General features: G+C 36.7%; 1 protein-coding gene across 5 annotated transcripts; it reads left to right on the forward strand.

Annotated features, from left to right (window-relative positions):
- The first annotated feature begins 29,105 nt into the window (after positions 1-29,105).
- LOC131062629 (uncharacterized) lies at positions 29,106-44,797 on the forward strand. Of its 5 annotated transcripts, none has more exons than XR_009110917.2 (4): positions 29,106-29,365; positions 40,877-40,947; positions 44,309-44,391; positions 44,624-44,797. XR_009110917.2 is itself a non-coding variant. In XM_057996338.2 (4 exons), exons 1-4 carry the CDS (start codon positions 29,201-29,203, stop codon positions 44,706-44,708), a joined length of 381 nt encoding a protein of 126 aa, XP_057852321.1. In that variant the 5' UTR covers positions 29,106-29,200; the 3' UTR covers positions 44,709-44,797. The 5 variants fall into 5 exon arrangements, 1 of the variants encoding a protein (XP_057852321.1); XR_009110916.2 differs by having other exon boundaries at positions 44,327-44,391; XM_057996338.2 differs by having other exon boundaries at positions 44,332-44,391.
- Positions 44,798-60,948: the final 16,151 nt, after the last annotated feature.

Below are 60,948 nucleotides of genomic sequence, written 5' to 3' on the forward strand. Positions count from 1 at the left end.
ACTGACAAATTGGTTTAAGTTATGGACCGACATGCATTATCTATTCTAGATCAGCACGACACATTATGGAGATGATTTAATCAATTGGACATTGTTTTAATTACATTGAGCCAACATGATGCATCGCATCTTGACTTACTTGTAAATTATTTAATTGCAATATTCTTAGTGAGCCGACCTACACATTTGGTCTTAGGTTTTGGTATATATGTAAGATCTCAATTATGAGATGTATGAGTATGGTATGTAAAGTTATGGTATTGTAACATGGTATGTGCAAATATTGAAGATCATATGAGAAGAACATAGAGAAGGTTCAAGGAAGGTTTGAAGGAGATTATCAGAGCTTAGCCAGTACTAAATCTAGCATTGAAGATGCTACTTTGATCAGTACATTATCATTGGATTTAATCATCCAATTGTAGTTAGTGTGACTCCTATTTTGTGATTAGCAGTGAGCTCTACGTGGTTGGCCTTTCTGCATGTGCAGACTCCATTTGTATACACATACTATCTATAGTAGTATCATCTGATTGTGGGTAAGGTTTCCCACCATGGGTTTTCCCCTTATAGGGTTTCCACGTACAAATCTATGTGTTATGTGTTGTGGATATTGTTTCTCTTTCTGTTTCATGCATTAAGTTTCATCGATATTAATATTAATTGTTAATTTGTTAACCGACATTAAGTTTGGCTTACCGGTATTATGTATCAAGTTTGCTTAAGTTATATTTGGGTTGAAATAAATAGACAATTGATTCACCCCCCCTCTCAGTTGCCTTCGGGTCCTAACAGTAATGTGTAGAGTACATGCTAGCATGATACCGGTCCAGAACTTAGATAGGTACCAGACCTATTATGGGTCACCACGCCAAAGCAATGTCTTCAAGCAATTGAAGCATGATCAATGAACATCTTCAGCATCCTGAAATCCTTGAAGAAGCTGCACCAACATCAATTGTGCATCCTGTCATGATTCCTTAATGAAAGCTCTACTGGTAAAGCCTAAGACCAGTGCTGGTAAGGGTTTACCAGAGTGTATGATAACATCCAATTACCAAGCCAATACCAACTGACCAAAACATGCTCATGGAGCATATAACTCATGAAATCCAATATACTTCACTGAACCAAACATGTCGGAAGTGTCCAACAGATAATCTCTTATGTCGGTAACACTAGATCTTCTACCGATAACCAAAACTTGTCTCCTGATAACCATCCATATCATCTAGTGTTGACATCAATGATAAAACATCAATGCAACACATAATCAATTCATCCATAATGCCAACACTAGTAAGCCTTTTGGTCACTGGTAAGGGTTCTATCGGAAGAGATTTGTTGAAGATCTTTTGATGGACGTGATAAGTGGTGTTGGCATGACTTCTAGATGGCTTTTTGGATGTTGTTGGTTATCTTGTTCGTGTTCCTATTAATCGGTGGTGTTGGATTTGGGTTCGGACCTAATGCTATCTTATTCAGCTAGGTTATGGACTGGTTTATGTAATGTGTTGATGGATGATCCCGATGCATTACCGACTGGGTTTAGTGACTGAATTATGTTGTTTTGGTCTCAGGCCGACTTGGTTGATCATTAGATTTCAGGTTTATGTGATGAGTTTATTGTATTATCTTTTAGGTAGCCGACCTAATTGTTTAGGTCCCGGGTTGGTATAAATGTGATGTAAGATCTCTTTGTAGATCATGGGATTACTGCATGTGAATTGGTCGATCATAGGTGATCGAATTGGGTTGGTGAAAGAGGTTTAAGGCCTCTGGTACTGAGCTTAACCGAAACTATACTCAGGCATAAGAGATGCTATTCGTGTAGTTCATTCTTCTTTTGAATTGTAGTCTGGATTAATTTTGTAGTCAATGAGGCTCCTTTTGTGATGAGCAGTGCACTCTAGGCTATTGGCCTTCCTACAGGTGTAGGCCCCTCTTATTGTAACCACATACTTACTAAAAAAGTATTTTCTGACTGTGGGTAGGCTTCCCACCATGGTTTTTCCCTTTACCAGGTTTTCCACATACAAATCTTGGTGTTATCTTTTGTGGATGGTTGGTAAATGTTCTATGGTTTATATTTGTGCTTAACTATTATATTTGTTATTTCGATATTTGGTTTATGTATTATGGTAATAAGATTTTAATGCTTAAAGTTCTATAATCTATTGACAACTAATTCACACCCCCCCCCCCTCCTCTCAGTTGTCCTTTGGTTATCTAAGTTGTCTAATGTTTATTAATTGATTGAAAATAAAAAAATATGTTGTATTGTGATTATTAATATATGGCATGTTAGGGAGGCATGGGTACTCTCCTTCCTTATAGATGATGTGTGTATACAATTTATCTACCATTCAAATACAAGGTTGAATATTTATTCCATGACTTGTATTACATGTAATATTTCCGCTAACAATAATAAAAACAAATTGCCAATGTTCTTGACATGATTCCTTAATACAGTGCATTCTTTAATAAAATGTGTTGTTCCAAAAGAATTAGTGGTAACACCTCATTTTATCTTGAATATCAGTTGCATGCTCTTCCCTAGGGAGTCACATACCTGTAATAAATCATTTAATTAAGTTTTTTAATTACATATGCATTCCATTATTATGTGGCATGCCTAATAAGAATGTTAAATGTTTAAGAAACTCGTAAGAAATGCAATGCAACACTATTCACAATGGCACATAATAGAGCAACTAGTAAATCAAAAACATAAAACTAATCAATGCAATCATATCATATTGTGCTCCTTAAAGGGGTCCTGAATACAATAGGTCATGTAAAATATCTCAAAAGAATTACCCTCTCAAACATATAGTATTTATCTCATTCATATAATGCTACTTTTAGATAAGATACAATTATTAAATAAATAATTGACTATGTAGAATTCATTTCACGAGAGGCGAGACTTCTAGTTAGCACCTAAAACACACAACTCTTAATCAATACTAAGTGACAAATTATCATGTTATAAATGTGCATTGCATGATATCTCTCTCTCTCTCTCTCTCTCTCTCTCTCTCTCTCTCTCTCTCACACACACACACACACACACACACACAAATCCAAGATCAATCATGTTGGTTCTCAAATCAACAATTCATTACAACACTATTTGATAACTCTTCTAGATTATATGATGATATTTAAGCATATAAAACCTCACACAGTTTTCAAAGGTTTATTTGAACACAACTTCAATTCAATTATCCCTTTATTATTTATTTTACACAGACATGACATGAAAATAGAAAAATAGAAATAAATTAAACATTACCAATGTAATTCAAACTAAAGATTGTTTCTATTTTTATCTGTTTTGGATCTTAAATTGAATGGTTCCTTCTCGACAGAGAAACAAAGTCTAACTGTAGAATCAACACATGTTCCTTCAATTATGGGGATTCTAGTTATTTGGCATTGAATTGTGTTAATGCATGACATAAACATACAAGAATCTCTATCATAACCCTTCTTCTTGATCCAAATTGAATTCCTCTAACCACTACAATCTATTCAATATAACTTAACCCCTTCTCAAGGAAACCCATTAAATAAATCACACAGAAAATGTAAAATTGCTTCGACAAATCAAATATTAATGTTTAGATTTGTGAGAGAAAGAGAAACACAAATTCGAGATGGCCAAATGATGTCTTTTCATTGAATTCATGAAATATGTGAAACCAAATCAAAAACACAATTTCACAACAAGTTCTCCATTTATGTATTAATGTCTTTTACAATATAAACCCTTTGCCCCGAAACAAAATTTTGAACTTCTCTATATGGTCTTGGACTCCTTATATAGACAAAGGAATAAAAACAAGCTATATATCATTTACAAATTTGTTACTAGTTAAAAAAATTTCCAACTTCCCAAAAAGACAAAAACCCCAAATACAATACCATATAAAGTGACGCCAACTTGTTTTGTCAAAGTTGATAATAAATGACCATTGCAAATTTCAAAAGAGCACTAAAGACAAAGTGGATAATGACAAATTTGAAAAACATAAGAGGAAGTGGTAAACACATGTATACACACTCACTATCTTCCATCTGTAGGTAGATGCTCGTGACTACATGAGCTTGGCAAGGCACTACAATTTGTGGTGTGTCACCTTATACAACTTTCACCATCACATTGATCGAGAAATGAATAAGTTAACATGGGAAATATGATCAATGTATCTCTGACTTGCATATGTGTCCATAGTGGCAATAATATCAGTGTTTGCAAATTCAAGGGCAAACATTCCTTCGAGCTAGAAATGAGTATTATCAACCACCATATGTGCATTGTTAATAAGATCTATAGCTTGAGGCAACAATTGAGCTAAATCATTTCTACATGTGTCATGTTTCTTCAAATCACCATTTTCATCAAATTAAGGAGGAAAAGGAATATACAACGGTTGATCGAATTAACTAATTTCTCCAGTAAGCATTGCATGATCTCTATTGTGCTTATCAATCCACTCATCGAGAGCCTTTAACATCACATCATCAACATCACCTTTTGATATAAATTCCTCCCTCTTTGATACCAACCTAAGTTGCAACCTATTATGCTCTTTAAGTTAATTGTAAGTCCTAGCATGGACAACCCAAAATCTATCAACTCATGAAATTACATTTTCAAATCTCTTCTTTATCAAATCTGAAACAACACTAAACTTGTCAATCTTCAATTCTGCATTGAGTTGTTCTTGTTTCCATTGGAATTTGTTTGCTCTATCTTTCCAATAGGTTCTCTCAATCATCATTTTAAGCAACCTATTATCATAATCTAACCCTTCCTGGAATGAACTTGTGGGATATTGCAATTGATCTATCAAACTTGCAACCTCTTGTTTTAATTGAGCATTTTTTAGCTACATACTAACACTAGTAGAAATATGGCCAATAAATGACTAGGTGACTAAAACTTTTAGTCACGATAAGTAAAAACGACCAGATTTTAGTCATTTTTTGCAACACAACTATAAATGACTAAATAAATGACTAATTTGGTCAGTGGGTAAGAAAATACAATTGTAAATGACTAATTTGGTCATCAGGTAAGAAAACACAACTATAAATGACTAATTTGGTCATTAGGTAAGAAACACGACTAAATGATTAGTCACGTAAATAAAAATAACTAAATAAATGATTACTACTCCTCTATACTATTAGTCATGAGGTATCCCTCGTTTGATAACACGTTTACTGGGAAACAAGGTGAAACTACTAAGATAACATTTGTTACAAGTCTAGAGGATCGTATTACTGGTCTCGAGGAAGGGTATAACAAGATCCAGGACACCCTCAAAACTTTAATGGATGTAGACACATAAAAATTTCCATTAATTTGTCCTCGTTTAATTTCAAATTTCTCCGAACATTGGGCGAGTCTTTATTATTACACCATTATTTCTCCATAATTTACTATTCATAATTTCCATCTTTCATTATGCTATTATTAATATATCATCATTTATCTATTAAATTTATTAAATAAAACATTATATCATATTCATGTGTACGCCTTCATGCATTTAATATCCCCTCCTACCAATTACCATTTCCCATTTACCACTCATCTTCCCTATACCACTCATCTTACATTATCCCATATTCATCCCACAACATGAACTCGCCCGGAGAAAATCTATTTAAACAAGCCCCCCTCTCTTATTTGGGTATCTCATCTTTATGTGTTGAACTTATGTCAGTTTGCATTCTTCATTATCTTTGCATTTCATTTTCTTTATCTTATTTTGCATTAATTATCTTGAATCTCCAAAAACCATAGCTTCTTGTGTGTGCTTCTGAGAGCAATATTATCTACATAAGATCTTGGTTTAACGAGTGCAATGGAGTGAATTTTTGTTGCATGCATGTGTGTTTTAGATTAGATATTTGCATTTGCATGTGTGTGTTTTGCAGGTACTTCATTGTTGGATGTTGGAAGATTAAATCTTGTATTCAGTCTATTTCCTCCATCTACATCTGGCACACCCGGTGGGACCACCCTTGTTATGGTCTTTTTGTTGATTTTGTTTCCGTTTGGCAAAGAGTAGTTTTCTTTAAAGTTGCAGGAAAAATAGTTTACATCTAAGGCATTATGTTAAACAAACTATTATGGTATTTGTAGGGACTCGTTCATTATGTTTGTGTGAAAGTTCCTTTCATTTCATTCTTGGGGATGACCTATCTTTGACATGTTCTTTGAACAATTCAGGTTCTTTGTTTGTGATTCCATAGATTGCATGCATATCTGCTGAAGCATTTATAAGGGCATCTATCTTTTCACATGTGTCAAAGACCATAATCTTGAAACTACTGATGTCATTTTGATGCAAGACGCATGTTGAAGAAATGGTGATTTGAAACTGATTGTCTAAATTTTAGATTAGATCACACTTAAATTGGTGCTTTAAAATTGAACTAGTGTCTTTCGTGTTTTGAGCATTAGGCTCTTTTGTGTTTATCTTTAGAGGGCCTGCCTCCCCCGTGGTCACTGGGACCATTAGTGAGGATGGAATAACCCAAGCATTCCAACTCACTATAATAAATAGTCCCCTTGAGATGAAAATTTCAGAGGTTGGAGCTATCTGAGATTTATCTCATATCAAGAACTTTGTAGGGCCCTTGAGGTCTAAATCATGCTTGCGAAGTGTTTGGTACTTTGTTGGGCTATAGGCCTCAATCGTTCTTGTGCTACTTCAAAGGATAGTATCCTAACAGAAACCCTTACTAACACCTTTTTGTTTTAGAAGGACCGCAAACCTTCTAGTTGTTGATGCAGGAGGTCGGACCTTTGAAGTGGCTCACATTCTTACGGTTCTTAGTAGAGATACAAATTTTTCCGTGGGGAGTTTTTGTGGGGACTGGTGCTTGGTTGCCTCAGAGAAGTGAGTGTTGAGGGTGGAGCTAGTGGGGTCAAGCACCTAAGTATCCGATCCGAATTGCATAGCTCGGGGTAACCCTCCAAGTGAGATTAAACAAGTATTGTCTTGGCCAACCTTTGGATTGTTCTTGAATATGTTTTTATTGCAAAATCAAGCAAACATTCTATCTATTGTGTTTTCTGAGTGTGTGCACAAACAAACAAACAAACAAGAACATTTCACAATCAACACCACACTTGAAATTGAAACACTTTACAAAAACTTTGGTCTAAACTTTCAAGTATCCATCCACATTGTAAAACAAAAACATTGCAAAACAACATTGTCCTTGAAATATTGAACCTGTGTTCTCAAAACAATCATTTCAAATCATTTTTTGAGTTCTGATCTTTTAGGTCCTCGCATAGTCACATCATTCTAGCTTCCCATACCTTTTAGGTCCTTGCATAGTCTTCACCTAGTTGCACCTTTCTTCCTTGCATACTTCATTTAATTATACCTAGTCCTTGCATACCACCCTTAGATCAAACCTTTGCATAAAACCCCTAGATCAAACCTTTGCATACCACCATTAGGTTATGCCCTACATAATTCCCTTAGATCATGCCCATAATCTTTGTATAGCCTTCTATCATTCCTTTAGGACATAACCTTAAACCTTGCATAAGTGCCTTAGGTCATTTCATCATTGGTCCTAGCATTTCATTAGTACTTGCATACCAAAATCCAAAAAAAATCCAAAAAAACCAAAAACATTGCTTGCACTTAGGATTTCTCGTCTTAGGTCTGATGTCAACTTTTGATCATCAATTACCCTTACCACTTGAGGTGCATCTTCCTTGAGTTAGGGAGCCTATCAATGTCTTTGAGTTGGTATTCCGCTTGGAGTTCATCATCTCCTATCATAGCATGCTCTCTCTTTGATCATTTATCCTTGTGTATATCCATCATAGCACAATTCAAACCTCAAATTGCAAATATTTTTTAGACTTAGAGTATCCTTAGTCCTTACATCAAACATCATTCATCCTCATATCCCATTTAGGGTTTAACTGCACCACTTTCCTATCATATAAATTGCATTTTGCATCAACAATTTAGCACATTCCCATCTCAATCATGTCACATAGATTGCTTTTTTGTATTGATCCTTATCACATCCTAATCTCACTCATATCATATAGTTCCCCCTTTTCACTTTAGTGTTTGCATCATACCTAGAGTCTCATACATTGTCCTAGGTCAAAGATCGAAACTATCATAAATCTTCATGGCTACCTTGGCCTAACAAATTCAAGATCTCGAGAGAGAAATATATGAAATTCAAGCCCATCAAAAAGATTCAATGACCCCTCTTGAGATAAAATTTCACGATATCGAGAATAAAAAACTTCAAGTAATGCTCAATCGACTATATAAGGTGGAACAACAAGTGATTGGAAATCAAAAGCCAAATCTCGGACAAGATCACATGAATTATTCACCAAGATAACAAGAAATTTCTTTAAAATATCCCTCAAATAGACAATTTACACCTTTGGGATTGTTGGTTCCCAAAACCACAGATTGGAAAACCAAAAGACTTGCCAAATCCTCAAGTAGTCCAATCAACCTTGGCTAACGAACAGGGACAGTCAAGGACTAGATCCCTCTGCACTTCAGGCTCCATTGAACCTAGGTGGGCGTGCCTCTTCCTCTCAAGCATAGAAGAGGTTATTTATAGTGGATTTAAACCTTTTAGCAAGTTTACACAACTGACAAATTATTGTTTTGCAACTACGCTTTATTATGTGCTTTAACTGGATGCTTTGAAAAGAAATGATTGTGAATGTATATTGAAAATGAGATTGCTTTCAGGACTTAAAAATGAAATCTGCATAGATTAGTTCATATAGTATTTGGGAAGAACATTTCTCTATCAAGGACCTTGAATGCATACAGATCAAAACCTTAAAAGATCAATAAAAGACTAGTGCCTCTATCCAGGAATATATATGACACTTTGTGGACAAAATATCTTATCAACTCAAGAGACAATTTCTCATCAACTATGAAGGTTTAGTATGCATTACACAAACAATAAGAACTCAATCTTTCACTTAATGCAACGACATGTGATTCACATCATAGCAACTCTATAAATAGATTATCAAGAGGACAAAGATAATCATCAACACAAAAGGGTACACAATATTTGGAAAGAGAAACATTGAACCTTGTATATTAATCTTCAAGAAATAATTGCATACATAAGTTACACTTTTAGATACTCCATTACAGATTGCTTGCACAAAATGATACTTCTTCTTCATATAGACTTCCCTAATACAAAATGAGATTAAGTCCTTACAGCAATATGTTGTTCATATGACCCTTCCCTTACATACAAAAATGACTCCCTCTAAGTATCTAAATCAAAAGGCATATATGAAAGGACACACCCTTTCATACACAGAAGGGAGTTACAGACAATTTCCCTCCAAAGGACACACCCTTTGGTTTAATAAATAATTACAAATGAGAACCTTAAAAATACTAAATGATGCTTTAATAATGTGTCTTCTATTCTCCGTCTCGATAAAATTCCTCAGCAAATATTCACCATCTTCTCATTATCTCCTGCACACAAGATAAGCCAATCAAATTCCTTGATTTGAAAATTAAACATATTTCACCATAGCTTTTAGTTTGGAAGTCAATAATCTTTATATAAGTACTTGTTTAAAATAATTCAATAAAACCAAAGTATTTTCTTTCTTTTAAGAAAATAATGTGCAAATATAACATCCCTTGACATAAGTTAGAAGTTTACCCTAAAAAGATTTTTATATCAAATAAAATAAAAGAAAATACTTCCCTTTATAATGATATCTGTGAATCAGTATTATTCTTTTGACCAAAATTCCTCCCTCGGCGAGCTGTTCTCATGTCTTATTGATGCAGAGGATCTTGGAAAACCAATCACAACTCTAGGATCATACTAATCCATCTATATTTTTACCATTATAAAAATTCATTAGAGGCATATTCCATCATACTTCAACAATCAATCAATCAAGAAAACACAAACTTGATCCAGGTATCAAATTTGCCAACTTGTTGTCCCTTTGGATAGACCTGTACACAGAGGTATATAAATATCTAACCAGATATAAAAAACTCAATCCCTTCAGTCAAAACCTAAATATCTTTCTTGCAAACAACATATCCCAAATCTAGCCAAATCCAACGGTTATAATAAAAGTTATTGTCTTTTCACTGAGACCCATTTCTGTTGTCCCCAAGTAAGACATGTGCATGCCCAGTTCGTCTAGGGCATCAAATATCTTTCACAAAATAAAACCAAATGATTCAAAACTAATAGAACATGAAATATTTATGGATCTAGTTTCATAATATGTAAGCCATTAAATTTTCAAATGGTTAAATCATTAGATAATCACAAACCCTTGTCTGCAACTCCATTGAAGATAGTTTAAAAATAGTTTTCACCAAAATCTTCATAACTTACACAAATGTGCATAAAAATGACTCAGACCAAAATGAAATGAAAGGTGATTCATATATCTTTCCAATGAATCTATTTTGAGGTCATAATTCTTCCCAATGAGTCTGTACCAAATGCTGCAACATGACTGTTCTCAGGAACATGACTGTTCTCAGGAAATCTCAAATCTGCAAACAATCACTTTCACCAAAACTTTCATAACTTATTCATTTATTCATTAAACTGCACCAAAACAAAAGAATGAGAAAGATGATTCATTCCACTATCTAACCATTATAAATATACATGGTTTCCAGGCCATACATTGTCGTACAAGGCCTGGAAATAACAACTTAACACAAAAACACCAATCAAAATGCAAGTTTTAAACACACCAATTCGTTCCAAAACTTTATCCTCCTTCTCTATTCTTCCAATCATGATTTGGTTCGACCAATACAACATATTTATAGACTCTTTGGTAGTTATAAACCATCCAACTACTTTTATGACCCTTCATCTTCCCTTTTACAACTTTATGCACAATTTTTGCACTTTTACACTTTTGCAAATGTTGCACTTTTGCAATTTTCTTGCAACTTTGAAACTTTTTCCTAATGACTCCCCAAATTGTAAAAACTCTTATAGACTATTTGAGATATTTACATTGATTTTACCCTTCCATGGGTTATTTCAACAATCTTGACCTTATAGACCAAACTGGGACCTAAAGAACAACTTTTAACAACTTTATGCAAATAATTACAATAATTGATCTTGTCTTTACAAATGGATTCATCATGAATCAATACATCATAAAAATGATCAAAATGACTTAAAACATCACTTTTCTCCTGGTGACCTCATGTTCTTGGGTGCTCCTACACCCCTTATGGATTCTATAGTTTCATTGATACCTTTTATTTTCAATGGGACGACTTCTAATTTCTTCGATGAACTTCATGTTGATGAAATTGCTGCTTTCAGTGAGTCCTTTTAGAGATCCATCGCAGCCTAGGTTTGTTCGATAAGTCATTTTTTATGACATGCCACCTGACTGCCACTTCAGTTGCTAACTCATTTTGACCGAACCCACTGTTTCACTTTGGTTCCTCTTTGTTGTTGATCCGCGATAGATATTGGTCATGCAACTTTCTATATCGAAATAGCGACAGTCGTTGGATCTCTTTCAACTTGCACAATTGTTATCACATCTGGGCCGCTCACCTCATATGTCAGGCCCACCACATGTCACCTCTGGTTGGCTCTGGGGTCTCTGTCCTGCCACCTTAGCACAACCTCACTAACTATCGGAATGAAGCTCTCCCTTGTCGCCTAGCCATGATGGATATTCATCTTGTATCTCTGCATAGCGGATCAGCGACAGACGTTAGATCTTTTCCAACCTGCTCGCATGTTATCTCCTCTGAACTACTTCCTTAGTGGGCCCCACTACTTAGTCGCCATGTCGCGGTGAATAAACATCGCACATCTTTCGATCACGGTATAGTAACCACCGTCGGATCAACTCAGTCGACTGCCCGATCTTCCTTATTTGCTTGGCTTTTAACCTTGCCTAAGCGACTCTCTCTTCTCTTTATCCATCTGTGTCGCATGTCACTCTTTGGTTCACCCGCGGATCCACCTACCCACCACTTGGACCTGGGTTCTTCTTTTGTGCTCTACCACATGGCACATCTTGATTCGCTTGCATATCCACCGGGACAACACCTCATCTGCCACCTTGGCAGTCGCTATGTCGCGGGGGATATAGTTTGTGCAACTTCCTATCACGGTATAGCAAGCACTGTTGGATCAATCTAGAACTTGCATACTCATTAACCTCCCCTTTTCTGCACGTTCTTAGTCGCCAAGTCATGAAGATTAACCGATGAGTTGTTTCTCATTGCAGTATATCGACCACCATTGGATCTTTTCGCCCAATCGTCAGATCTACCTGACTTGCTCGATCTTTAGCCTCCATCCTCACTAGTTTGTTGTAAAACTTTGGATGCCTTGAGATATGCATGCACACATGGTCCATTGGGTTCAACCTTCTTCATGCCAAAAGCCTTTTGTCTTTCGATAGTTATCATACGAGCCGCTTTGGATTTAAACATTAAAAGAGCCTATCCCACAAACAATGTGGGATAAAGGCTTTCCCTCTTCTGATGCAACTCCATGTTCTTCAGTTATGCCCTTGCAAAATGATTTGCTAACATTTGACTGAAAAGCTCTGAATTTAGATTTGCCTTTAGAAAACATATCAAATAATCTCATATGAATCCAAAATTCGAAACGTAAGTCTTGAGATATACATGAAATACAAAGGAATAGTTAATTTGACCTGAAGTGTTTAGATGAAAAAGAATTATGGTTCGAAAAGGTATACCTAGTTTGATTCCAGAATTTGTGAAACATATACATACCTCGAGCTGACCTCTTGATGGATGCATCAGACCTGGTCTCTACAAGTTAGAATTGAACGAAATTACTTGATTATAGGTGTTACACATGATTGAGCATAGAAATCTCCTTTTTGGCATAAATTTGGAACTCTAAAATTTGAAAATTTTAGGGTTCCAACAATGGCTCTTTCTGGGGATGTATGCTCCATGTGAGCATAGCGAGATCTCAGTTATCTATAGAAAAGAAGACCATTAGATAGCACCCCTTCTGTAGGTTCATCTTTGAATAAAATTGGGTGGCCTGAGGCCCCCCAAAAAATGACAATATTCCCTTTCCTCTGTCAAATACCTGATTTTGCTCTTGTAATAACATGCACCTCCTAAAGATGTCATTACTCTTACTTGCCTTACTATCTGTACATTTTATTGTATCCATTTTATCATAGTATTTCTCACATAAATATCCCAGAAATATCACTTGGTTTGAATATAAATGATTACATTCATATCCGTTTTCTTTATGATTTTTAATCATGTACTTATACTGCCTTTTAACTTTACATTCCTTTGGAAACCTTAATATTTTATCACATGTACCTCCTCTTTTGAAAAAGTCAAATCACTATTATTATATGTAATCTTTACCTGAGTGTGATCATAATTTTGAATACCCCTGTCACCTTATAACTCATTTTCAAACTGCATAATATTCCTTGGGTGAAAAATAGTTGATAAATATTTATCATAACCTTTTGAAATATTTATCTCTCGGATCATAATATACAAATTGAGCTCCCCCATATTTTCATAATTACCTTTTGTGCCACATTGTATTTTTTCAGTTATCATTACATCCCCATGTTCCCTATACATTTTATTTTCTCTTTATATCAACTTTGGGCATATATCATTTTTAGGAATACTTTGTAGGAGTACCTTATCCTCTTTAATCATATTACCACATATTATTTTTTTAGCTCCCATAATTTTATTACATAGTGGTCCTGAAATTTTTTTATCATCTTTGGAAATACTTTTTTCTTTCTTTTTAGATAAGGTTTCCAAACATATATCACTTTCATAAAAGTCATGTAAAAATATTTCATTCTTTTCTCTGTATGTAACATCCTTTCCCAATGTTGTGTTATATGATTTTTTTGAAAAACTATTCAGGGTATATTTTCCTTATATCCTTCAAATAATGGGCTTGAAAACATATAATATGTATGCATATTTTTTTGCAAACCCTCTTTTGGTTCATTACACAAAAGATTATCATACTGCATACCTTTATTGAAAGTATTCTCCTGATAATTGCTATCTGTCTTATTGATAGGGACAATATCTTTATAATTGCTATTTGCTCAAATTTCTTCATGTCTGTATACTGAATGTAAATCCATTTTGCCTTCACTTCCTAGATAGTCAATAATATCACAGGAGGGACTAAAAAATGATTCACAAAAAATCATTTCCTCACATTCATGTGGAGTTTTATGATACTGAGGATTTTAAAAAAATTCAAAAGGATTTTCAAGGACACATTTCCTATTACACTCCTCATTGTGTATGTATTCCCCTGATATATTATTTTCCTGAGAGTCATCATTTTCTTCATCAAAGAGATCCTGAATGTGCCCTAATCCATTAGTTTGTTTATTCTAAAAAAAAATTGGATCATTCTTCTGAACATATCTTTCATATTTTTTATCTAACAAATATGAAATTTCTTCTGGACCGAGGAATGTTTCCTCTTTATTATTTATGTCTGTACCTACACATATGGATTCTTCCCTACTTACATCCATAATTTCTTCTTTATCATCAGATTCTTCCTCTAACATGTTTTCATATAAAATCTCAAGTAGAAGCCTTACCTGAGGATCATGATAAATCCCCAACTCATGCATTTTTCTTGAAAATGGGGGCTTGATGTTTGAAGGTTTTTTTGTGTATTTATTGAACATCCTCATAAATAATTGTGTTGTAGATTCATCTTCCTGTTTTTCTATGTCAAGAAATTCATCCAAAGGAGACATACAAACTTCTGCTTCTATTATGTATTGTTGGTCCTCCTCTGGCTCATAGCTCATACTTCCCTCTTCACCTGCATCATAAAACACATCAAGGAACCATTGCTCCAACTCCCTCCATGATGAGATGCTATGTGTAGGGAGTGATTCAAAAGCTTTTCTTGCATTGTCCTTCAAAGTCCTGACAAATAATTTCATCACATAATCTTCTGCATAAACCTCATAATCCTTTACAAATGTATAAAATACATCCAAATGATCAATCGCTGATTCATCATATTCCCCATGGAATTTTGGTACAAGTTGTGAAATCTTAGGGAGCAAATTGTTTGGAATATATTGAAAGCCACTGAGATCCAATGGCCTGATGCCATATGGAATAAAAGGCTTTCTTTGAATCATTTTCAAAAAGGAAAATTTTCAACTCCCTCTAGGTCTCTTCCCCTGTCAGAGTCACCAATTGAAATAAAACTTCTTATTAGGTAGAGTTGCCACCTCCTATGGAGGAAAAATTAATTATTAAGCTCCTGGGTTCTTCCTTCTAGTAGAGCACCTTAAATGAGATCCTGGAATTGATGTCTTACAGACAACTCCCCAACGGAGTCACCAATCCATTATGTGACTCAGATGGGGAAAATAAAACTTATAAAATATTTAATGAAAAAACACCAGAGCTTCTAGGTGAAGTTCAAACTATGTATAACAACTCCCCAACAGAGTCGCCAATTTGTTGATTGTGGGACTTAGATGGGGAAATCTCAACTGGTTACTAATTCAATGATCTGTCACCATAGATTCTAGTTTATATTTTATCAATATCATCAATTGAACTCCCCAGCAGAATCTTAATAATTCCTCCCCAGCAGAGTCACCAATCTGTTGGTTCCCAAAACCACAGATTGGAAAACCAAAAGACTTGCCAGATCCTCAAGTAGTCCAATTAGCCTTGGCCAATGAACAGGGACAGTCAAGGACTAGATCCCTCTGCACTTTAGGCTCCACTGAACCTAGGTGGGTGTGCCTTTTCCTCTCAAGCACAAAAGAGGTTATTTATAGTGGATTTAAACCTTTTAGCAAGTTTACACAACTGGCAAATTATTGTTCTGCAACTATGCTTTATTATGTGCTTTAACTAAATGCTTTGAAAGAAATGATTGTGAATGTATATTAAAAATGAGATTACTTTCAAGACTTAATGAAACCTGCATAGATCAGTTCATATATGATTTGGGAAGAATGTTTCTCTATCAAGGACCTTGAATGCATACATATCAAAATCTTAAAAGATCAATAACAAACCAGTGCCTCTATCCAAGAATATATATGACACTTTGTGGACAAAATATCTTATCAACTCAAGAGACAATTTCTCATCAACTATGAAGGTTCAGTATGTGTTACACAAACAATAAGAACTCAATCTTTCACTTAATGCAATGACATGTGATTCACATCACAGAAAATCTATAAACAAATTTATCAAGAGTACAAAGATAATGATCGACACAAAAGTATACACAATATTTGGAAAAAGAAACAACAAACCTTGTATATTAATCTTCAGGAAATAATTCCATACATAAGCTGCACTTGTAGATACTCCATTACAAATTGCTTGCACAAAATGATACTTCTTCTTCCTATAGAATTTCCTAATACAAAATGACATTTAGTCCTTATAACAGTATGTTGTTTTTATGACCCTTCCCTTACATACAAAAATGACTCCCTCTAAGTGTCTAAATCAAAAGGCATATATGAAAGGACACACCCTTTCATACACAGAAGGGAGTTACAAATAGTTTCCCTCCAAAGGACACACCCTTTGGTTTAATAAATAATTACAAATGAGAACCTTAAAAATACTAAATGATGCTTTAATAACGTGTCTTTTATTCTCTGCCTTGATAAAATTCCTTAGCAAATATTCATCATCTTCTCATTATCTCCTGCACACAAGATAAGCCAATCAAATTCCTTGATTTGAAAATTAAACATATTCCACCTTAGCTTTTAGTTTGGAAGTCAATAATCTTTATATAAGTACTTGTTTAAAATAATTCAATAAAACCAAAGTATTTTCTTTCTTTTAAGAAAATAATGTGCAAATATAACATCCCTTGACATAAGATAATAATTTACCCTAAAAATATTTTATATCAAATATAATAAAAGAAAATACTTCCCTTTATAATGATATCCGTGAATCAGTATTATTCTATTGGCCAAACTTCCTCCCTCGGCGAGCTATTCTCATGTCTTATCGATTCTGTAGTTTCATCGATACCTTTTATTTTCGATGGGACCGCTTTTGATTTCTTCGATGAACTTCGTGTCGATGAAATTGCTGCTTTCAGTGAGTCCTTTTAGAGATCCATCGCAGCCTAAGTTTGTTTGATAAGTCATTTTTGATGACATGTCGCCTGACTGCCACTTCAGCTGCTAACTCATTTTGACCAGACCCACCGTTTCACTTTGGTTCCTCTTTGTCGTTGATCCATGATAGATATTAATCATGCAACTTTCCATGGAGGAATAGCGACAGCCGTTGGATCTCTTTCAACTTGCACGGTTGTTATCACACCTGGGCCGCTCACCTCATCTGTCGAGCTCACCATGTGTCACCTCTAGATTGGCTCCGGGGTCTTTGTCCTACCACCTTAGCACAACCTCACTAACCGTCGTAATGAATCTCTCCCTTATTGCCTAGCCGCGATGGATATTCATCTTGCATCTTTGCATAGAGGATCAGTGATAGACAATAGATATTTTCCAACCTGCTTGCACGTTATCTCCTCTGAACTGCTTCATTAGCGGGCCCCGCCACTCAGTCGCCATGTTGCGTGAATAAACACCGCACATCTTCCGATCGCGGTGTAGCAACCACCGTTGGATCAACTCAATCAATCGTTCAATCTTCCCTATCTGCTAAACTTTTAACCTTGCCTAAGCCACTCTCTCTTCTCTTTATCCATCTGTGTCGCGTGTCACTCTTTGGTTCGCCCGCGGATCCACCTACCCACCACTTGGACCTAGGTTCTTCTTCTACACTCCACCACGTGGCACATCCTGATTCGCTTGCAGATCAACCAGGACCACACCTCATCCGCCACCTTGACAGTCGCTATGTCATGGGGCATATAGGTCATGCAACTTCCTATCACGGTATAGTGACTGTCGTTGGATCAATCTCGAACTTGCATGCTCGTTAACCTCCCCTTTTCCAGACGTGGTTACTCACCAAGTCATGAGGATTAACCGACGAGTTGTTTCTCATTGCGGTATAGCGACCACCATTGGATCTTTTCGCCCGACCATTAGATCTGCCTGACTTGCTCAATCTTTAGCCTCCATCCTCGCCAGTCTGTCATAAAATTTTGGATGCCTTGAGATGTGCGCGCACACAGGGTCCATTGGGTTCAGCCTTCTTCATGCCAAAATCCTTTTGTCTTTCAACAGTATATGGGTCGCTTTGGATTTAAATGTTAAAAGAGCCTATCCCACAAACAATGTGGGATAAAGGCTTTCCCTCTTCTGACGCAGCTCCATGTTCTTCAGTTATGCTCCTGCAAAATGATTTACTAACATCCGACTGAAAAGCTCTGAATTTAGATTTGCCTTTAGAAAACATATCAAATAATCTCATATGAATCCGAAATTGGAAACGTAGGTCTTGAGATATACATGAAATACAAAAGAATAGTTAATTTGACCTGAAGTGTTGTGATGGAAAAGAATTATGGTTCGAAAAGGTATACCTAGCTTGATTCTAGAATTTGTGAAACATATACATACCTCGAGCTGACCTCTTGATGGATGCATTAGCCATGGTCTCTACAAGTTAGAATTGAACAAACTTACTTGATTATAGGTGCTACACATGATTGAGCATAGAAATCTGCCTTTTGGCATAAATATGGAACTCTAAAATTTGAAAATTTAAGGGTTCCAACAGGGACAATCTATTGAGTCAACTTTGAAAGAGCTTCTTGAGCATAATCTTATCATATTGCCTAACAACACCATATGGGGATGTGAATTTTTGAGTAATTATTATGCAAATCATAGACATAACAAACATAAGACTTCAACATGCATGGGATTAAAGCAGAAAATTCAAGACCTCCTTGATAATGGTGTTATTGAAATTGAAGATCCTGATAATTCACCTAAGGAGAAACTAGATGTCATTACTAAACATGATCAAAATAATACACCTATGTATAGCAAGGCTCCATATGTGGCCTCCATCTCTTCCACGATGCCTTCATCTCCTAAAACTTCTCAGCAACAATCCATACCATCTCCTTCAAACAATGAACCTAATGGTGAAATTTCTCATGTTGACCCTCAAGGGCTATCAACAGTACAAATACAAGATAATCCATTATTTTATACAAATCCTTTATATGATTCAGATATCTTAGATCCTATGACAACATGCACTCCAATTCCAATCATACCCACTCTAGAAGGCCCCATCCAAAATGTTTCCCCATCATGTGAAAACATGAACACCTTCCAAGAATCGCATATCGAAATTACTACCCCTTCCTTCGAAGTGGCTCCATGTCAAGAGGAGAATATAAAAAATGAAGAAATGAATTCTATCACAAATCAAGATCAAGACACCAAAAATCTCCAATCCCATCCAATGGTTGAAAAAGATCCTACCTCCCTAGAATCACATGGGGTCTCTGTCCTACCACCTTAGCATGGCCTCACTAACCGTCAGAATGAAGCTCTCCCTTGTCGCCTAGCCACGATGGATATTCATCTTACATCTCTGTATAGCAGATCAGTGACAGATGTTAGATCTTTGCCAACCTGCTTGAATGCTATCTCCTTCGAACTTCTTCCTTAGCGAGCCCCACCACTTAGTCACCATGTCACGCGAATAAACATCGCACATCTTTCGATTGCGGTATAGCGACCATCATCAGATTGACTCAGTCGATCATCCGATCTTCCTTATCTACTCAACTTTTAACCTTGCCTAAGTTGCTCTCTCTTCTCTTTATCCATCTATGTCGTGTGTCACTCTTTGGTTCGCCAGCGAATCCACCTACCCACCACTTGGACCTGGGTTCTTCTTCTGTGCTCTGGCACATGGCACATCCTGATTTGCTTGCAGATCCACCAGGATGACACCTCATCTGCCACCTTGGTAGTCGCTATGTCGTGGGGTATATAGGTCATGCAACTTCCTATCGCGGTATAGCGACCGTCGTTGGATCAATCTTGAACTTGCATGCTCGTTAACCTCCCCTTTCCTGCACGTGCTTAGTCACCAAGTCGTGAGGATTAACCGGAGAGCTATTTCTCATTGCGGTATAGCGACCACCATTGGGTCTTTTCACTTGGCCATCAGATCTGCCTGACTTGCTCGATCTTTAGCCTCCATCCTTGCCAGTCTGTCGTAAAACTTTGGATGCCTTGAGATGTGCACGCACGCAGGGTCCACTAGGTTCATCCTTCTTCATGCCAAAATGCCTTTTGTCTTTCGATAGTATATGGGTCGCTTTGGATTTAAATGTTAAAAGAGCCTATCCCACAAACAATGTGGGATAAAGGCTTTCCCTCTTTTGACGCAGCTCTATGTTCTTCGGTTATGCTCATGCAAAACGATTTACTAACATCCGACTGAAAAGCTTTGAATTTAGATTTGCCTTTAGAAAACATATCAAATAATCTCATATGAATCCGAAATTGGAAACATAGGTCTTGAGATATACATGAAATACAAAAGAATAGTTAATTTGACTTGAAGTGTTGTGATGGAAAAGAATTATGGTTCGAAAAGGTATACCTGGCTTGATTCCAGAATTTGTGAAACATATACATACCTCGAGCTGACCTCTTGATGGATGCATTAGCCCTGGTCTCTACAAGTTAGAATTGAACAAACTTACTTGATTATAGGTGCTACACATGATTGAGCATATAAATCTAATTTTTGGCATAAATATGGAACTCTAAAATTTGAAAATTTAAGGGTTCCAACAGGGACAATCTATTGAGTCAGCTTTGAAAGAGCTTCTTGAGCATAATCTTATCATATTGCCTAACAACACCATACGAGGATGTGAATTTTTGAGTAATTATTGTGCAAATCATAGACATAACAAACATAAGACTTCAATGTGCATGGGATTAAAGCATAAAATTCAAGACCTCCTTGATAATGGTGTTATTGAAATTGAAGATCCTAATGATTCACCTAAGGATAAACTAGATGTCATTACCAAACATGATCAAAATAATACACCTATGTATAGAAAGGCTCCATATGTGGCCTCCATCTCTTCCACGATGCCTTCATCTCCTAAAACTTCTTAGCAACAATCCATACCATCTCCTTCAAACAATGAACCTAATGGTGAAATTTCTCATGTTGACCCTCAAGGGCTATCAACAGTACAAATACAAGATAATCCATTATTTTATACAAATCCTTTATATGATTCAGATATCTTAGATCCTATGACAACATGCACTCCAATTCCAATCATACCCACTCTAGAAGGCCCCATCCAAAATGTTTCCCCATCATGCAAAAAACATGAACACCTTCCAAGAATCGCATATCGAAATTACTACCCCTTCCTTAGAAGTGGCTCCATGTCAAGAGGAGAATCTAAAAAATGAAGAAATGAATTCTATCATAAATCAAGATCAAGACACCAAAACCCTCCAATCCCCTCCAATGGTTGAAAAAGATCCTACCTCCCTAGAATCCCATGGGGTCTTTGTCCTGCCACCTTAGCACGACCTCACTAACTGCCGGAATGAAGCTATCCCTGTCGCCCAGCCGCGATGGATATTCATCTTGCATCTCTGCATAGTGGATCAGTGACAAATGTTAGATCTTTCCAACCTGCTTGCATGTTATCTCCTCCGAACGACTTCCTTAGCGGGCCCCACCACTCAGTCGCCATGTCGCCCGAATAAACATCGCACATTTTTTGATCATGGTATAGCGACCACCGTCGAATCGAATCAGTCGATCGTCCGATCTTCCTTATCTCCTCGACTTTTAACCTTGCCTAAGTGGCTCTCTCTTCTTTTTATCCATCGGTGTTGCATGTCACTCTTTGGTTTTCCCGCGGATCCACCTACCCACCACTTGGACCTGGGTTCTTCTTCTGCGCTCCGCCACATGGCACATCCTGATTCGCTTGCAGATCCACCAGGACGACACCTCATCTGCCACCTTGGCAGTCACTATGTCGTGGGGGATATAGGTCGTGCAACTTCCTATCGCAATATAGCGATCGTCATTGGATCGATCTCAAACTTGCATGCTCGTTAACCTCCCTTTTTCTGCAGGTGCTTAGTCGCCAAGTCATGAGGATTAACCGGCGAGCTATTTCTCATTGCGGTATAGCGACCACCATTGGATCATTTCACCCAACTGTCAGATATTCTTGACTTGCTCGATCTTTAGCCTCCATCCTTGCCAGTCTGTCATAAAAATTTGGATGCCTCGAGATGTGTGTGCACACAAGGTCCACTGGGTTCAGCCTTCTTCACGCCAAAAGCCTTTTGTCTTTCGACAGTATACGGGCCACTTTAGATTTAAACGTTAGAAAGAGCCTTTCCCACAAACAATGTGGGATAAAGGCTTTCCCTCTTCTGACGCAGCTCCATGTTCTTCAGTTATGCTCCTGCAAAATGATTTACTAACATCGGACTGAAAAGCTCTAAATTTAGATTTGCCTTTAGAAAACATAACAAATAATCTCATATGAATCCAAAATTTGAAATGTAGGTCTTGAAATATACATGAAATACAAAAGAATAGTTAATTTGACTTGAAGTGTTGAGATGAAAAAGAATTATGGTTCGAAAAGGTATACCTGGCTTGATTCCAGAATTTGTGAAACATATACATACCTCGAGTTGACCTATTGATGGATGCATCAGCCCTAGTCTCTACAAGTTAGAATTGAACAAACTTACTTGATTATAGGTGCTACACATGATTGAGCATAGAAATCTGCTTTTTGGCATAAATATGGAACTCTCAAATTTGAAAATTTTAGGGTTCCAGCAGGGACAATCTATTGAGTCAGCTTTGAAAGAGCTTCTCAAGCATAATCTTATCATATTGCCTAACAACACCATATGGGGATGTGAATTTTTGTGTAATTATTGTGCAAATCATAGACATTACAAACACAAGACTTTAACGTGCATGGGAGTAAATCATAAAATTCAAGATCTCCTTGATAATGGTGTTATTGAAATTGAAAATCCTAATGATTCACCTAAGGAGAAAGTAGATGTCATTACCAAACATGATCAAAATAATAAACCTATGTATAGCAAGGCTCCATATGTGGCCTCCATCTCTTCCATGATGCCTTCATCTCCTAAAACTTCTCAGCAACAATCCATACCATCTCCTTCAAACAATGAACCTAATGGTGAAATTTCTCATGTTGACCCTCAAGGGCTATCAACAGTACAAATACAAGATAATCCATTATTTTATACAAATCATTTATATAATTCAGATATCTTAGATCCTATGATAGCATGCACTCCAATTCCAATCATACCCACTCTAGAAGGCCCCATCCAAAATGTTTCCCCATCATGCAAAAACATGAACACCTTCCAAGAATCGCATATCAAAATTACTACCCCTTCCTTAGAAGTGGCTCCATGTCAAGAGGAGAATCTGAAAAATGAAGAAATTAATTCTATCATAAATCAAGATCAAGACACCAAAACTCTCCAATCCCATCCAATGGTTGAAAAAGATCCTACCTCCCTATAATCCCATGATGATCCCCTTATACCTTTCCATTTCTTCCAAGATGACCCCTTTCCATCTCAAGAACAAAGCATCCTTCCAAATCCCATTCCTAGTCCACTTCCTAAGCAAGATCATGATACCTCTTCCACCTTTTCAAATGATCCTATTCAAAATAAAGAGTCAAACACCCTTCCTACTCTATCCAATGGTCCTCTTCCATGTCAAGATCAAATTATCCCTTTTTTCCCTTGTCATAGTTCTCCCTATTTACCTCAATAGTACATGATATCCATAAAGCCTTCTCATGATCCTATCATTCCTTGCTAGCCACCTCCACCTAAAAATGGATTTGCCTCTAGCTTCAATAGTAAGAAGAAACCCTTTGTTAAAAATATCTTCCAAAGCATGCATTATCAATGAAAAGGGTTAGACATTCATGAACAGGGTATATTGGAACCCCCTAATATAATATAAAATCTTGATTATAATGGCTACATTTCTCAGTCTCAAGATGTTGGTATCCCTCATAAATCCTACATTTCTCCAGTTAAATCCAAATACACACCTTCCCCTTCACCCCTTCCATCTATTTTAGGTCCTAATATCCCTCCATCCCTTATGCAGGATCAACAAAGGCACTCACTTCAAGAGCCTTTCATCCATTTAAAATACCTTCATATCATTCCTATCCATCTACACATTCTTTTCCTTCTCCAAGCAATTTGGATGCCAAGCATAAAATTCACGAGTCAAACAATCGACATGCATTTAAGGATCAACATGTCCCATCTAATCTACATGTAAAAACAAAGAAAAATGTGATCCAAAAAGAAAAAGAGATATACAAAAGGCCACAAAGGCCCATTGAGCAAAAGAATGAAATTTCAAAAACCATACGGGTTCCTAAGGTGCTTGTAGAAGCAATGTATTCCAAGGAACTAGAAAAGAAAGAAATTCCCAAAGGCCCACAAAGGCCCACAAAGAAACAAGAAAAGTCAAAATGTGTATGGCTTCCCAAGTCTTACATGGAGGCAATGCATTCTAAAGTATCACAAAAAAATGAAAAATCAAGAACCATGTGGATTCCCAAGTTGCTCGTACAGGACTTGCACGCTAAAGAAAAATCAAAATTAGTATTCAAGTTTGCTACCCCAGCTTCTCCCACATCCACTATCCTAAAACCTATTTCACCTCCTTCATCCATTTTGGCTCCTTGTTTCCTAAAATCCACATAAAACTTTCCATCAAATTCATAAACTCCGAAATCCACTAGTCCACCACCCCTCAAGGTGTGTGCCAATGCTGATCTTGCCAACATTTCCATCCAGCCATGCACAAATCTTCCAACATACCATTCATTATCCAACACCTATGTTCTATCCTTCCATCCCTCTTATCCAATCCTTTGCATAAATCCTTATAACCTTTTCATCTTATCATCCATTTCATCTCCCTTTACCATCATCCTATTGACATCTTTGAGCATACCTTCAATAGCCATGGATCGTTATAGAACATCTTTCAAGGGTATTATCTAGAGAACAACTTGATTCTTGGGTCATATCTCCTATCAAGTATCTGGTCATCTTCCAAAAGTTTTAAAAAGTAAAAAAAAAAAAGAAAAAAATGGAAAAAAAGAGAAAAAGAAAAGAAAAAACAAAATGAAAAAAAAAGAAAAGAAAAGAAAAGTGAAGAAAAGAAAAAAAGTGAAAAATTAGAAAAAGTAAAGAGAAAAAAATCTGTCCACTGGTGAAAACCTGGCAAATAGGTGCCTTGGGCAAGCACCATGATGAAAACCTGGCAAACGGGTATCATGCGTAATTCATTGTCCTCTTGCACTATTCACTGGGGGCAAGTTCCATTTGTGTGCATCCATCTATTATCCCTCATCCTCCATTATCCCTCATTCACTCTATATCCATCCATATCCCTTTTTCCACCTTTGATCTTGACAAGGTTAAGGATCTTTACAGGCTTTGTGTGTCCTATCTATTGTACTTGATCCACACCCTTCAACTCCTATCCTTGATTATCACCCTTTGATCTTGTGTATCCTATCTACCTCCTAGCCAAATCTATCCCTTGATCTTGATCCAAACTAAGAACATAAAATGTAACAAACCTCTTGACATGGTCATTTCTTTGGACCATATGACACCATACCCTTGCTTTATATTGCTATATCCAGTCCTTGAGCTTGGATTAACATGTTACCCTATTGTGAGATAGTACTTGACAATAATAAATTTTCCCCATCATTCACTTATCCATTCATGCCCTATTCATTCATTCATCTGCTCAAAATCCCTTCTGCCTTGCTAGACACTAGGGACAAATATTCAAAAAATCTTAAAAATCATAAAATGGCTTGAAAAAATCATAAAAATCATAAAGTGCTCTGAAAAATCATAAAAATCTTAAAATATAATGAAAAAATCATAAAAATATAAAATATCTTGAAAAAATGATAAAAATCATAAAATGTCTTGAAAAAAACATAAAAATCACAAAATGTCTTGAAAAAATCATAAAATGTCCTGAAAAAACCATAAAAATCATAAAATGTCCTAGAAAATCCCTGAAAATCATAAAAATCCCAAAACATGTAATAAACATTGTGACGACACAAACACTTCAGACAAGCATGCAACTTTGGAACTTCAACGGACTCATGACAGGACAAGACTTCGATTGAGAAAACATAACAACATTTGATCAACTTATACACCCAAACCCATTAACTGTGAACAAAAAATATTAGACATGAAACATATTGTTTGATTGTTTCTAATTTTGTTTTTTTTGGGTGACATGTCTTTTAGCTTTTCCGGGATGTCTCTGACTAGAGATTTTATCTCCAGGATGTCTTTGACTAGAAAGGCGAGGATGGGGCATGTTCACTTGTTTGCTGCTTGCGGGATGTTCCTTATGAATACAATGACACGTCCTAGGACATGATCACTTAAGATCATCGAGGACATATTGGTCTGATACACACTGAGGCATTCCTTTACTATTTGATATGTTCTCTTTCTCACAATTGGTATGAGTGATTCATTTGGGTCTAATTCATATCCAAATGAGTTTTTGCCTTTTTCTATAATAAGCTCGATGATGATACAAACACTTAAAAAGCACAAGAATTCTCATCGCTTTCATATCTTCTTTCTCATCATTCTTCATAATCATCACTTTTCTCTTCTCATCCTCCTTCTCATCTATCTTTTTCATCATTTCTTTCATCATCTTCTTCATTCTTCTTATTGTAGTGAGATCGATCAAACACTTTATCTAACTGATGCAATGTCTTTGAATCTTTAATCTCTTTATCAACCAACTTGCTTCATGCAATCTCAATGCCCTTAGAGTCAATCAATCAATCAATCATCAGATCACCTTATCTTGTGCTCGCATCAATCCCCATCATCTTAATCAACTTATCAACCTAGATATACTGTTCATTTCCATCAATTGTTCAGTTACGCCTCATCAACTGTGCATTTCCATCAAATGTACATCTCAACCTAATCACTTGCACAATATCAATCATCCAATCTTCTCTCCCGCGATCTATCGAGAGATCAATCTCCATCATTCCGTTCGATCAATCTCTCGAGGAAGCATAACAAATCAATCATCATCCTTACCAAGACACCTCTGGGGCATATATCAGTTGTTCATTTTCTTTGAAACAATGCGACAAGTTGCATTGTCTCAAAGAGGGGCAAAACATAGACACATAAATTTTTTCATTAATTTGTCCTCATTTAATTTCAATTTTTTCCGAACATCGGGCGAGTCCTTATTATTACACCATTATTTCTCCATAATTCATTATTCATGATTTCCATCTTTCATTATGCTATTATTAATATATCATCATTTATCTATTAAATTTATTAAATAAAACATTATATCATATTCATGTATACACCTTCATGCATTCACCTTATATACATTTCTCTATTTATTTAATAAAACCCTTTAATATCCCCTCCTACCACTTATCATTTTCCATTTACCACTCATCTTACATTATCCCATATTCATCCCACAACATGAACTCGCTCGAAGAAAATCTATTTAAACAAGCCCCCCTCTCTTATTCGGGTATCTCATCTTTATGTGCCGAACTTATGTCAGTTTGCATTCTTCATCATCTTTGCATTTCGTTTTCTTTAGCTTCTTTTGAATTAATTATCTTGAATCTCCAAAAACCATAGCTTCTTGTGTGTGCTTCTGAGAGCAATATTATCTACATAAGATCTTGGTTTAAAGAGTGCAATGGAGTGAATTTTTGTTGCATGCATGTGTGTTTTAGATTAGATATTTGCTTTTGCATGCGTGTGTTTTGCAGGTACTTCATTGTTGGATGTTGGAAGATTGAAACTTGTATTTAATCCATTTCCTCCATCTACAATGGAAAGCGGTCACAAAACTGTCAAACGGTCTGCAATTGTTATGAATACTATGGTGAGTAGTCTGGAGCAGCTGGATAGGGTTGTTGTCATTATTGGCGATGATGCTGAGGGGGCTCAGGGTGGAGAAGGACCTTGCAAAAGGACTCATGGGAATATGAAGAAAAAGGCGGCTATTTAGAATGTGGATTACAAAGCTATGAAGACTGCTACTGATACAATGAATGTCCTTGAGGCTGAGGTCGCTGAAACCCTCAAAAGCCTTATGTAACTGGGTCTATGTTTGTTTTCTAGTTGTTGGTTCTGTCTGTGTCTGGGTTAGGTTTCCTTGCTGTCTTTTTGTGCCCGACTGGGCTTTTCTGTCTCTTTGGCTGTTGTTTCTTATGCTTATCCATGCAACTTGTTTTGTTTTGGATGTTAATCTCTGGTTCCATTCCTCTTAGAATCATTTTGTAAAGGGTTTCGAGGTCCCTTCAAAACCTGTTTTTGCCTTAATCCAAAAAATCTGTTACAAGTGTATGCAAATCTAAAATTTAAATTTTCTTATCAAATGATTACCACATGATGATTATTTGATTTCATAAAATTGATAATAAGATTAAAATCAACAAACAATATGAATACAATATTTACATATCCTATACCAAAAAACATGCACATCGATGGGGTGAATAGGGATTTCATATGGGCTATTAAGCCTAAGAAATTTACTCTCGAAAATATTCCATGTTAAAAATTTATTCTTATAATAGAAAACATATTGTCCCAAAAATATCAATGTTCTCACTATGAAAAGTGATTTCACGTACAAGTTTTTAAATTTACATTTAAGACACTTTTATTAAAAATGTTTAAAATTAGATTGACTAAGATTTTAAATTCATTTAAGAAAATAGAAAATTATTCTAAAAATTCATATTAAACTATTTAAAAAATTAGATAGTGGAGAGCTATAATTTGTTTTGATTTCAATCACTATTACACGATAGAAATATTTAAGACAAAATATTAATTTTATCTTAAATATATATTTTATGTTTAGCTTATAGAAAAAAACATTTTCTCACAATTTTTTCCCTCTCTTCTAATTTCTTTTTCCCTCTTCTGATTTCTTCTTGCTCAACTGAGTTGTCTTCATGCGCACATCATATTCGACACACATTATCAATGGCGGGAATGAATAACATGGGTTTTATTTTACCTACAAACTCTACCCATATTTTCCCATGGACTTCACTTACAGGACACAATTCATGTAGGGGTTTTCCAATGGATGATAGGGGCATAACTACAATCTCCATTTTCGCTCTTCATGCCAAGCACATTCTCCAGGTTTGGTTTTCTATGGGTTTAGGGATCTTGAATAGGTTTTTATTTTCATACATCAGCATCTATGCCATAGCTACCCACGGTTGAACAGGTTTTTATTCCCATACATTAGCATTAGCGCCATAGCCATAGGGTCAAATCTAGGTAAGTATATTTCAGAACCATGTTTTCAGACGTGAAGGAAACTCATGATTTTCTAAATAGATGCTTACAGAATATTAACACTTTTCGATTTTATTTGTTTGAAAGCTTTAAAAATCCATTTTTAACAAAACAAAACCATTTAGTGCATATGCGTTCATATGTTGTTTTTAAAGTTACGTTCGCAATATTTCGGTTCCTTTTTTTAGATTTTTTGGTGTAATTTATTATAGTTTATCAAAGTCTTGAAATTTTGCTTGTTTTGGGATTGTCGATTGCTAAGAAGAGTATTTGGGAGCCTTTGATATTGTAAATGATTGTATTTATACTATCATGACTGCATATCTTTATTGTTCCTCATTGTTACTCTTCGGAGTGCTTTCAATATCTTGGACATTTACCTTGTCTAGGTAGAGGTCTATCATCAATTATCAAGCTTGTTTCTCATTGGATATTGGAAGGTTTACATGAACCATCACTATCTTTTAAATATTTATCTCATGTGCAAACCATGCACCTTACTGTCACTATTTTACTGTCTTCTTTGTAGATCTTTGCTACATTCAGGGAAGTCATGCTAATCTATTGTTGTGTCTAGACCTTGGGCTTATGGTCTTAGCTTACTTGGACTATTACTTATCTGATCTTGACACCACTATCACAAATGAATTGGATTTTGTTTTAAATAGATATTTTTATGGTACCAAACTATTAGCTGTCATCATGTTAGAAAGATCTTCTTTCTTATTGTGAACATTTTGTTTCACACAAGAATTAGTTTTCACACAAGAATCATAGCATTTTTTTTGTAGGATCTAGTTTCTATGTCCCCTTTATATAGCATTATGACTATAATTTTTCCTTGTTGGCTGCTACTATTTTGTTCATCTCCAGAGCTTTGCAGATGTGACTATGATATCTCATTTATGAAGACCTTCCTGATAATGAATAGAATCACTGTATTCACTGCACTTTAGCTCTTATTATACCTTTAAACAGATTATCCTTGGTGGCTGTAATTGTTTATATTCTTTGCTATGTATCTAAAGATCTATTAATCCCTTTGAAGGATGATCCTCTAGTCTTTGACGTTCATGAATTACTTTAACATTGCACTTTAACTTACATTTGACAAGGTCTATATGCCTTGAAGATTTGTGAATACTTATTGTGACAGTCATTCCTCCTATGCTTGATGCCTTGAATGCTTTTCTTATGATCAGTCATAAGGTTGTCTTTTCAATGCATGGCTGTGACCTAAAGTCTTATGTCACTCTTCCTTCTTGATGCTTTTTTAGCTTTTGATGAGGCCTTTGTGCTATTTGGAAGACCCTTGTAATTGTGATTGTTCCATTGAGGGTTTTGTAACTGCTATCATGACTGTGATAATCGTTGGTTCACTGAAGACTGTACTTTGGTTGCCTTGTTCCTTATGCACAATAAAGTGTTTCTTTATTTTCCTATAAGCTATTCATTAGTGCCTTTCATGGAGCCTTTCTTATCTATTATGACAATCCCTTGTGCTTTTGATATGACTGTGTCTCACTGTGACTGTCAACTCCTAGCCACTGATATTTCTCAGTGTTGATATATGCTGCAATAATCTTTCTGCCCTTCATAGTACATTTACTGTGAAAGGTTGCTCTGTCCTCTTGGCATGATTTGTTCACTGTATTCTCTACTGTCCATTGATTGTGATCATTCATTTTTTCTTTGGGCATAATTTTCATCTTTTCCTTAGAGGTCTGATTCTTTCTCCTATGACTGTGGAATGTATGGAACCCTATAGACCTCTGAACCTATCATGAAGATCTTCATTGTAATTTTGAGATTTTACTGTGACTTCAATATTTTCACCTTAACATTTGATTTGCAAGATACCCTGTCCATTCTTCATGTTACTCTCATGATCACTATTTTTAACAGTGGATGTGATTGTCTTTTGATATTGATGTTGGCATTGGCTTTTTACTGTTCATGACTCTATGTGCTATTCGCAGGTTTTAATCATAAAGCTTTTATTACTGCCCCCTCAAACTTTCTACAATAATGTCTGTTGAAATGTATTCTTGACAACTCTAACCACTACTTAGGGAGACCTTCTTCACTATGTATATATCATTATTTTGTGCTCTCTAATCTTGGCATAATGATTGTTTCATTGACCTATATCAATATTTCATTGATCTTTCAAGGCTAAAGGCCATAAATTTGGTTATAGTTATATTGGGTGCTGTGACTGTGATTCTTCTTACTATGACTGTTGTCATTACTATAAAATACTGACTCGAACCTAATTTTTTTTTTAAGTTATAGCATCCACCCTGCTCACTATATTGGAGGCACTGTTTTAAAAGTCCTTAAGTTCTAGGGATAACTCTTGGAGTGAATGTCTTTCATTGATGCTAATTTCTTCTTTGTAGGTATTTGGAGAATATCTTCTTCCTTATGATGTCTTTAAATTAAGATTTCTTCAACTCAATATGAAATCTGAGTGTCCCTTGGGTTTATACCCTATTGCCTTGTATGCTAAGGTTACTTTATCACATGAATGACTGAGTATTGTCTCCAAGTTCATAAGGATCTCACAGGGCTATCATACTTCTGATTTTGAACTTGTTGTGAAGTTTTATAGTGTTGCTATAGGTATCTTCTTCTTTTGCTATGTGTGAAGCTCTTTATCCACCTTTATGGATTTGCATCAAGTCTTTTGGTTGCTACATAGACTATATTTTTTGCTCCGTGACTGCAACCCTCACTTCTCTATACTCTGCCTAATCACAACAAATCATTGTGATTGCCATTGTATCCTCGTCCTGCAAGATTACTGTCAAAACTTATTTTAGACTATGTTTGATCACTTTGCCTTTGATGTGTGACTTTGTTTAATGACAGGGACTGCATATTTTCATCTTTGCAACCTTACTTTCTAAAGATCTTAGACTAATCTAGCAAGGGGAATGATCATATTTTCATCTTTGCAACCTTACTTCATGAGCTACCTACAGTCCTTGAATGGTTTCGACACTATCTAACACACATGTTGTTCATAACCCCCTCGCTGTGTTGACTGTCATGTTGGGTTGTAGCTCATCTTTAATGGATGTCATTAAAGATTCGATGAAGATCCTCAATATTTTTATTTTTTGTGTGATTGATCATTCTCAGGTTACCATTCTATTAGGACTCTTATCCTCTTTATATGGCTGATCTAAGTCTTATTGGACCTATTGACAGTGTTGAGACTGTCCTTTCATTGTTACAAGACTTCTCTTATGCTCTGAAGGTCTGAGAACTCTGTATTTTCCATTCATTGATAATTTGGAGGACTGTCATGTGACCCTTGATTGGACTGTGGATTGACTGTCTTTTCATAATATGATCTTTGTCTTTGTGTGCTCATACAATATCCATGGTTTGTGCTCTTGCCCATTCTTTACACTGTTCAAAGGTTTCTTTTGATCACTATGGAGACCTTCATTTACTGTATTGCATGCTTTTGAAGGTTCATAGGACCTTGAATATGCATGTCTTTACAACCCTTTGTGTGCTTGACTGAGATATCATTATTTTCATACCCCAACCCTAATGACTGAGACAAATACATGATAAAGACCCTTCAAGCAATTTTCTCTTTGAAACATTGCCTTGCTCATGAAGGATGCTACTGTGCCTTCTAATAGTGAATATGATCACCGTCCTTGGTAATGTTGTGATTACCTTTGCCACCTTTTTACACTATCACAGTCTTTAGGGAATTGTCCTTACCATGTAATGTATGATATGTAGTTACAACTTTGTTCTAAGACTAGGATTTGCTGACTATCATCACCTTGACAAGAACTATGAGGTCCCTTTAAAATATATATTCATTCCATTTATGTTCATGTTGCTGTGAAGTAATGCATCCATTGGTGATGGATCACCAATAGCCTCTCATTGCTAGCAAACCCTTGATTTCTAGATTAAAACCCTTATTCTTGGCTTTAATGTTGCAGAATGTTCCCATCTCTGTGTTTACGATGAATGCTCCATGTTGGGAAGTATTATTATAACCCTTACTTCCTTTAACTACTCAGAGAACTCTTTTCATTGTCCCTGTGAATAAGCTTAGCTCGAGCTTATGTATTTCTTTTGTCATTTTGAATGGTGATAAATGACATCGAGCTATCATTTTGCCTTCATTCGCTATATGACTATCTTATATTTACTATCAAGACAGTAAACAACACTATCCTTTCATATCACCTAAGACAGATTTTTCATCTCATAATTGCCAATACACTGTCTTTAATATAGATCTCTGCTCTCGCTGTGTGTTTGGTTCTATGACTGTACATCTCTGATTTTGACCTTTGGCTACACTTTGAAATCAAACCCTTTATACATGCATTGTTTACTCCCAGGTATTGTTTATTGCCTTTGTAATACTGTCTATGGATACTATGGTGACTTCTCTATTGTGCTTCAAAGATGATTGCACACTCAAAACTATCTTTTGGATGCACCATGACAATCCTTTACTGTGTTAGACACAATGCACCACTGAGAGGGGGAGGGGGTGAATCAGTGGTTCTCAAAAATTTTCCTTTTGGTTTTCCTTTGAGGGTGACACACATACAAGGAGACATCACATAACACCAGTATATACGAGGAAAACCCAATGTGGGAAAAACCTCGGTGAGCAATGTTGCTGGAGTCTACTGCTCCAATCCAGCCTCATGGTAAAACACAGTTACACAGTTTAGGGCACCAACCCAAGGAGCTACAACCCCTAATAGATTCATGGGCTACAACCCAAAGGAGCACCAACCCCTGCACTGATCTACAACTCAGTGTTCATAATGCAAACTTCAAATACATAAATTATTTATCATGTTACAAGTGAATCTTGCAACCTTATCAAATGTCTTACTCTGTCGGTGAAGTACTTCTCTCTTCTACCGACTCACTCTTCTTCCTGCTCTGCCCCTGCTGCTACTTTGCTGGATTTGCTCCTCACTCTCTGCACATCACCGGTATCACAATCTGTCGATGTAAACACTACCGGTTCTTCTCTCTAACTGGTTGGAGGCTTCAACCAGATTCACTCTCCCTCTCTTCTTAGATGCTCATTAAGCACTCGGCTGATCTTGTTCTTACTTGCAGAAGTCTTCCACTTCGCAATAGTACAATATTCTCTCTATTCAGCAGCAACAAACAATCTCTTAGGCCTTTTTACTTATAGTCCAGATTTCCAGCCAAATGCCAATTCAAAACTCAGGCGGTTAGGGTTTCTTCACCATCTTCGAGACATACCAAATCCAATCAGATCTTGCAAGATCTGATCTTTCTGACATTTGAATGCATATCTCCGCCATAGTCGTGTTTCCTCGATCACGCCCTTTAATCCTGGTGATTTGCTTTTTACCTTCTTAGCAAATCCTTCAGTTAGTCACAAGAGATTTGTTGGGCTGTTTCCTTCATCGCCTCGATCTTCTCAATCTCTTAGCTGGCTCGTAGTTGTCTTTCAGACCTTGAGCCTCAAACCCTTGCAATCCTTCTGCAACATGTCTCGTGATTTGAGTGACTTTTCATTAAGGCTGACCAACCCTTGCAACAACCCCATCGTTGTACATTCTATCTTTATCCAATCGCGGGTTTTCCATGTTGGCTCTATGTCGACTTTCTGCCAGCTCGGCACTTCAAGTCGGTCCAAGTAGGATCATCGACCAACCACCTTACCGGTTCCTCACTTCGGCCGGTTTGCTAACCCTTCCGGTCCCAACCATTCTATTGATTACTTTGTCATATCTGCTCTCATCTTGAGCTGTCGATGGAACTCTCAAACCGGTCTCCAGATTGGTAAGTCCTAAGTATGCTCATTTCCACAAATGGGAAATCTTCTGCAACAACACCTTGCATATATAACCGATGGACTCATATACCGGTTACCACTCTTGATGACATCATGTCATTAATCTTCACAAGACTCCTATCTTCTTTCAGAGAGATCAGATTCCTATACTTGCATTTACACATCCTTTCTTCCTGATCAAGGATTTTCCTTCCTCTACCGGTTTGTCAGGGTGACAAACACTTTAGACTTCCTCTGACTCTTCTCAAGATGACTGCAACTTCTTTCGGTGGGAGTCCTGCTGTTCTGCAACCTCACAGCATACTGGTTCATTCTTCTCTTCTAGTGTTGAAGTGATTCAGATAACATTCTGCCTCTTCATCCCAAGCAATCGCTCACAACACTTCTCCATCTCTTCGCACAAGTCAAGCACTAGCTTGTGTACTGATGGCCTTTGAGGTCATCTTCCTTATCTTTACCGGTGTTCAGCAACACATGGTGATATCCAAGATATCACATCCTGTACTCCTTCATAACAGTGTTGCACATACATCTCTTCTACCGGTAATCATCCCATACCGGTTGACATCAAACTCTAATGCCAACAACCTCTTGTTCACTAATTTATATCAATGTCAGTGATACCGATAACATCCTATACCGGTTTGACATCAAATGACAACACAATGCCAACATACTGATCATTGTCAAAGCTTAAAATCATTGTTCTCTATTTGTTGTTGTGGAAATGCCTTTACTTCAAGGTTGCTTTTCAACTGATGTTTTGAATTCTCTGAGCTTGTACCACTGGCCTTCCAAGGTTGCATTCCTCTTTAGAGTCTCAGATGACTGTTATGATGCTTTATGTTTGATATTATTGTGCTAACTGATATTGACTGTCTTCATAACCCACATGGTGGTTGCTTTGTGATTTGGGACTCCTTGGACCGAGTTCTCTGCCATAAGACTGCCTTATTCCATTGTCTTATCATGAGATTCCTCGCTCTCTTGATCATGGAGTCACTGGCTTAAGGCTAACTTTTTGTGTATTGACTATTTGAGGGCTCTATACTATCCACAGCTCTGTGTGCCTTGACTTACTATTACTATTTGGGTGCTCATTACTTCTGATAGGAATATTACTAATTTTTAATCCCTATGACAACACTATTCTCTTCTTGAATTCTTCATAATTATCTCTGCCATGACTATTGACTGAGTTTTATGTCTTTCATATCTTTGTCTCTAGGGATTGTACCTTCTTTTTGAATGCAAGAAAGGACTATTATTGTGCTTTGTCATTCTTCCTTGTGGTGGTTTGATCTATGATGGCACTCTCCACCTTTATGTGGCTATCTTTTATGTGCTTTAAGACTTCATAAAAGAGAACCTTACCCATTGTTTGTTATGGAGATACTTTTTTTGATATTCCTTATTGGCTGCCTCCAAGACTCAAAAAACATTTACTTTCAAACTTGGTAATCTGTCCTTTGTGCTCTAAATGGCTTCTATAAGCCTTTGATCTCTTTATCTCTAATTTACTTGATGAATGTCCCATGATTTGATTTATTATAGTTTCCACAGTACTGTGATGGTCTTTTGATAAAGCTTATACCTTCATTAGGTGCATGACCCTAGGCTTTTAATGGATTGTCAATAGATTGCTTACATAAATTATGGTGTCATTCACCCCTTCATCCATTTTTGTACTGCAAGTTATCTTTCTTTGTGGCTCACACCTTGTACTCAAAGGCTGCAAATCATCTTTTACATTGTGTTATGTACACAATGGGCTGCTACATTATTGACAGGGTTGTGATTTGATGCTATAGACAACATGAATCACTATCTTAATAACCTTTACAATGCATTGAATCATTGTCTCTCTCTGTCCACTATAAGGTTGTCCTTCTAATCTTCTATAAGTTTAATCTCTGTCATACTGCTCTTAGCTAGATTACTGCTCTCATTTTGTGCTGCTCTAATGGTTGTGACTTGGTATCTTGATATGATCTTTTCCTTTATGATATGAGAGGTTTTCTTTTGTGTTGAACCAATATCATTGTTTTTTCCCTTTGACAAAGACCTCTCCATGGTAGTTCTTGCCTCTTAACATTGCTTCTTTCTTTCATGTTTTAGCACTGTCATTCATATAGTAGGGTTTTCTTTAGAGATTTGGCATTTTTATATCTACAAACCCTACTATTACTATAGTAACTCTAGACTCTTGAAAAGACGATATATCATGATAGTCCTCATGCTATTTCATTTAAAGTTATGATTATCTTCAACAATGGAAGACCCAAGGCTCTCACGAGCACAAAATATTGAACTTTTCTCTATAATAATGTGAGGGTTCTTTAAAGAGAAGAGACAGATCTTTGAAGTTAAAATGTGCATGATCTTGAATGAGGAAGCCTATGAGAAGTTATGTAGGTTTAAAGGAAATCTTTTTGTACATCTAGTTGTTATAACCCACGCTTCATGTTGACAGCACTTAACACGAGCTCTTAACCATTTTGAAATTGTTGTAAAACTCATTGTAACTACTCATCGTAATCTCATCTTTATTCATTATTAGTGCGACTTGGTATTGTTTAAACATGGACATATTAAATTGAGACTCATATATTTTCTTGAATATCTCACATAGAAGCAGGGGTTCTTCCAACGATTAAGTCCATGTAGAGTTAATCGAACGCATTGATCAATTTGAAGAGGCATGGGAAAGTTATCTTGGAGTTTAAAAATCAGTAAAGAAGACTTCAAGGTGAGATTTAGGCATGTAGATTATTCATGGGAAATAGACCTGTAAGTCTACTGTGTCTCATTCCCTTACTTTCACCGATAAAGCAATATTTATAAGATTCATGTAAGGGATAGATGTAAAGGAAGTATGAGTCTAGATACTTAAATTGAAGAATGAGGAAAGTTTAAATATCTTGTATTACTATATACAAGCTATTTTATGACAAAGTCTTGATGACCTAACAATCTACAAAACCAGTCTTTGCTGCCATGTTTACTAGTAGATCTTTGTTCATGATATATGATTTTGGTGAATATTTTATGATAGAGGAGGTCAAGGGTTTCCATGAAATGCTTCAAGAGTTTCTTTTTTCAACACTTAGTATCTATGGTTATTATTATGGGTTTCTATGTGTTGATAGGTCTAGGACAGACTTCAGAAACATGAAAATAAAAAGAGCTTCAAGATTCAGTCATGACAGTCTCAAGTTATAAGAAAGGAGCATTCATGAAAGCATAGTGAGGGAAAGGTTTCAAAAAAAGACAATTGAGTCAAAGCACCCATTCAAAGGGATTAATACAATCATAAGGAGCCATTAATGACAGTGCGCATAGATAAAAGATCACAGTGGACATCAAACATGTAAAATCATAACTTGTAAAAAAGCATCGCACTTGAATGTTTCGATGAAAATCTATAGAATGCCTTCTTATAGCTTAGAATTCCTTCTTATAGCTTAGAAAGCAGCCATTTTCACTTGACAGTCAATAAGTGCTAAAGGCAGTAGACTTTCAGAGCCATAACAGATCCAAAGAGCTATGCACCACAGTAAAAAGTATTATGACAGTCCTAGTTGGTCTAAAGGGACAGTGAAAGTATTGTCACAAATGATAAATCACTGTCAAATACAGTGACAAAGCAGCTTTTCACAATATGATAGTCAAAAAAATTGACAAATAGTAGTGATAGAAAAGAAACCTAAATGAAGCCAACACAAGGTCTTTGATATTCACAAAGACCATGGAGACAGTCAACTAGGCTTGGAGATTAGTAATGATCAATGAAGTCAACTTTGTCAAACCTTTGTAAAGATTATTCCCAGACCTAAAGAAAGATCAAAGCAAAAGAGAAAAACAACAACAATATTTACTGTCAAAAGAAAATCAGAGTAGTATAGGAGCCCAAAAGACAGATTGAGATGAAGTTTGCAGTCAATGATGGATAGAAGTCTAACGTTGTCACAGTCATAAGGCATTAGAAGACAGTCAAACAACCCTAGCTAAAGATCAATGATAGTTCATGCATCAATAGCCATTTGGCATACAAAGCACTATCTAAATAACAATTACATTGAAGGAGATAGCAAATCATACAGCTCTAGAAGGGTAGTAAAAAGGATAGATACAACCAATGCAAAATTCATGAATTTAGCACTGTCAAAACTGGATGATTTACAACCCCTGTCATAGTAGTAAAGAAAAAAATCAGTGATGAGATAAAAAATGTGAGACATGACAGCATTAGGATAAGGTTATGGCCGTATGGATAAAGGTTTCAAGGTAAACATTGAGCAGCCCTATCAAGGGATTAACTTCTATAATGGAAGAATGACTATCCAATGTTGAAATACAAAATACAAACCCCTCAAAGTTAGCTCAGAGCAGTGACTAAGGTAGTTTTAGGTCATATAGAAGCCAACAAAGGTTCTAGGATAATCACTAATAATAAGATGATCAATCAAGTGAGGATAAAGGACAAGCAATATCACTGTTGCACCCTAAGATGGATGAAAAGAAAACAAAGCTGCAGTCCAAGCCAAATACTAATGCCTTAGTCATAAGTTATTAAAGCAACCATAGTGACATGAGAAGCTTCAAGGATTCAAAGCACTTATAACTGCCAATAGACATGTCATACCTCCATGAGCATAACAAGGTTTCCTTATCAGAGTGATAACCAAAAGAGATGTTCCCAACAGACCTTTCAGGACCAAAATTTGTATGGCTAGAGTATTGTAGACATGAAGAGAAAAATTTGAACCTAAGATCTGAGATTGAACCCTTGACCAAAAGAAAATCAGAGAAGTGCATAAGAGCAGTTCACTAGCATCACAATGAGCCAGAATAGGCATAAAGATGCATATAGGACTGTGATGTTGTGAACGGTACAGTATCATGAGTAGCCTTGATAACATAAATATAAAGTATTCGTTTGGCAGGAGCAGTCATATGATAGAGTGTAGTGCTGAAGAATGAGTAGCTAGGCATGGCACAAGTCTTTTGGAGCAGTTACCTGAACAGTGATATGTGATCATATTACCAAGGTAAGCCAAAACAATTGTTACACCTTATAGGTTAATGAATGAACTAGACCTTATCACAATCAAGTATGTGGCAAAGAAAATAGCTCAAAAGTAAAGTGCAGATTTGTTAAGAACAACCTTCAAGTTTGATAATGAAAAGATTGGTTACAGTTATAGGCCAATGGTTGGAATTAATACATGAAGGTACAATGAACATATGCTTATCACTCACACTATTGCTACGCTTATCACTCACAGTCATAGGCCAAGGGTTACACTCACACTCTTGCTAAGCATCTACAATGTATTTATTAAACCTTATTTAATTTAGAAAAAAATTGGGTTATCTTTTGCAGTTAGGATTGTGTTCTAATGTACTAAGAAAAAAATTTCTTCTAGAAAATAGCATATTTTTCCAGAAGCTTCATTTTCTTAACATATGGATTGTGGAAGCAAAGTCCTAATATATTGCAATTCTCTTTGCAGGAAGTGCAAAAACACAAATCACCTTCTCAGTTTGAGTTTCCACATTCTATTCTACCATCTCTTGAGGAAGAGTACGGTCCATTTCAATTCAAGCTGCATTTTATTTTCTTTTCATTTAAATAATTTATTGGGTAGAACTTTGCAAGGCTGATAGTTTAGACTGACACAATTCTTAGCCGGTGCTCATATTTTAGGAGAGACTCACAAGTGCTATACATGACACAACATTGAATCACCTAAATTTTCTCTCTTAAAAATATGAAAAAAGTTCTCAATTTAAACTCAATTTGAATTCATCAAATAAAAATAAATCTTAAAACTAGTTCGCACACGTAGGTAAGAAACTTCAAAATATTAGGTAATATTAAATTACCCTTTTCAGGAGATTTCTCATGACTACTTATGTCATGCTTAAATAATGTTCAGCAGGCTTGTGATGGCTCTGTGTATCGTTTATCTATGCCCCGTTCTTGATGAGGTGACCTTCTCTTTACTTTGTGGCTGCTTATGTTATTAAGATAACTGTCTTTATCTCATTTGATTGCTTTTTAGTCCATTTCCTTGAGTCGTGCCATTAGTCACCTTTATTGTCACCTTTGACAGTAAAGGATTGTATTTTATATCAATGTGCTTTTGATGACCTAAGTCTATCATCCTTCTCTCATATATGACCTTTGATAGCTCTTCATCATGTATGGCCCTTATATCAACATTTCTGTCTTAAACATTGATATGAGGTCTTTTGACCATATTAAAGATAATCTTCTTGTGCTCATACCTACGTTGTCTTCTTCCTCTGTATTCTTTGATCGTAAAAACTAGTTTTCTCTTACATGTCAAACATCACATGCACTATTGAGTTGGATCCAGTATATAACTAACTCATCCCTAATGGCTGTCATTAATGACTATCACATAATGAAGATGTCACCATGCCTTTTTTATGTTGATTGTGCGTATCCAAAGGCTTTTAAAAACTCTTAAGGAAATATTACTATAACTGATGCTATACTGAGTGCCCTTTTAATCATTATAGGACTGTTCCTTTCTTTAGTCTTTGTCACAGCCTTTTATTCATTGTGATTTAGAATGCAGTCCTTGTTACCAGTTTGAGGCTACTTCCTTGGGTCACCACTGTATCCTACTGCTGAGAGCTGCTTGTATTAGGCGTGGACTATTATTATTAGCCCTTTGTCATTGCATGCCTGTCTAAGGAAGGTTACGATAGTCATGAAATTTTCTCATACCCTTTAGTTGTGTATCACTGATTTTCTTGAACTACTGCAATCATGAGGTCACTTTTTTTACAATCCTTCTAGCCTTTGAATGATGCCCTTATCTGATCGGTTGTGAAGGATTTCTCTTTGATGTAAATTTGATCTTATATTTGATGACTTCACTGTTTATGGGGCTACCTTATCAATGATAAGATTGTTCTTATATTTTTTCATCCAATCACTGTGATGTCTCGGGCTTGTTGTCTCAATACTCTTTATTGTCCTTTTACACTGTGTTTATTGTTGTGACAATTAGGTCCTTGTATTCGTTCCTTCAACCCTCTTTCTATTCTTCTACCATGACATTAATTTTCATATTTTGTAAAGAGTGAGTCCATACTATTGGTTACTAAGTTCTCTTAATTACTGTCAAGCTTGCCTTTATGGGACTGCAATATCCGTGTTTGGTGCATTAGATTGGCTACATCTTTAAGACTGTGTATTTCATTCATATATACCCTAACAGTCCCTCGACTATATGACCTATACATAAGCCCTTCGATTCACTATAGGTGATCATTTGTATAGGCTATCCTAAGACAGTAGCTCACCATTACTCCCGTGATTACATTTTTTAGGGCTATAAATGACTGCCATGATATTTAAATTGTTAAATGATCACTAAGACTGCTTCTATAGACCTTTTCATTGTTACTAACCTCCATTCACTAATAAATGGACTGTTATTTCTCTCTACACTGCAATAAGCTTGTGCATTGGGGTTTCTGACATATGATGTATACTCTATCATTTGTAATATATTTCCACTATCAAAGCTTGTACCTGTAACTCAATCACTATTCATCTCTATCAGTTTGTGACTCATGGACTATTCTTAAAATGTCCTTTAGCGTTCACTATCCTTTGATTTGACTTCTTTTCACTGTGATCTTGATAAAATGACTGTCATGGAGATGATGCTCTTCTTTTGGTTGACTTATCAAATTGATATTCATTGTCATCTTGTGACAAAGCATTGGAACCGTATTTGTTCTTCTTATATGCTGGTAAAGGTCTCCTCATTTGTCATTCATTGTCCTCAAGACTCTTAGACTACTCTAAGATTGTCTCTTCTTTTGTTGTTCTACCATCATTGCCTTATAAATAGTGATCTTTTGGTGATGATTGGCAAATTGTTCCCTTGGTATATTTGATTATTCTTTTGATCTGGAACCTATGATTGCAATCCTTGATTGCAAAAGGTGTTCTTAAGCTTTTGGTGCTCATTATCATGGAATATATTGAGGGCTTCTCTAAACGACTTGTCTTTTGCTGCTATACAAATATTGAAGCTGGCTTGTGACTGGTATTATACCTTTTAGGATTGTGCTTCATGTCCACTTTGATGACTATGATTACTAAAAGAGGTACTTTAAACCTTTGGACTGATCTATTTGCTTTGCTACAAATTTGAGAACCCATTAATGATCTCTGAGATACCTTGCAAGTTGGGTTTTTTTATTGTTCTTCACTATGAACAATCTTCTATTTCTCTGCCTTGTTAAGGGCTACTTGCATTGTTCATTGATCTTGTTAATATCCTATTCACTTCTCTAAGATGTATTTCTCATGTGAAAGGGTTTCAAGACCTCTTTTGATGCTGCAATAAGTCACTGTCCTTGTGAATAGGATAGTCAAACATGCTCCTAATATCATTTTGTCTTTCTTTCCATAATAGACTCCATAGGCTTCATTGTAAGGTGCTTAATTTTCCCTTTTTCTAAGGTGATTGTGAGACAAGAGCTTATCAAACTTTGCAACCTTTTGAAATATCTATCCCATGATTCGTGGTAACACCATTGAGTGACTATATGAATCTCTCATAAATGTTTATCATATTTCCTTAAAAATATTAGAGTCACTTTGAATAAAGAATACCCCAACTCCTAAATAAAATGCAATCTCACGATTCATTGCTCTTCATTTCATGAATGATGATACTGTTCATGAATACTTTATGACTTAGACTGTTTGTGCTCTTGGTTGCATTCATCACTATATTCTCTATGCTCTTTCTAGTGCTGCTAAATTCCTCTGTGACTAAATTCTTTTACTGTTCTGTATCTTTTGTAAACCTAGGACTGTGAAAAGTCTAATAGCATGGAATGAATTATATCTCTGCTCATTGTTTGATTGAGTGACTAATTTTTGATAGCATGGACTGTGCATGAAGTCTAGCAATGATTTCTGCACTTTATGGTTAGTGACAGATTTGAAGGAGGGCTACATCAAGAAGACGTAAGGCTCTTATTCTTTACTGAATCTTGTAATACTATCATTCATATCATTTTCCTCTGTTTGTGGCCTTGCTGTAGCTGCAATAGACTTCTCCCCCTTTTGATTGGCTTTTGATATTTTCATCTCTTTATGTGATCTTCCAAATTTGTTCTTTCTTTACACTTCTTTGTTTGTTTGCCTCTATGATCATTTTGTGACAGTCAACACTCTTTTCTCTACAAACCACACACAGGGATATACACACGGATATATTTATGATGAGTCTCATATACGCAACCACACAGGGATATACACACTGTTTTTCCAGAACAGATTAATTTATCAACAACATTAGTTTTAGCAACCATATATATATATGTACAAATACATGTTTTAAATATGAAGTTTTAATAGGATTCAAATATCAGCAGGGTTTAAATGATGGATTTTATATATATATATATATATATATATATATATATATATATATATATATATATATATATATATATATATATATATATATATATATATATATATATACATTTCCATCTGCACAAATATATGTATAAACAAGGAAGTTATTTTCTGTTATGTACATTTATTTTTTTAAACATTTCCAGTTTACTATTTAAGTGGTTTTGAAATATATATATATAACAAATCTCTATAGTGGAATGTAAATCTCTTCATTCTGATTTAGATCTTTCCTTTAAACTGATTTATTTGCTACAAGTTGAAAATATAGAAATTCTGCTAATACACATACTTTCAGAGTTAATAATTTAAGTTTCATGATGAAGAATGAAATACTAATCTATTGTTTAAATCCGCACTCTTAGATTAACTAATATCAGAATTAAAATCTTATTAACAGAAATATATTGAATCTAAATCCATTTCTTTTTCCTTTTCTCTTTTCTCTTTTGCAAGAATAAATCTACAATTTTTTTTTCCAGAATAATAAATGAATCAACTCAAATACATCTGAACTTTTAAACTCTTTATTTCTTTTCCTCTAAGAATTTACAGCTGAAAATAGAACTACAACTTTAACTCCTTTTTAATGATAATGAGTAAACTAAATAGGTAAAGTAATACATTTTTAAATATATTGAATACAAGAAATTCATAGTCTCTTTCCTTACAATTTTTTTTTCCAGAATTACAACTATATAAAATAGGAGAAATTAAATATGAAAATGAACAATGAGGTGCACTTGAAACCACACTTGACAGCCACTTAGAAGTATTTCTTTTCACCATTCTTTAAACAAGTTGCAAACTTGCAAACAAATGAAGCTTTCGTTGTGAGCATAGAGGCTCACCTCCTAACCTAGGCCTACAAGAGGTCACCTTCGAGCTAGGAGAACTAAGAACCAAACGAGATACAAACATACTCAAACACAACCACACTTTCAGATTTAACAAGGAAAACATATTTATATTTCACTCCCAACCCAAGGCTAGCACATAGTCATCAAGTGACTCAAAACAAGGGGTGCAGGTGGATCAAGAATCTAAGGGGAGATCTGCAAAATAACCGATACATTCAAATGCCTTCACAAGGTTAAAATAATCTCCTACTTGGTCTCTCACATGACCAAAAACATTCCTTATGACCCCCAAAGGCTTCAAGCCAAAACTTCCCTTATGACCCCCAAATTTTATACAAAATAACAAGAAAAAAGATCTCAAATCCGTGTTTATCTCTCTCTTCCTAGAAGAGAGACTTTACATCCAAAGATTGTCTCAAAACCTTTCACCTCAAGACTACTCTTCCCTCTCAAGGGTGAGTTTAGTCTTGATTCCCATGAACATAAGTACAAGAAACCCCAAATGAAAATAAACTAACAACTCAAAAATATAGTCCATAGATATGAAAACACATTCATTCCATAAGCAAAAATAAGAATAACACACAAGCAATCATGAATGCAACTAAACTATGGGAAGCATTACACCAACCTTTACTCTTGCCAATGCTATGTGTGTTGTAGAAGAGCTGCCCAATTCCTCCTACAAGTCTCCTTAGCCAAAATTTCTTTCTTTAATCTAAATTCCTACTCCCAAAACTTAGTCTCCAAGATTGGAGAGTGGGTGATCAAAATTCCAAGTTTGAATTTTTTCCTCAAGCAGGCTCTCTTCATGCTTTCCAACTTCTTTGGAAAGGATGTGAGATCCCATAGGTTGGTCTTCCCAACCTCTTACATGGTTTCTAAAAATGGAAACTAAAAAAGTAAGTGTAAGGTGGGGAAGTGCATCAATCATTGAAATGGAAGGTTGTCTTACCAAGGGTCAATCTTCAAAGAGCTGAATTTTTGTCCATCTTGAAAAAACCCACTTTTGAAGTGACTTGGCAATCACATTGATTGGTTACATGGCTGAAAATGTCTGTTACCCATAGGTATATCAAGTGGGTCTTCAAAAGTGACTTAACCTTAACTTTAGGAGTTAGTTTGACCCCCCTCAAAAACCCACCTAAAGTTTGTCTACGGGTCAAATTTGATTTGACCAAACTAAAGGCTCTCTAACCAAGTTATCTTTTGGGACCACAACAAGATATTTGAAAATGCATAGGGTTTCACAATTTCCCTCTTAAGGACATGTCATATGCCAACTCACAACACTTCACAAATGTTAAGTGACATCATAAAATACACATCACAAAATACACTTGGCATGTCCTTTTTAAGAAATAATTAAAATTAACAAATACAAATTTGAACATACACTCAAGTATTCACTAATACGAAATTAAACACATCACATACAAGGTATTGCCTCTCCAAATAGACAAACTTGGGCTTTACTATCACACATAGGTTTGGCCTTAGTTCTTTATGTATTTCCATGGTCACATGGATTAATTTTCTGTACATCTCATTTCACACATCAGTAGTCCAAAACCACATGCATATATAACTTATATGAAAGGAAATACGCATCAAACACATAACATCAATTTCACAACATATCATAAATTGATCCAAATCAAAGAGCAATAGAGATAGTATCCAATTAACATTTTTCCTAACAAATCCATATGTAATCAATTACTCAATTGCATTATCATAAGAATCATATAAATCAATTCTCCATAAGACATGCATGAATGTATCATACCATCATCACGTAAGTACTGTAATCAACTTAAGATGGAATACATTATATCCAATGATACCAAATCACCTGTCAAATAGAATCTAATTTCATAATGCATCAAAATAGTGTATCAAATAAAAAGTCTTATCATGAAAATAAATGAAGTGCTATGACGGGCTCGGGGTAGGGCCTCACACCCTCCCCCACTAGGCACAAACTTTTTCCTAGAGTTCATAAAAAAGATGGGGATATAGAGATGTCATTTATGCTGCATCCTCCCATGATGCTATAACCTCATCATAACAATCCCACTAGACCCTAACCTGGTCCATCTTTTGGCCTCGAAGAGTTAGCGTTCGACAAGCCAAAATGCGAATGGGCTCCAAAGCCAGTTGCTCGTTTGACTCCACTTGCAAGGCATCCCAATCTAGAATATGAGACTCATCATAAATATATTTCTTCAGTGCAAACACATAAAACACATCGTGGATGTGTGATAGGCTAGGTGGCAAAGCTAGATGATAGGCAACTGGTCCTATCCTTTCTAGGATCTCAAAGGGTCCAACAAAGCGAGGTGCTAGCTTAGAACCCTTTCCATAATGGATTGGACTCTTATGTAGTCATACTCTCAAGAAGACTCTATCTCCGACCATGTAGCTACGATCTATTCTCTTCGCATCTGCATACTTGTTCTGTCTATCCTAAACCTCTCTAAGGCGATGTCTAATCAAATCCACATGTTGCTCCATATCTTGAACTAAACTCAAGACCAATGGCTACTCTATCCTCAATACGGTCCCAACTCAAAGGTGTTTTACATGGTTTTCCATACAATGCCTGATAAGGTGGCATCCCCAAGGAAGTGTGATGCCCATTGTTATTGGCAAATACCACCAAGTGAAGATACTCTTCCCATCTAGTATGATCATCCATGAAATACATACAAAGCATATCCTCCAATACTTGGCTCACCCTCTTTGTCTGTCCATCCGTTTATGGATGATAGGCTATGTTAAAGTTGATTTTGGTACCCAATGCTTCTTGTAATGCCTTCCAAAAGGAAGAAGTAAAGAGGGAATCCCTGTTTGAAATGGTATTGTGCAGAATGTCGTGATGTTTGATAATATTTTGCAAGAACAGATGTGCCACTGCTGGTGCTATAAAAGTACTTCAGACTGGTGAGAAGTGAGCTACCTTTGGTCAACTTGTCAACTGTCACCATGATCACATCATGACAACGAGATGACATAGGAAGACCAATGATGAAATCCATTAAAATTGTGTCCCACTTCCACTCTGGTATCACATTTGATTGGAGTAATCCACCTGGATGGCGATGCTTCACCTTAACTCTCTGGCACTCAAGGCATCGAGTGTCTAATTTTGCAATGAGTTGCCACATACCCGGCTAGTGATACAACTGTCTCAAATCCACATGCATCTTCTTAACCCCGAGATGTGTTGCATAGGGTACTCTATGAGCCTCTAGCACAATGAAATCACATAATTTCCTGGAAGAAGGTACATAAATGCACCCTCTATGGCATAGTAGTCCATCCGACTCCAATGAATAATCTGCATATTTCCCTTCTAGGGCCTCCTGAGATAACACTACCTGAAACACCTCTAAATACCACTCATCCTCAGGCAAGTGCTACAATATGCGATCTCTCAAATCTGTATCTATAGACATGGAGTATAACTCATGATGTCTCCTACTCAAAGCATCTGCAACTACATTATCTTTCCCCTCAATGTAGCGAACATCAAAATCATACTCACACAAGAACTCCATCCATCTCCTCTAACGATAATTAAGGTTAGGCTGCGTAAATATGTATTGCAAGCTCTGATGATCAGAATGAAGCTCGAAATGATGTCCTAAAAGAAAATGTCTCCATTTCATTAGTGCGTGCAACACTGCTGAAAGCTCAAGGTCATGAGTAGGGTAGTTAAGATCACGAGTCTTAAGTTTCCTAGACTCATATGCAATAGCTTGACCACCCTACATAAGTATTGCTCCCAAACTATATAAGGAAGCATTTGTGCATACCACAAAATTGGCTGAGGGATCTGGCACAACAAGAATAGGTGTGCTAGTAAGTGCCTTTTTGAGTTCCTGAAAGGTCCTCTCACACTTTTTTGTTGCACTTTTTTGAAGAAGCTGAAGGACCGAAAGATGAAAGAGAGGAAAGATTCCTGAAAGTTCATAAAGTTGAAGTTTCCAACTTTTCCAAAACACTGAACCTGGAGGATCTAATTGATTGGATCAGAGAGTTGGAGGACTACTTTGAGTTTGAGGATGTCAAGGACCCACAAAAGTCAAGTTGGCACATACTAAGTTGAAAGGGCATGCTGCCTTATGGTGGAAAGAATTGTAGAAAGACAGAGTAGAGAATGGTGAAATGAAGAGCACCCGGCGGAGACAGATGGTTGTAAGACTGAAGGCCAAGTTCATACCAGGAGACTATGAATTGGAGTTGTTCAAGAAGTTGCAGAACCTGAAACAGAGAAACATGACTGTGAAGGAGTATACTGAGGAATTCTACAAGGTGGTGATTAGATCTGGACATATAGAGATGGGCAAAGAAAAGGTGGCGAGGTACATAAATGGACTTACATTTAACATTCAGGATGAGATGAGTATGTTGAGGGTTTCCACAGTTGAAGAAGCTTACCAATATGCTTTGAAGGTTAAGGAGAAGATTCAAGAATAAGACAATTGAAGTTCATACCAGGAGACTATGAATTGGAGTTGTTCAAGAAGTTGCAGAACCTGAAACAGAGAAACATGACTGTGAAGGAGTATACTGAGGAATTCTACAAGGTGGTGATTAGATTTGGACATATAGAGATGGGCAAAGAAAAGGTGGCGAGGTACATAAATGGACTTACATTTAACATTCAGGATGAGATGAGTATGTTGAGGGTTTCCACAGTTGAAGAAGCTTACCAATATGCTTTGAAGGCTAAGGAGAAGATTCAAGAATAAGACAATTGAATAGAGGGAAGGAGAAATTCAAAGGTCAGATGAGTGACACTATGAAGAAACCTGTTGAGGAAGATGAATCAAAACCTAAGTGGAGTAAAGAACCAGAACAAAAGATACATAGGAAGGGCATTGACAGTACCGGTAGAGAATTTCCTAGAAAATGTTACAAGTGTGGAGAAATCAGACATAGATTTTATGAATGTAAGAAGAGAATGGCAAGAAGTTGTGCGGAAAATGAGAACCAGAAGGTGAAGGTACCAGACCTGACTGTGCACTGGAGCAAAGAGAATCCCTTATGTTCAGAAGAAAGGATACCAAATCTACTAAGAGGAAGAGTCTTTTCTGGACTGTATGTAAATCAGGTGGTAAGTTGCAAGGTTATTGTAGATATTGGAAGTACTGACAATTTGGTATCTGAGGAGATGGTTGTGAAGCTTGGATTGAAAAGGCTTGAGAATCCTTGCCTTTATGAGGTAAGTTGGTTGCAAGATAATCAAAATATAGAGATAAAGGAGCAGTGTTTGGTGAATTTAAATATTGGGCCTTTCAATGATGAGATTTTTGTTAAACACAAGATGCCATTGAAAGCAGGGGGGGGAGGTGAATCAGTGATTTCTAAATACTTTAATCCTTTTACCTTCAAGAGATATTACCGGTTACCAACTTGAGGATCAAGCAAACCTGCTGGTAAGATAAAACTAAACAACACAAATCAACCACACAAGGGGAACATCACATAACACCGGTATATACGAGGAAAACCCAAGATAGGAAAAACCTCGGTGAGAAGTGCTGCTGGAGTCTACTGCTCCAATTCAGCCTCAAAATGAAAACCTTCGGTTACAAAATTTAGGGCACAAACCCAAGGAGTACCACTCCTGCTTTAGGGCACCAACCCAAGGAGCACCGACCCCTGATTTTAGGGAACCAACATAAGGAGCACCAACCCCTACATCGAGCTCCAACTCTATCTTGAACATAATCAATTACAAAATTAATAGTCTGATTACAAGTGAATACTGTAACCACTGCATACACTTTATCCTGTTGGTTTCTCACCTCCCCTGCCTCATCGATTTACTTCTACTCTTCTTTCTATCTCCTTCTTAGTCTCTATGCTCACCTTCACTTGCTGCTGCTGGTACTAGTTCTACTTCTTCCTGTCGGATGAATAGTCGGAACATACGCCTACTGTTGGTTACTCTGCTCACTGGTTTATCCTTTCTCTGCTCACTACTTTCAAGATCTTCTCTCCATACACATGCAACTGCTTCACTCTCCACTACCTTCCAGTTGGCATGAACATTGCTGGTTCCTACCTCTGCAACTCACTTTGCAGTTTTCGGGTTTATATGATCTTGCTGGTTAAGCCACTGTTAAACCTTCTCACCGGTTTAACCTTCATTGCTAGCTCTTTTCTTTAGATGCTGAGTTCCTTGACTCTTCTCAATCTTATCTCCTCTTTTTCTTTGCTCAGGATCACTCTACTTCACCATTCAACATCATCGAATATTGTCTTCTACCTTCATTCTTATTGCTTAACTTTCTCGCCAAAACGCAACATCAAAATCTTGGCGCACAAGGGTTTATTCCACTGAACATGAGGCATATAAGATCTGATCTGATCTCATTCTACATGAAGATAGGCAACCTGCAAGCAATCAGACATCATCTATCATATCTTCTTCCTTCTAAGGCACGTTTTCTAAACTTAGCAAACATGAACAGTCAATCGATGGGGCACAAGATCAATCACCCTAAATGGTTTTGCAGATTGCATCACCAACTTCATTCTGCCCCTGGTCGCTCTGCATCGATCACCTTTGTTCAACCTTCTTGGAGCCGCACACCTCTGCAACACCTCCCATGATTTACGGGGTCTACAATTAATGTCGACCAACTCTGCAACAACCTCGTCGGTGCACACTCCATCTACTACTGCATGCATGTCCACCACTTGGACTCCAATTGGAACCTTTGTCAGCATCCACCTTAGCTCACCAAGTCGGTCCGACTTGGTCACCGACAAATTACACACAATCGGTGTGTGCATCATACCACCGGTTCCTCTTTGCCTACCGGTTAACCTTCTTGTCTTCTCCTTCCTTGTGTCGATGGAACTTGTCAGCCCGTTCATCAACCATGCAAGTCCTCAACAACAATCTAGGGTGACTCACTATTGCATCTTCAGCAGATTGAGAGCACTTCACTTTTGTCTCTCTGTTCACTTGGTGGTATGCTGGTATCCACCTTGTTTATGGATTGACATGTTCTTGTCTTCATATCGGTAATGTGCATGATATCTTCATGCTGTCCATCTCCAACTATTATGTATCTGTGTCAACACCATTTTCCATCTGCATACCTGTAACTCCATGTGTGCAATTGCAGAGTCTCATCTTCATTTGACTGGTTCTCTTCTCAACCGGTTTGCCAAGGAGGCAAACACACCATCTTAACTCTCCCTTCTCTTCCTTGGTGGCACATCATGTCATCACATGTTGATCCAATGCACATATCTGATCTCAATGTTAGGGGGCATCCTCGTCTTCCACTTTGGTCATCCGGTCTATGCATCCAATCACTTGCCTTGGCTTACTCTAGTTGTCTTATCCCAGGGAGTCATGATGTATGACATGTATACTATGGGATAAGCAAGGTATTACCACTTATCGGTGGGTAAGGATCTATGTCACCTGCTGGTATTAATGTGACATCCCTAAGGAGTAGATGCATCTTCAACTTGACATATAACCTGGTAGCTTTCCCATATGCCATCCTTGCTTACTGAAGCAACACATTCTCTATCAATATTCTCTTCATTTGGTGGGAGTCATGTTGTATAACATCCAACTCTTACCCGTGACTTGCACATGCTTCACCTTTGGTGTTGATGTGATTGTTGTAACATTTCGTATCTTCATGAAAATCAACAACCCAACATATTTCTCTCTTACCGGGCACATGCTTACCGGTTGGCAGCCACTCAATGCCAACACATTACTTACCGGTCATAATTCCATACCGGTCTCCAGTGCATGTCTTCAACACATGCCAACACTGGCTTGTGTACCGATGACCTGTAATACTAGCTGACATGAATGTCACCAGTACACTTCAATTTCCCACACTAGTCATGCTATACCAGTTGACATCAATGACAACACAATGCCAACAATCTCCCCCTTTGGCATTAATGTCAACACACATGTAGTATCTGGTATACTACAGATACTTTCTCCCCCTTTGACAACAATGGCAAAGGGTCTTGATAGCCGGTATGCTGCAAGCTCTCTCTTCCCCTTTTGTACTAGTTGCTTGTTCCCTTTTTTACCACTATGCTTTGCAACCTCTCAACTAGTAGCACTTGAACCGGAGGGCTAACACCAAACTGTTTGACATATTCTCCCCTTGTGCAGGTAACTCACATCTTGTTCACATCTCCTTGTATACTGGTCCACAGTGCAATGGCAACAACACTTGATATCCTTCTGTGTCAAGTGTATCAGGTACCAATCATAAGATGCGACTGTGAACTCCCCCCGAATCATAGTCCTCCGGTCTTCATTTTCTATCAAGTCCTAAATCGGTACCCCAAACTGCACTTTTTACCGGTGGAAGTGAGCATCTATACATGTTGATAGTCTTTCACTTCCATGACATCCAACCCATCTTTGTGAGATAAACATACCTAACCACAATGCCAAGTCACATTGACTCCATGTCAACTCTCACACTAGTTGACATCATGATGTCTCATACACATGGGATCGACTACTGGTCTAACATACTATCATTTAGGACAACTTCTAATATCATTAGAGACATAAATTCATTTGTCCAGGCTACTGTAGCCACTGCAACACAACTGGGACATATTGACTTGCATATACCACTATACCAGATAATATCCATACCAGTAACACACTTCACACACGGGTTTACACTATTGGTCCACTATCTTCATGGGGACACCTCATTCATTAGATTCTGTCTTCTTGTGTCACTGTCATGTCCCCTCCTTGATCATTATATATATAAATATATAAATAATTATTATTAATTAATATAATAATTACCAACAAATTATTTATTATTTACTATTATTTATTACTTACATAAAAAATAATTTATTAATAATCTTAAATTAATATAATATTATTTATGAACAATCAGCCTACAGTATATTATAGACTCGGATATTTCTGAGTATAGAATACATACACATCTTGATGAAGGTATATTCTACAGCTTAAAGTAGTTATTAAGAATCAAAGTGTATGAGGAAAATCAAGGTGGTCTTAATAAAAAGATGATTTCCCTAGTTGGCATTAAGAGATGTTATCAGATTAAGTAAGTATGCCAAAGAGATTAATTTTAAAGAACAATGATGATATTGTAAGCCTATGCATATACTAAAAGCAATGACCCGATTACAAGGTAACGTAACTACCATTAACGTATAGTGATTGCATCAGTATAACATACAACATTGAGTATATTGGAGAATGACAAGACAACAATGGTATACCGTTATTAATATTCTAAGCAATTGATTAAGATAGCAACCTCATACAATGTTTCTGTTGGTGAAAAGATATTATCAGATTACAGATTGAAAGATCAAGCATCTAAAGGTGCCTTGGCTTGGATGATTAAGTCATCAATAAGAACGATTTAGTTAGATTCTAAAGAATGATTCATTAGGGGATAGTGTGAGTAAGTGACACAAGCACCAAACAACAATTCATTAAAAGATGACAACGATTCATTATTTTCAATGCCGCGATTCATTAAGCAAAACAATAATACAACAACGATTATAGAAAGGCACGAACATTAACAAAATAACGATTCATTCGTGAAGAGCTGTGATCTGATTAGAAGTTAAGGAGTGTGATGAGTGCTAAAAGACAATAATAAATATTATTTGCAAACTGCAATCAAGATAAGGATGTGTCCATTCTCAAGGAAGGGTTGCATCCATTCAATCCCACAAGATATTTAACGAGGAACGAACTCATTCCAAGGAACATGGAATGGGAGTTTTTCTTTGTTTATTTGTATCCTATTTGATCTGCTCTCTTGAGAATTATTGCCATCGGCATAACAGGTTGCATACTTTAATGTTTACATCAGAAATAACACCGATCAGAACAGACCAGAACTGTATAAAGCTACAGGTGGTAGCATCCTTGACCTTGATGGTATGCATGGGAATGTATTGTACTATATGAAGTATGATAATAATTCTATGCATAATTTAATATTAATAGAAATATGAACATAGAGTGCAATATGTATTTAATAAGGATACCAAGTATCATGACAGTGGCAGACCAGATCTGACATGCATTAGATCTGTCTGCCATTACCAGCCAGTAAACATATTACTACTAGGATTGTTTTAAGTTGGTAGTAGTATTAGTAAATTATATAGAAGGATATTAGCTAATACATAAATAATTGGTAATATTACTTTATTTATTTATTTATGTATATATTCAAATCAGAGTAAGGAATAATATAAGGATTGTAAATATAGATATTGATAATAATAAATATTAATATAATAATTATAATTAATATAATACCTTTAAAAATTAGTAATAATTCATATAATTAGTAATTAATAAATACGTAAAGGATTTATAATTTGGATCAGAATAAGATTAGTTATTTAGTATGGTAAGATAGCAAGTACTTGATAGACTAAAGAAAGGATAGAACATCCCAGACTTGATTCATGTTAAGATAGTCTTGACTCTTAATCAAGGACCAAACCCTAGTAGGGGACATTACAGTCACTTGTCTCTTATACCAATTACATTTTGAACTATACATTGACACAAGTATGAGTGTGTAGTCAAAGTAGCAACCACACATACACCTATCTCACCTTTTTCCTTCATACCGACATCAACTTGGTTTCTCCTTTGTCCTTATCAAGAATTTGGGGGTGAATGATTTGATCAACATATAGCTCGCCCTAAGGATCTATATCTCCTTTAAAATTTGGGAGATATCACCTATGCATTGATTGCATAGTGCCGGTCCATGGTCATGTTCTCTTCCTTCTTCCTCCATACCTGCTTGGACTCCCTCCTCTTCTCATTTGTTTCCTTTGGATCAAGTCTCATCTTCTTCCGCTGATAGGTCTTTTCTTTACCAGGTTCTACAATATGACTGAGTATATTTCCATAGAAGCATACTGCATTCATCCTAACTAGATGATTGGAAGATCTGCTCAGAGTCATGCCATTGTAGTCCACTATTGGTTTAAACTGATATCTTGATCTTATAGGAGCATTTCTTCTTTGGGCATAACTGTTATGTTGGCTGCCATGTGCATGAATTATCTTCTTCCTGCACTCACTACTTCTATGGCTAGATCCATTGCATTTATAACATATATAATTTATATTTCTTGAGGCAACAAATGGACTTTGGTTAGCATAACTAGGAGAGGGCTTATGCATGTTTCAACATTATGATGTTCTATGCCCAAATGCATTACATCTTCTGCAAACTGAATTGCTATTCCTAGAAAGAACACCTTTTCTATTCCTAGACATCTTTTTGCATTCCTCTGCCCTATGGCCATATCCTTTACAAGCAAAACAGTAACCAAAGAATGGAGACATATTACTTACAAATTCATTTTGCCAAACATGAGGTGATCTAACTGGTTTGGCTTCTCCACTTCTACTTCTCCGGTGTCCTGCATCTCTTTGTCTTCCACCATTGGGGAATCTATTAGGCCACCTTGCATTCTTGTTTCTGGTGAACCTATCTTCTCTCAACTCTCTTTTTCCTTTAGGATCTGCATTATTTCTTCTTGCTGCACCGGTCTTCATTTTTAGCCTCAAGTCCTCACCAATTATAGCTAGGTCAACCTTCTTTCTTGGTGCACTTTAGACTGTGAAGGTCCGACCCTTGTTATCTCCATTAGAGGAGACAAACTGAATGTCCTTGTGAGAGACATCCTCACTTGTGGAGCATTCACCGGTAGCATATCTTAATCCTCCGGTATTCTTGGTTAGTTTTTGTTTACTCAACATTTTGTCCAAGGTCTCAATGCTACTATCATACCGGATCCTTACCTTGAGTTCATTATGACACTTCTCAAGGTCTTTCCTGATGTTCTCCATTTCTCCTTTTAGGTTCTGACATTCTTTGTCCTTTGTCTCCACTTCTAGCTGGAGTTCCTCACATCTTCTCTCCTTAGCATCAAAGATTGATTTCAATTCACTGATCAATTCTTTTGCCTCTTCTAGTTGAGATGTCAATATGCAGATATTATTATTTGATTCTTCAAGGCATATTCTCAACCGACTGTATTCTTCATGAACTGAATCTTTGTACCTTTTAAATTCCTTTCTAACATTTTGCAACTCTTCTAGTGCACTTACCAATTCACATTCAAGATCAACTTTAGCTTCCTCTTCATCATCACTTCCAAACACATCTTGGTGGTAAGAGTTATATGCATGATTGCTCTCTGATGCGTGCCTCTCATCTTATGATTCTTGAGCTATAAAGAGGTGAGTTTCCTCTTCATCATTTCTGCTGCTGCTATCAGATCTATCTTTATCATCTATAGACACATGAGCTTCATTTCTTTTCTTGTTTCCATAAACCGGTTCTGCAGTGCAAGGTTCATTGCCATATAGTTTCTTCAATCTATCTTATAGGATTTTAGATTTGCATCTATCCACCTATGAGGAGACATCACCGGATAGCCCACTGAGTATGGCCTCCATAGCTTCATCATTACATTTGTTTATCCTTTCTTCTTTAGGACCGATGGGAGGACTGAATTTAGCAAGGCATCCATTTACTACTGACATCCATACATCAAACCCAAGGGAGGATAGGTAGACTTCCATCCAACTACTCCAAACAGAAAAGTTTGAACCGTCAAACATTGGAGTAGGGGGTGACACAAAACAAACCATTGTGTTCAAACACCATAATCTACCCAAGCTGGAGAAAACTTATCAATAGGGAATTTAGGCTCTAATACCAATTGTTGAACACAAGATGCCACTGAGGAAGGGGGGGGGGTTAATCAATGATTTCTAAATCCTTTCTTTTAATCCTTTTAACTCTAAGAGAGATTACCGGTTACCAACCTGTCGGTAAGATAAAACTAGACAACACAAATCAACCACACAAGGGGCACACCACATAACACTGATATATACGAGGAAAACCCAAGATGGGAAAAACCTCGATGAGAAGTGCTGCTGGAGTCTATTGCTCCAATCCAGCCTCACAATTAAAACCTTCGGTTACAAAATTTAGGGCACCAACCCAAGGAGTACCACTCCTGCTTTAGGGCACCAATCCAAGGAGAACCAACCTCTGATTTTAGGGCACCAACCCCTGCACCGAGCTCCAACTAAGTGAACTATCTTGTACATAATCAATTACAAAAGTAATAGTTTGATTACAAGTGAATCTTGTAACCACTGCATACACTTTATCCTACCGGTTTCTCACCTCCTCTGACTCACCAGTTTACTTCTACTCTTCTTTCTATCTCCTTCTCAATCTCTCTGCTCACCTTCACTTGCTGCTGCTGATAGTGGTTCTACTTCTGCTTGTTGTATGAACAGTTGAAACATACACCTGGTGCTGGTTACTCTACTCACTGGTTTATCCTTTCTCTCCTCACTACTTGCAGGATCTTCTCTCGATACACATGCAATTGCTTCACTCTCCACTACCTTCTAGTTGGCATGAACACTGCCGGTTCCTACCTCTGCAACTCACTTTGTAGTTTTCTAGTTTATCTGATCTTGCCGGTTAAGCCACTATTAAACCCTCTCACTAGTTTAACCTTCCCTGCTAGCTCTTTTCTTCAGATGTTGAGCTCCTTGAATCTTCTCAGTCTTATCTCCCATTTTCTCTTCTTAGGATCAATCTACACCATTCAACATCATCAAATACTGTCTTCTGTCTTCATTCTCATTGCTTAGCTTTCTCGCCAAAATGCAACTTCAAACTCTTGGCGTGCAAGGGTTTCTTTCACTGAACATGAGGCATATCAGATCAGATCTGATCTCATTCTGCACGAAGATTGGCAACCTGCAAGCAATCAGGCATCATCTATCATATCTTCTTACTTCCAAGGCACGTTTGCTAAACTTAGCAAACACGGATAGTCAGTTGGCGAGGCACAAGATCAATCGCCATAAATAGTTCTGCAGATTGCATCACCAACCTCATTTTGTACTTGGTCACTCTGCATCGATCGATGCATCTCATCAATCACCTCTATTTGACCTTTCTCGAGCCACACACCTCTACAACACCTCCCATGATTTATGGGGTCTATAATTAATGTCGACCAACTCTCCAACAACCTTGTTGGTGCACACTCCATCTACTACTACATGCATGTCTGCCACCTTGACTCCACGTGGCACCTTTATCAACATCCACCTTAGCTCACCAAGTTGGTCTGACTTGGTCACCAATAAATTACACACAATCGGTGTGTGCATCATACCACCGGTTCCTCTTTGCCTACCGGTTAACCTTCTTGTTTTCTCCTTTCTTGTGCCGGTGGATCTTATTAGCCCGTTCATCAACCATGTCGGTCCTCAACAACAATCTAGGATGACTCACTATGTGCATCTTTAGTAGATTGAGAGCACTTCACTTTTGTCTCTCTGTTCACTTGGTGGTATGCCGATATCCACCTTGTTTACCGATTGACATGTTCTTGTATTCATACCGGTAATGTGCATGGTATCTTCGTGCTGTCCATCTCCAACTATTATGCATCTGTGGCAACACCACTTTCGATTTGCATACCGGTAACTCCATGTGTGCAACTATAGAGCCTCATCTTCATTTGACTGGTTCTCTTCTCAACCGGTTTGCCAAGGAGGCAAACACACCATCTTAACTCTTCCTTCTCTGCCTTGGTGGGACATCATGTCATCACATGTTGATCCAGTGCACATATCTAATCTCAACCTCAGGAGGCATCCTCATCTTCCACTGTGGTCATTTGGTCTATGCATCCAATCACCTGCCTTGGCTTACTCTGGCTATCTTATCCTGGGGAGTCATGATGTATGACATGTATACGATGGGATAAGCAAGGTATTACTACTTATCAATGGGTAAGGATCTATGTCACTTGCTGGTATTAATGTGACATCCCTGAAGAGTAGATGTATCTTCAACTTGACATATAACCTGGTAGTTTTCCCATATGCCATCCTTGGTTACTAAAGCAACACATTCTCTGTCAATCTTCTCTTCATCTAAGGGGAGTCCTGCTGTATAACATCCAACTCTTATCGGTGACCTGCACATGCTTCACCTCTGGTGTTTATGTGATTCTTGTAACATTCCGCCTCTTCATTACAATCAACAACCCAACATGTTTCTCTCTTACCGGGCACATGCTTATCGGTTGGCAGCCACTCAATGCCAGCACATTACTTACCGGTCATCATTCC

This window comes from Cryptomeria japonica, chromosome 6 (genome assembly GCF_030272615.1).
Source record: "Cryptomeria japonica chromosome 6, Sugi_1.0, whole genome shotgun sequence".
Classification (NCBI taxonomy): Eukaryota; Viridiplantae; Streptophyta; class Pinopsida; order Cupressales; family Cupressaceae; genus Cryptomeria; species Cryptomeria japonica.

Coding starts and splice junctions, on each gene's coding strand:
- LOC131062629 (XM_057996338.2), top strand. CDS start 29,201: ATGGCGGGAATGAATAACATGGGTTTTATTTTACCTACAAACTCTACC. Junction 29,366..40,876: donor ATGCCAAGCACATTCTCCAG/GTTTGGTTTTCT, acceptor TTCTCTTTGCAG/GAAGTGCAAAAACACAAATC. Junction 40,948..44,331: donor CTACCATCTCTTGAGGAAGA/GTACGGTCCATT, acceptor CATGAAGTCTAG/CAATGATTTCTGCACTTTAT.